Below are 71,824 nucleotides of genomic sequence, written 5' to 3' on the forward strand. Positions count from 1 at the left end.
CTCTCGAGGGAGGCGGAGGCGGGGTCGGCTACTTTCGGATGCCCTCCGGGCCGACCTGCGTACCACCTTGGAGCCCCTCCGCGAAGTGGGCCAGTGTCAATGAGGCCTACTGAAGGCCGGCCGCCCCCTCCCGGAAAAGAGCGAGATTTGGAGGAGGAGGGGGGCTAACGCACAATTGCGGTGGTTGGTGAGGTGATCTCTGAGGTCACCCGCCGACCACAAAGAAAGGGTTCGTTGCTGACTGGTGGTCCCGTTGAGGCCACCCCCGGTAGGGGAGGCATGGGTGTTACGGGAGCCGCAAGAGTTGGACCTCGACCTTGCCATAACTATGGAATATGGAGCACGCTCGAGCTTGTATGTCAACTCTCAATGAAAGCACCAATGATGGATTTAATTACCCGGGGTAGACCCAAATCACTAAATCCAATAAATGATAAATAGGAAAATGCAAAGAATGTATATGTCGCGGGGACAACTTTCGTATTGATAGTCTTTTATAGGAAAATTACAAGGAGAGTGTAGTAACAAGACAAGATGTAGATGTCCTTAGCAAGGCAAGGATATGCCCTTTTATACTAAATAATCCTCCCAACCGACCCCAAGAAAATAGGGCGGGCGGTTGGATCTTGGTTGACCGAGTCACGCGGGGAGACCCCCGTGGTAGTCCTCGCCCTGGGGTCCCCCGTGGTAGTCCTCGCCCGAGGTCCACACCGGAGACCCCGTTGGGGTCTCCAGGGCCCCTCGTGTCACGCCGCGACCCCCGGTTCGGTTTGCCCCGAATCCATTCTCCTAATATATCCATCATGGACCTTCGTCGGCGCTATGGTCGTCCCCCAACTGGGGTCCTCGTAGTAGACCTCAGCCGAGGTCTTCGCCGGGGACCCCGTTGGGGTCCTCCAGGCCCTTCGCACCACGTCGCGACTCCCGGGTCGGTTTGCCCCGAGTCTCTTCTCCTAATATATCCATCAGAGAGAAGACAGGTGATTGAAAGGAAAAAGGCGGCGTTGTTGAAGCAAGCGAAACAGCTTTGTGTGCTCGTAAAGTTGTACATCATATTAAAAATGTTGTACTTTATTTTTTTAGACAAAAAATGTCATTACACAGTTAAATATATGTTAATTAAATCTGAAAAAGTAAATCAATTTAGAAAAATAGTAAATCAATTTAGAAAATAACATATGATTGGGAAAATCTGATCGAATTATTTTGACTAATTTAGAAAATAATATACTTACTTTAACGGGAGCACATAATCTATTTATCTATTTATAAATACAAAAAGCAGTTTAAGACGTGAAATCAGATGTGTTATCAATTCAAGCAACCATGCAGGTAGGTGGAGAAATAAAAGTTGGTCGTCATTTAAAATTACTGGGGCTTGTTTACTATTCTATTTGGATTGAAAATACTGGAAAACTCCTTCCTTTATTCTATGGATTGATATGATGATGATATCAGATGGAATGATATGACGATGATATGATTTGACATGGATATGATATGATTATGCCGATGAGATTATACTTACTATTATTGGTATTGAGAGATAAAGACTCTGTAAAAATTGTTATACTTATTATAGGAAAAATATTAAATACTTTGACCAATTTAGAAAATAGAAAAATTACTTAAATAGGGGTGCGAAATCTATTTATCTATTTATAAATACAAAAAGCTAAGCAGTTGTTCAAGAACAAATCAAAGGTAGTGTAATCAATTCAAGCAATTAATCATGCGTGTAGGTAGAGGAATAAAAGTTGTCATCATTAGAAGTTAATGATGATGAGTGAAAGGGAGAGAAAACGGGCGATTGAAAGGGAAAAAGCGGCGTTCTTGAAGCAAGCAAAAGTGTTTTGTGTGCTCGTAAAGTTGTACATCATATTAAAAATGTTGTACTTTATTTTTTCAGACAAAAAATATCGTTACACCGTTAAATATATGTTAATTAAATATTAAATAGTAAATCAATTTAGAAAAATAGTAAATCAATTTAGAAAAATAGTAAATCAATTTAGAAAATAACAGATGATAGGAAAAATCTGATCGAATTATTTTGACTAATTTAGAAAATAATATACTTACTTTAACGGGAGCACATAATCTATTTATCTATTTATAAATACAAAAAGCAGTCTAAGACGTGAAATTAGATGTTTTATCAATTCAAGCAACCCTGCATGTAGGTGGAGAAATAAAAGTTGGTCGTCATTTTAAACTACTGGGGCTAGTTTACTACTCCATTGGGATTAAAAATAATTGAAAACTCCTTCCTTTATAGTATGGATTGATATGATGATGATATGAGATGGAATGATATGATTTGACATGGATATGATATGATATGATATGATTATGCCGATGAGATTATACTTACTATTGTTGGTATTTAGAGATAAAGACTCTTTAAAAACCGTTATACTTATAATAGGAAAAATCTTAAATACTTTGACCAATTTAGAAAATAGCAAAATTACTTAAACAGGGGCACAGAATCTAAGTAGTTGTTCAAGACCAGATCAAAGGTATTGTAATCAATTCAAAGAATTAATCATGCGTGTATGTTGAGGTATAAAAGTTGGTCATCATTTGAAGTTAATGATGATGAGTGAAAGGGAGAGAAAACGGGCGATTGAAAGGAAAAATGCGGAGTTGTTGAAGCAAGCGAAAGAGCTTTGTGTGCTCGTAAAGTTGTGCATCATATTAAAAATGTTGTACTTTATTTTTTCAGACAAAAAATTTCGTTACACCGTTAAATATACGTTAATTAAATATTAAATAGTAAATCAATTTAGAAAAATAGTAAATCAATTTATAAAATAACAGATGATAGGGAAAATCTGATCGAATTATTTTGACTAATTTCAAAAATAATATACTTACTTTAACGGGAGCACATAATCTATTTATCTATTTATAAATAAAAAAAAAAAAACAGTCTAACACGGGAGATCAGAGGTTTTATCAATTCAGGCAACCATGCATTCAGGTGGAGGAATAAAAGTTGGTCGTCATTTTAATTGAATGGGGCTAATTTACTACTATATTGGGCTTGAAAATACTTGACAACACATCCCTTTATACTATGATGATATGAGACGGTATGATATGATGATGATATGACACGGTATGATGTGATGATGATATGATTTGATATGGATATTATATGATATGATATGATTATGCCGATGAGATTATACTTACTATTGTTGGTATTGAGAGATAAAGACTCTTTAAAAACGGTTATACTTACAATAGGAAAAATCTTAAATACCTCAACCAATTTAGAAAATAGCAAAATTACTTAACTGGGACACCAAATTTATTTATAAATACAAAAAGCTAAGCAGTTGTTCCAAACCAGAGGTAGTGTTATCAATTCAAGCAATTAACCATGCGCGTAGGTGGAGGAATAAACGTCGGTCGTCATTTGAAGCTAATGATGATGATCGAAAGGGAGAGAAAACAGGTGATTGATGACGAGTGGAGGGAGGTCCTATTGTTAATAATAAAAATATATTAAATAAATGTACATATTATCGTGCATGTGTAGTGCGATACATGAAGTTAAATATTGTTGTTGTTGTTGTTGTTATTATTATTATTATTATTATTATTATTATTATTATTATTATTATTATTATTATTATTATTATTATTATTATTATTATTATTATTTATTTATTTATTTATTTATTTATTTATTTATTTCACTACTAGAAATTATGGAATTTCCGACCACCTGAAAGTGATCTTAAATCAAGTTGATAACAAAAAGTGGTCGGAAATAGCAACAAAGGTTTTTCCGGATACCAAAAGTGGTCGGAACAATGCTTTTTACTTGATTTAAGATCATTTTCAGGTGGTCGGAAATTTCATAATTTCCAGTAATATTTGTAGATTTAATATTAGAAATGGTCGTTTTCAAAAAAAATAATAATAATCTTAAAAAAGGTCCAGATTCCTGTATTCTGTATTCACATAGATAGTGATAAGCCCTAGAAACAAGGTTCATCACCCACTTAGTACTATAGCTATTTCCTTTGAATAATTGAAATATCTTAATGTACCAAGTAACTTGTGCTCAGATGACACCTCTGTAATTGTACTTGTGAGAAGGTTACAGGATCGAACTACCTGGTGGTGGGATATTGACTCTTGCTTTGAGCTACAACAAATAGAGAAAGTATAGATCATATATTATCTTGTAATAGAGTCATTTTGTGAGTGATTAAATTTTGGGTGCTTGTATTTTTTTTGTTTCATGTCAAGTTTGCTTTTTCAGGGTTTATTTGTAAAGGTAAAAGATGTCCACAGGTGGGATATGGATAACAGGCAGAGGCAGGGCAACGACACCGAAGAAGAGGGGTCGACTCACGGCGAGAAATCATTGATTTTCCGACCACCTAAGAAAATGGTCGAAAAAGTGACATTTTTTCAATTTTTCGTTCGAGGATTATGGTGGGAAAATAGGTCGGAATTTTCGACCACTTTTACTTAGTTGTTGGAAATACTCACTACAAAGTAAATGTGGTCGAAAAAAAAATTTGACAGTTTAAATTTTTTAAACTTAGTTGCGAATTTCCGCCAATCTTTCTAGTAGCCGATTTTTAGACCACTTTACAAAATTGGATGCTATTTCCGACCACCTTGTCCAGTGGTTGGAAATAGCTACAAAAGTTTTTCCGGATACCAAAAGTGGTCGAAACATGGGATTCCAACATGATTTAAGATCACTTTCAGGTGGTCGGAAATTCCTTGATTTCCAGTAGTGACTAGTCAAGAGTTGGTGGTGGTGGCAGGAGGAGGTTCACGACCATTAGTCATTAACGTTGATGGAGAGAGAATGTGCGCCATATTTGCTGCATTGTCACCGTTGGCAACACAATTACTATATTATCGTGCACGTGTCGTGCAACTCATGTAGTTAGAAGTGTCATTCTATATAGTAAAATTCACATATGTAAATCTGTGTAAGAATTCACATCACTTTACGCCCAATATAGTAAATTTTGTGAAAAGTCAAAATTCAATCCCTATAATTTGACATAGATTCAAAGTTCAACCCTAATAAATCTGTCCAATTAACAACATATATAAGTCCTAATCGAATCGTCTTCTATAGTCTTTTCCAGCACAACCTATTGCATTTATTCCTTCTTTTAAGTAATTAGAAATTTTTTGTTTTTGTTTCTCATTTTGTCTTCCCCAAATAATTCATAAATATTTTTTGAACTTTTACCAAAAAAAAAAAAAAAGTAGTTTGAATTAATTATGAAAGAAAAGCTTTAGAATCCACACTTTATTTGCTAGACTTTTGCTTAGATTTTATGGTTTTTGTGAGTTGATTATGCAGGTGGGGATATGGATAACAGGCAGAGGTAGGGCAACGACACCAGAGAAGAGAGGTCTACTTGTGAAGAGTCGGTGGCTTAGTAGCGGGTTCACAAACATTAATTGTTAACATTGATGGAAAAAGCATGTGCGCCACTTTTGCGACATCGTCACCTTTTGGTGGCATGATTACAATCGGAGTATCTACCAAAAAAAAAATTAGTTTTCTTGATTTAATTCTCACATTTTCAAGAGTGCTAATCCTGTGGTTATGAATTTTAGAGGGAGACCAGTGATGTTTGACAGGCTGCCTAGGTTTATTGTTCATAAGCACAGTGTACCATCTGATTTTTCGAGGGTAGTTGCGGTGGTGGCACTCCCATCAAGTGCTAACCCCCACTTCCCCTTGCAGCAGTAACACCCCTATTGCCTGCACTACACTGCATGCTCGGCTCCTTCCTTTATTAATTTCTTAATTTGTTACAAATGAGTATATAGTTAAATATTTATTATTCATAATATTCATATTATATACTCTATTTTTTTTTTTTGTGGTAGAAATTTTTTTACCAACCAATTATATGAATATTGACATATATAGTTAAATATTTATTATTCATATTATATTATTTTTGCATCTAACTAATTTATAAGAGTCAATGCAGGTTACACCACTAAATTATATTCGTATTCTCTATGCTCGTAAAGTTGTACATCATGTTAAAAATATTGTACTTTATTTTTTCCAGACAAAAAATATCCATACACCGTTAAATATATCCTTTACCATATAGTGTGATGGCCATCTTAATTACCATTCCAAATGGATGGTCATATGTTCAAACCCCAGTGGTGGAGGCTTTAGATTTTTTGCCCTAAAAATGTTTGATAAAGTGTATATATATATATATATATATATATATATATGTAAATTAAATATTAAATAATAAATGAACTAACCTAATTAGCATTTTCATTTTGCATTTCCACATTTGGTAATTTGGATCCCCAATTTAGAAATCTCATTATGGTATAACATAATTACTTAAACGGGGCACCAGAATCTATTTATATTCCAAGAAATTAAAAATCCTAATTAGTTAGCATATTTGGTAATTTCGATGATGAATTTAGAAATCTCATTATGGTATAACATAATTACTTAAACCTTGCACCAGGGTTATCTATTTGTAAATACATTGATAAAAGTTTGATATATATAATAAATTATAAAAGCAGTCTGGTCTGTAGAGGTGTTACCATGAATTCAAGCAACCATGCATACAAGTGGAGGAATAAAAGTTGGTCGTCATTTTAAGTTGATGATGATGAGTGAAAGGGAGAAAAAACGGGTGATTGAAAGGAGGATGGCGGCGTTGTTAAGCAAGTGAAAGAGTTTTGTGTGTTGTGTATGTGATGTGGAGATTGGGATTGTAATGTTTAGTGCGAGTGAGGGAGGTCCTATGAATAATAATATAACGTGATAACTATAAACACATAAACACCTAAATGTGGAGGTAAACGTTTAAAAGTTTTCAAAAATTTTCACAACTTATGACCATGGTTGCAGTAGGCGCTAGGTGCTAATCGGGCGCCCGGGCAGCGCCTAGCGCCTATGCGGTCTTGGCGGCGCCTAGGCGGGCGCAAAAAAAGTAGTGGCAGACTTGCAGTCTGACAATTTTAATGAGGTTGTTTTCAAAATTCAATCAAATAACACATCCAAATAAATGAAATAATGATAATTCATAAGTCATAACATCAAAACAATATTAAAAATTAAAAATACTCAAATACTTCAATCATCCAAAGATTTAAAGTATCAAACTAGTGTATATATGTCATATTATATATATGTATGTATATATGTATACACACATACACACACACACACACGTGTATATATATATATATATATATATATATATATATATATATATATATATATATATATATATATATATATAATGAAAAAAAATTAGCAAGGCCGAGTTGATCGGGTTAATTCGACCGAAATGCACGAGTTAACTCGGATAAGATAGACGCTAGGCGGTCAAGTCGGCCGAGTTAGGCGCTAGGCGGACGCCTAGGCGGGCGCCTAGGGGAAAAATCTCCGCGGTCTAAGGGCGCCTAGCGCCTAGGCACGGCTTAGGCGGGGGCCTAGACCGATTTTTGCAACAGTGCTTATGACAAAAACTCAAAATATTCAAAATCATAAAAAAAAAATGTATGTATTTGTATGTAATAATTTAACTTTTGTGGTAGAATTTTTTTTACCAACCAATGATATATTAATGAACATAGTTAAATATTTATTATTAATAATATCCATATTATATACTGTATTTATTTTTACATCTAATAACTAGGTTATAAGAGTCAATGCATGTTACACCACTATATTATCTTCGTATTCTTTGTGCTCGTAAAGTCGTACATCATGTTAAAAATGTTGTATTTTATTTTTTCAGACAAAAAATATCTTTACAGAGTTAAATATATGTTAACTAAATATTAAATAATAACTCAATTTAATAAAATAGTAAATCAATTTAGAAAATAACAGATGATATGGAAAATCTGATCGAATTATTTTAACTGATTTAGGAAATCATATAATTGCTTTAACGGGAGCACATAATCTATATATAAATACAAAAAGCAGTCTAAGACCGGAAATCAGAGGTGTTATCAATTCAAGCAACCATGCATGCAATTGGAGGATAAAAGTTGACCATCATTTTAAACTATTTGGGGCTAGTTTACTACTCTATTGGACTTGAAAATACTTGAAAACTCCTCCCTTTATATTATGGATTGATATGATGATGATATGAGACCATATGATATTATGATGATATGAGACCGTCTGATGTTATGATGATATATGATTTTACATGGATATAATATGATATGATTATGCCGATGAGATTACACTTACTATGATATTATGCCGTTATATTTATAATAGGAAAAATATTAAATGCTTCAACCAAATTAGAAAATAAAAAAAATTACTTAAACCGGGCACCATAATCTATGTATAAATATGAAAGGCAGTTTGGTCTGCAGATCAGAGGTGTTATCAAGCATTCAAGCAATTAAGCATGCGTCGCATCAGAGAAAATCATGTCTTGATGAGTACCCTCACCGCTCGGCGGAGGCCCCCTGGCCGGAATGAACCAAGATGCAGAATCCGGCGCAGGTGGTGGTGGAGGGACGCTGCCAATGCTTGCAGCGGCCGGCGAGTCATTGTGCAGCTGCAGAAGAAATTGCTTCCTCTTCTCCAGTTCCTGCGTCTTCTCACCAGCTAACGATTAGCTATTAATTTTAGCAATTATTTGCTCAAATTCAAGCAATGATAACATCAAAACACATAAATGATCCAAAACATATATTTAATTGCAGTATATAATATTAGATTTTCTAATTTAAATAATTATATATCCATCCAAATATTCTTAATATATTACAACCAGGGACGGAGGGAGAGGGGGGCGGGGGGTGGGGGGCTGCCCCCCTCACCCCACCCCCACCCCATATATAGTATTTGTATGTATATATGTATATATAGTATATGTTTTAGTATTAGTATAAAAAAACTATAAAATATTAACAAGAAGTGAGTTAGAGTAGGTGGTAGAGCACAACTTTGGTAATAATGAGGTTAAGGGTTCCAATTAGGGCTGTTAACGAACCGAACATAAACGAACGGAGCTTGTTCGTGTTCGTTTGTTAAGGAATTTGGAGTTCGTTTGTTAAGAGTTCGTTAGTGTTCATTAACGTTCGCGAACATGTTCATTAACGTTAACAAACACGTCCGCGAACATGTTCATTAACAAGCACGTTCACGAACATATTCACTTACGTTCATGAACATGTTCGTGAACACTTAATAAACAAACACCTGCACATGTTCATGAACACAATTCGTTCGTGAACAATAAATAATCTATGTTCATGAATAGTAATCAAACAAACAACAAAACTAATACAAATAACTTAGTAAGTCCATCCGTACGTAGCATCTAATATCAAAATAAAAATCCAAGTCCACATAATTTGTCTGCTCACATTACAAGCCAAAACAGGGCCAAAACATAAAAACATAAAGCATGATATATTTATATTCTGCATCCATCATCCCAGGGCCAAAACATAAAAACATAAAGCATGATATATTTATATTCTGCATCCATCATCCCAAAAACTTAATACCTTAACTCCAAGTTCATTCCAGTGATATAGTCTTCACATCTTCAGTAAACTACATTAAATGATATATAATATATTGTTATATGACATAAAAAGTATTGAAAATAAATAATATAATAAAAGAATTGACAGTACTTACTTTTGGTTTTCTTTTCATATCATATAAGTTACGCAACCAGTCACTTCCAGAAAGTAGCATTTGGAAAGTATCGGTCCCCAAAGATGCCCGATATGTATCAATAACCCTACCACCAGCACTTGACTCTGAAGCAACCGTTGTGATTGGAATTGATAAGATTTCACATGCCATTTTGGATAATACTCTAAACTTCAAGTTCATTGACTTCCACCAATCCAATGCATTAAATTCAACCGAATCCCCTTCACAAATATATACACCCTCCTGTAAATAAGTATCCAATTCAGACTTCACATGTTGGACAATATCAACATTTCTCACAAATTTCTCAAATTTTGATCTCCCAGTTTCAACAGCCGGTCCCTTCCCTTTCCAAACAGTAGTAACACCTTGCACAGAAGTATTCCTTGCTTGAGAATCATTTTCCATTAATTGGTTTGAAGCTGTTGTATGTTTATCCAAATAGATCCTGTATAACTCATACAAAGCATCACGAACAATACCAATTTGTGTAGTAGCTTCCTTTTCAGAATAAATGACTGGAAAAGCAAATTGGATAAATGTCATCTTATTTCTAGGATCTAAAACAGCAGCAATAGAAAGTAATAGATTGCTACTACCTCAATATTTGTCAAACTTATGCTGCATCCTTTGGGCCATGTTTTTCATCCAAGGTTCTACACTTTCAGACTTTTGACCGAGAATTTCTTTGATGTTATATAGTTCAGGAAGAAACAAATTTGCTGTTGGATATTCAGAACCTATATTCAAAAAACAAATACTTTAATTATATAACAATCATATATATTGAAATATATAAAGTTTAGAACTGTATAATAAATTACCTGAGATAATTTTAGTAACTTCATTGAAATGCACCAGTAAAGAGCAAATCTCTTCAACCCTTTGCCAATCATCCTCAGAAGGCAAGCATTTGTAATTTGGATCTCGAAGTTGATACCGAGGAAATACTTGCTTGAAATCCAAAGCACAAGATAACATAGCAAATGTTGCATTCCACCTAGTGCAACAATCTAAAATCAACTTCTTGTTAGGCACTTGGAGCTGTTTGCAAATCTCATTAAAACTATGCAACCGTTGAGGTGAAGCACTAATATACTTGACACTATCTCTGACATTTTCAATGATAGACTTAATCTCAGAAAGGCCATCTTGCACAAGAATGTTCAATATGTGTGCACAACAACGAACATGAAACAACTTACCTTCTAGTGGCAAAGTTGTATGAAAAGAAAGAGAGTCATGCAACAACCTCACAGCTGAATCATTATAAGAAGCATTATCCACTGTGATTGTCCACACTTTCTCTTCAATACCCCATCCTTGCAAACATTTGTATATTGCATCACAAACACATATACCGGTATGCGGGGGAAGCACTTCAACAAAGTTTAGAACTCTTTTCTGCAACTTACTGTCCATGTCCACAAAATGAGAAGTTATCACCATGTATTGAATGTTCTGATTTGATGTCCATATGTCAGTTGTGATACTAATTTTGTCAACTGAATTCAACAATCCTTGTACTCGTTTCTTTTCTAGCTCATAAGTTGACCAACAATCTTTTGTGGTTGCTGTTCGACCAATCCGCTCATAATATGGACTTGCAGATTGCATGACTATGTTGAAGAGTTCATACTCAACAAACGAAAATGGCAATTCATGAACCATAATCATGTGAGATATAACCTCCCTCATCCTTGCTTGATCATACTTCCAACTCTGAACACCACTGACACTCTCCGATTTTTGTGTCGATGGAACCACACAAATGTTCCTTTGCCCTGAAAGATTGATTCTGCGTTTTATGCAACTGTCTAAATGTCTTTTATATTGTGTGGTCGTTCCATCCTTTTGCTTTTTCAATTTAAAGTTGCAATGATTGCATTGCACTTTTGTTTCACCACTGTCATTTCTTGCCAAATAACTGATGATTTTTCCCTTTGCTTCTTCTTATAAGGTTCGCTTTCTCCTTCCACTTCTTCAACTTCTCGCCCAATGTCCTTCTCAACATCACCTTCAAATCCAATGATTTCCACATTTGGATGATTTGGTGTTGGGTTTAGTTCTTCCATTTCAATAGGTATTGTTGAAGAACCAACACTTGGACTTAAAGGTTCATCAATTGTGTTGTAATCTTCGTAAGACATAGCTATTATACAAACAAGTAATTAAAAAAAATGTATACAATATGTTATATTCTTTCTATAATGCAAACAAAAAATTAAAAATAAAAAAGTAGAGAATAAAGAATACTACCACATTGACATAGTACAATATGTTATATTGTTCTTCTTCATCTTGTCCAGTTATCCAACCAGCTAAACAAGAAAATTCAAAGAACAAATAAACACACAAATACAATGTCAAAGTGGCATACTAGCTCTAAAGTGAATATAAACTCAATAATATTAATCTATAAAAAAAAACAAAAATTAAAAATACCGTATGTATTTTTAAAGCTTCGAGGACGATTGAAACAGCAGTCAGCAGGCAAGCAAGGAGATCTGAGGATTAAACAGTAGGATTAAACAATAGAGTAGCAGACCGTATGTTTTCAATGATTAAAAGAAACAAGAAATTTCTCTTAGGCAAGCAAGAAAAGAAACAGTATGATTAAAACAATAAACACTAATCAAGAAATGAAAAAAAAAATTCTCTATGTTTTCAATGAATTTCTCTCTGCTTTCAATTAAACAATAAACAGTAATCAAGTATACTATTTCTGCCATTTGCTCATAGGGAGGGTGAGTACTGAGTATACAAGCCGATAATTACAGAATGAAGTTAAACAATAAACAATAAACACTAATGAAGTTAAACAATAACCACTAATGAAGTATATGTTTACAGAGGTACGGTATTTACCGTCAATAGAGGCCGGAGGTGTTGGGCTGGGAAGTGGTGGCTACGGTGGTCGGCGTTGGCTAGGGTGGTAGCTACGGCAGTCGGTGTTGGCTGGGGTGGTGGTTACGGCTGACGGCGATGGCTGGGCAGCAGGGCAGGTGGCTACGAGAGACAGCGTTGGTGGAGTTGCGATGGAGTTGCGGTGGACGTGTGAGCGATGAAGGCAGAGTCACGGACTCACGGTGGAGGTGTGACTGTGTGAGCGGTGAAGGTGGAGTCGCGGTGGAGGTGTGAACGATGATGGCGGAGAAGAACGATTGAGCGGTGAAGTGTGAAGACTGAAAGTGCGAAGGATGATCTGAAGTTTGAAACGTGGAAAACCCTAGTCCCTAAATGGCTAAATAAAAGTGACTTATTTATTGTTTATTAAACAATGTTTAAGTTACCTAGCTAATTAAGTAATTAGTAATTACCCATGTCTATGTATTTGTACGTATTAAATTAATACTATTATGTGTTTGTATTAAATTAATACTACTACTAATATATATATATATATATATATATATATATATATATATATATATATATATATATACTTACTTACTTATATGTTTGTGAACATGTTCGCGAACATTATTAACGAACACAAACGAGCTTGTTCACGAACATTATTAAACGAACATAAACGAGCTTGTTCACAAACATTATTAAATGAACACAAACGAGCTTGTTCACGATCTTTTAGCAAATGAGCTTACAATTGTTCAAGCTCTGTTCGTTTATTAACCGAGCTCTAAATTTTGTTTGTTAATGTTCGTTTACCTTAACAAACGAACGCTTACCGAACACGAACACAAGTAGTTTGCCGAAAGCTCTGTTCGCTAACACCCCTAGTTCCAATCTTAGTATTAACATAGTTTTACAATTCTTTTTTAATATTACACACACTCTATAATAAGATGTGTAATTTATAATGTGTTTTCTATTCAAATTATTTTATTAATTATGTTTAATATTTTGTTATGAATATTTTTATAAAGTTTCGATGTGTTTTGTTTTTCGTCCATATCCAACAATATTTACAATTATATTTCTTAGGTAGTTTATTTATTTATTTTAAAATTATCTCTTTTGTTTTAATGTTTTGCCTTTTCTAGAAAAATTTTCTGAATCCGTCTGTACTGTTTCGCCCCCCCTCAACCGAATTTCTGGCTCCGTCCCTGATTACAACAAATTCATTTCGTGCATCGCAATTGTGAAAATTCTAGTTATGGAGGAGGTCTAGGGGTTCGGGGCCTATCCACAGTCCCGCAAGTCTGTTCTCCTAAGCTTTATTTCAATTTCTTGCAAAGTGACTCATTATGGAGTAGTTTCATGCAAAGCCGATACACTGATGATATCGAGTCTCAGACTCGCTAATATGGAGACGTATGCAGGATGTTAGGAACTTTTTCGAAGATAACATGGCTGGTGATCAGGATACCCTTGTCTGGGCTCCCTCCCACTATGGCGTTTGACATGCTTCGGCCAAGAAAGAGCTGTAGCTTATCTGCTTCCAGCATCTGGGGGAGAGGTTTTCCCTCAAAAATCTCGGTTTTCATGTGGAAGTGGTGAGCTGTCGTAGGCTCCCAAATTAAAACCTTACAAACGTAGTAGCGGGAGTAAGGATCGATCCCACGAGGAGTAACTAGTTTAACCTTTGTGCTTAAGGAAACAATGGAGGGTTTGGAATATATCGAGAATAAATATTAAATAAAAGAGAAATTAAATCGAACGAATAAACAGTGAAAATAATATATCGAAAACACTTATAATAAGAAACCTTGGTTAGTAAAGATCCACCACCTGAATTCAACACTGATCATTGATTAATAAAGTAATTAATATGCAATTGAATATTTGTCGTGAAATTATTTCATTTCTGTTTTCCCTTAGTTATAGATAAATAAAGCACAAGCGGTTTAATTACCCCTAACTACTAAATAATCTAAGACAAGCGCTATAGATTTAATTTAATAGCAGCAATAGGAACTAGGAAAACCGACAAACTAAATAACACAAGCACAAGCGGTTGCATTTAACTTAGGAAAATATTCGACCCGAGACCAATTATCACTAAGCCGTCAATAATTAACCTCAGTTGCTACTGAATATTAGAATAATTTGTAGCACAACATTAACTAATATAGCAAATAATTATATCAAATAAATAACTAGTAGGCCTCCCTAGCAATTAAATGATACAACTATTTAAATAATTTAGAAGAATATTTAATACTCAAAATGCATAAAAACATATATATAATAAAATTAAATAAATAACCTTACAGCGTTATGAACTCCGGGGCTTCAATTCACTAAACCAACTTGAAATTAGCCACAAATGGACATTGATAACAACTTCAACGAAAACTATAGAGGAGGAAAGAATGAACTAAAGAATGAACTAACAAAGAAAACTTTGCCACTATTTATACATGTCACGAATTATCGTCCACCATTCATTTTCCTATTTTTACGCCAAGCCTTGTACAACCGAGTTTTCCGCTATTTGTCCGTACGTGATCTGCGTTGCTAATGACGAAGTCTTCCTGCTCGTACGTGTGCTGCACTGCTGCGTAGGGAGAAAACAAAACAAAAACACTCTTTTGTTTAATTAGTAAAGTATTTAGCATCTTGGGCTTGAACTCATTAAATAAATAAATAAATAAATGGACCCTTATTAAACAACAACAAAAACACAACCTTTCATTTGGACTCATGAATAACATATAAAATATAAAGCCCAAGACTAAACCTAACAATTAATATAAAAAATTTATTTTATTTAATTAATTAGTAAACCCTAAAAAGAAATAATTATTATAAAATAGTAAATAATTAATATAAAAATATTAAAAAGATGTACCTAAAATAAGAGTGTAAAATATGCCTATCAAATTCCCTCACACTAAAACATTTGCTTGTCCCCAAGCAAAAAATATTATTTGCGAAGTAAATAAATAAAATCCCCAAAACTCATAACATATCATAAACAACAATTTGAAGCACCCTCCAATTAATAAGATAGCACCCCTGTCTGAAAATTGAGAAAACTAAATAAGTAAGCCCTCACAGGAATATCACTCATCACTCAAGTGTTTGATGGGTATAAATTTCACTCAAGTTCATTCCTATAAAATTGTTCTACCATATGCTTGCATATCTTCTCAATCACCACTACAAGAGTCATGCATGACACAAATCATAAGGACTTTCCACAGGTTGTAATGGGGCTAGGGTTAAGGTAGGGAATATTTAGGAAAGTAGCTTAAACAAAAGCTTTCAACCTAGAGGAGCAAATAAATACAAATAATCCAAGATACTTGCTCAACACCAAGTATAGAATGCTTCCTCAGTATTACCAGAATTTCCCCTTACTTCATTTATTTAGAAGTAACTTCAACTCAAAATCAATTGCTGATTCTTTCTCATTTTCTCATAAAATTTCAGCAATATTTTTCTTTTTCAAACATATATTCTCCATTTTTCCATTTTTTCATTTTTTCAATTTTTCAATTTCCATATTTTTTTTGGAATCATGAATTGTCTTTGTTTTCTTTTTCATAGAAGACCAGTGACAAATCGGCAATGAAGATACAGCCCACCTCATTCTCCATCATATTAACACAAGAAAGTGACCTCCCCCACACTTCTTCCTCACAACCTCACGTAGATTACACGAATAATTCAAAATTTGCTCCACTAGTTATTCAGCTGGGTGAAGGCATTATTTTTAGATATAAAAGGTTTGTAATGTGGTTCAAAATAAAGAAAAGAATGGCCATAAAGCTCAAAATGGTTAACAAGGGGAAATAAATCATAGGACAAACCGGTTATTTGGCTAGTGAGGCTCAAGATCAAATAATGGCCTTAATCACACTTGAATCATGCATGGTCTAATTAGCTTTAAAAGAGAATCAAGGCAAGTTCTAGAGAAACAAAATTATGGAAGAAATCACACAATAGAAAGAAAATAAGACCGAAGTGTCAGTCAATGGCTCAAAACACTCACATGTTTATTGCTTACTTAATATAGCCACTACATATCAAACAAGAGATGCTAACAAACTAATCACAACTTGCCAAACTATTTATTCAATCATGTTATGCATTCCAAGAAAGAAAAAAAAAATATTAATAAAATATTTTTGCCAAAATAATACTTATTTTGCATAAAATATTAATAAAATATTTTTTGAAAATTATGAAATAAGAAAACAAATAATAATAAAAATTTGTTTGACATAAGCAAACAAACAATAAAACTAAATTAAGTAAACAAATAATAAAACTAAATCTCCTCCCCCACACTTATTATCAACATTGTCCCCAATGTTGAATAAAAACATGCAGAAAAAGGGTTATTGAATGAGAATAGGGAATAAAATAAAATAAAATAAAATAAAAATGGAACAAACACACCTTAGGTTGCCTCCCAAGCAGCGCCTTTGTTTATCGTCGTTGGCTCGACTTATGATATATCTTTAAATTTCCATCGTCTTTTTGAGTACCTTCGATGATTATGAGTATTCAAAGAAACAGCCCTTTCATGCAGATTAGGACTCAAAGATGATTTATTATTTGGTTCTTCTTTATTTTCAATAGAAGCAATTGCATTAAATTTAACAAGTTTCAAGGAATCAACAAAAATTGCAAAATTATCATCACTAGGAGATTTCATGGTATCATAAATATTAAAGTTCACAAATTTACCATTAGACTCCATTGTAAGCATGCCACTATGAATATCAATTTTCGTTTTTGCGGTTTTTAAAAATGGTCTTCCTAACAAAATATGAGAAATTTGATTATTATTTTCCATATCAAGGACATAAAAATCAGCAGGAAAAACTAAGTTATTAACTTTAACAAGCAAATCCTCAACCACACCCCTAGGATATGTAGTAGATCCATCAGCCAATTGAATTACTATACTAGATTTATTCAGGGGTCCAAGATTTAAAGAAGCATAAACAGAATATGGCATGACATTAATAGAAGCTCCTAAATCTAACATAGCATTTTCAAATTTCACCCCACTTATCATGCACGAAATAGTAAACATACCTGGGTCTTTGCACTTTTCAGGAAGATTGCCTTGACTAGCCATAGAGACATTCTCGTGCACTTTCACTTCATCAACTCCTTCATTTTGTTTCTTTTTCAATGTGCATACCTCTTTTAGAAAATTTGCATAGCGAGGTACCTTTTTCATAGAATCTAAAAATGGTTTATTAGCCTCACATTCACGAAATGTCTCATATAAATCATTATTTGAGTTTCCTCTTATTGGTTCCAAAAGAGCTTGCGGAAAAGGGGGTACTGGTTCATAATCAGAAAAAGAAGAAAGGTTACCTTGGGACGTCTCTTTATTATTAACAATGATCCCTGCACTTATTCCCTTGTTTAGATCGACGTTCTTTTCCAGCGACATACTACTCACAGTAATTGCACTTACATTCTCTTTAGGATTAACGATCGTTTGAGAGGGTAATTTGCCAGAACTCTGTGCTTCCAACCGACTTACCGTAGTTGCTAGTTGGCCAACTTGCCTTTCTAAGTTTTGAATACTAGCCTTTGTTTCTTGAATACTAGCCCTTGTCTCTTGTTGGAATAGTTGTGTTTCTTGTTGAAACTGCAAAGTGTTAGTAGCAAGAGATTTAACAATATCTTCTAGATTCATACCTGAGCTAGAGTTTTGGGCTGGTTGGTGGCTGGAAGGAAATTGTTGTCTATACTGTTGAAAGTTGGAACGATTCTGAACAAACTGGTTCCCTTGTGAGTTCCCATAGCTAAGGTTCGGGTGATCCCTCCATCCAGGATTATATTTATTAGAAAATGGATCATACTTACCTTGAGGTTGTCCAGGAAAACCTCCAGCCATGTTGACTTGTTCAATAGGTTCTTCTTGAAGAGTTGGGCAGGCATCAGTTTGGTGCCCAACTACCGAGCAAATTCCACATGCTTTTACAGTTTGCATATTGCCTACTGCTAATTGACGGACAAGAGTAGTTAAACCAGAAATTTGTTGCTCAAGAGCAGAAATATTTACCTCATTCACTTGCTTAGACGGTTGGACAAGTCTATTGCCAAACTGTTGAGAATTTGCAGCCATGTTTGCGATTAGAGTTCTCGCAGCGTCCGATGTCTTGTCAACTAAAGCACCACCGCTTGCGGCATCAATCATGCTTCTATCCATTGGAAAAAGTCCTTCATAAAAATACTGAATGAGTAATTGATCACTGATTTGATGGTACGGGCAACTTGCACAAAGCTTCTTGAAACGCTCCCAATATTCATACAATGACTCTCCATTGTTTTGCCTTATACCACAGATTTCTTTCCTAATGTTGGCCGCCCTTGAAGCTGGGAAATATTTTTCAAGGAATGATGTCTTTAAGTTATTCCATGTGGTGATGCTCCCAGAAGGTAGATAGTATAGCCAATCCTTCGCTGAATCTTTCAACGAAAAGGGAAAGGCTCTCAACTTGATTTGTTCTTCAGTAACCCCTGTGGGTTTCATACTTGAACACACCACATGGAATTCCTTTAAGTGTTTGTGCGGATCTTCACCTGCAAGTCCATGAAAAGAAGGCAAAAGATGAATTAACCCAGATTTTAGTTCAAATTGTATATTAGCATCCAAAGCGGGAAAAGTAATGCATAAAGGTTGCTGATCCAAATTTGGAGCTCCAAGCTCTTTTAAAGTCCGATTTTGAGCCATGGGTTCCTCTTCTAAATCAGAATTGGTAGAATCGGTAGAATCGGTGGCCAGATCACTAAACTCCAATTTTCTCAAAGCTTGTTTCTTCCACCTGCGTATAGTTCTTTCAATTTCCGGATAGTACGACAAGAGTTCTTGATTAGCAGATCGAGTTATAGGCATAAACCGCTAAAGATATTGCAGCAATTATGTAAAAGTAACGAAAGAAAAGAAAATTATATTTTTGATGATTTTTTTGGGACAAATTAAAAACAAATAAACAAATAACAAAATAAATAATTAAATAAATAAACAAACACAAAATAAGCTAGAAAATCTCCCCGGCAACGGCGCCAAAATTTGGTGAGCTGTCGTAGGCTCCCAAATTAAAACCTTACAAACGTAGTAGCGGGAGTAAGGATCGATCCCACGAGGAGTAACTAGTTTAACCTTTGTGCTTAAGGAAACAATGGAGGGTTTGGAATATATCGAGAATAAATATTAAATAAAAGAGAAATTAAATAAACGAGAAATTTAATCGAACGAATAAACAGTGAAAATAATATATCGAAAACACTTATAATAAGAAACCTTGGTTAGTAAAGATCCACCACCGGAATTCAACACTGATCATTGATTAATAAAGTAATTAATATGCAATTGAATATTTGTCGTGAAATTATTTCATTTCTGTTTTTCCTTAGTTATAGATAAATAAAGCACAAGCGGTTTAATTACCCCTAACTACTAAATAATCTAAGACAAGCGCTATAGATTTAATTTAATAGCAGCAATAGGAACTAGGAAAACCGACAAACTAAATAACACAAGCACAAGCGGTTGCATTTAACTTAGGAAAATATTCGACCCGAGACCAATTATCACTAAGCCGTCAATAATTAACCTCAGTTGCTACTGAATATTAGAATAATTTGTAGCACAACATTAACTAATATAGCAAATAATTATATCAAATAAATAACTAGTAGGCCTCCCTAGCAATTAAATGATACAACTATTTAAATAATTTAGAAGAATATTTAATACTCAAAATGCATAAAAACATATATATAATAAAATTAAATAAATAACCTTACAGCGTTATGAACTCCGGGGCTTCAATTCACTAAACCAACTTGAAATTAGCCACAAATGGACATTGATAACAACTTCAACGAAAACTATAGAGGAGGAAAGAATGAACTAAAGAATGAACTAACAAAGAAAACTTTGCCACTATTTATACATGTCACGAATTATCGTCCACCATTCATTTTCCTATTTTTGCGCCAAGCCTTGTACAACCGAGTCTTCCGCTATTTGTCCGTACGTGATCTGCGTTGCTAATGACGAAGTCTTCCTGCTCGTACGTGTGCTGCACTGCTGCGTAGGGAGAAAACAAAACAAAAACACTCTTTTGTTTAATTAGTAAAGTATTTAGCATCTTGGGCTTGAACTCATTAAATAAATAAATAAATAAATAAATGGACCCTTATTAAACAACAACAAAAACACAACCTTTCATTTGGACTCATGAATAACATATAAAATATAAAGCCCAAGACTAAACCTAACAATTAATATAAAAAATTTATTTTATTTAATTAATTAGTAAACTCTAAAAAGAAATAATTATTATAAAATAGTAAATAATTAATATAAAAATATTAAAAAGATGTACCTAAAATAAGAGTGTAAAATATGCCTATCAAGAAGTTAATGAGGAGGCATCTCCCTTTTCCAGACGTCATTGAGCGATTTGGCTTCTGCATGCCTTCTATTTGCCCGTTTTGTGCTTCTGCAGGAGCGAGCATGGAACATTGCCTGCTCAAGTGTAATGCCGTTCACTCTATTTGGACTTCTTTTGCAAGGGTGTCTGGTCAGTCTCTCGCCACTGTAGGCACTGTCCGGGCTGCATGCCATACATGGTGGATACTGGCTTCCCCGGACTCAGCAGCTGGAAATTTTGTTTGCTTATTACCATGCTTAATTCTGTGGTTCCTATGGACCTCGTATAATGATTGCATCTATAATGGCATCGTCTTCACCCCTCACGGAGTAGTCAATAAAGTCAGACGTGAATCCTGGCTCATCTCAGTCGCCAATCCGCCGCGACGCATCAATACGCCATACAGCTTCCTGCACTTTGCAGGTTTGGTGGCCAGATCAGATGCTCCTCACCGCCAAGAATGACTGTGAAATGGATTAAATGGACAACACCACCATCAGGAAGGTTAAAGCTAATCTCGGATGCCGCCTTCATGGTGGATGGCGCAGCAGGTGGTGCTTGCCTCAGAGACTCCTGAGGGCTTCTAATTGCAGGCCTTTGTTTTAAGTTGGAAGCCACTTCGGCTCTTGAGGCCGAAGCTCTAGCGTTGCATTTCGCGCTACAGTGGTGTGACTCCATGGTTATGAGACCTGCTTTCATTGAGGTTGACTCTCTTGAACCAGCCCGGCTTGCCACCTCTCCGCTGGTGAAGATCCCATGGAGAGTCAAGGCAACAGTGCACTACATTCGCTCCTGTCTCGCTTCATGGAGCTGCTCTTTAAGGCACGTGTATCGGGAAGCCAATCGGATGGCGGATGCGCTTGCGGCTGAAGGTTGTGACGCTTCCTCCCCGACGATCTTTAGCTCTTTTGATTCTTTATCTGCTAATGTCAAAGCGGCTTTCTTGTATGATTTCAGGGGCTTTGCATCCCATCGAACCTTTCATCTCTAATAAAATTCGGTCCGTTTGATTAAAAAAATATATATATTTAGATTGAATAGAATTCTCATAGCATAAACTTTAATAATAGTTAATATGATTGGCTAAAAGTTTGTTTTTAATAGTTCTATTGACTTATAGGGGTGTAACACATGCATTTATAAACTTTCCCTTATTCTAGTTAGTAAGGCAAGATTTTATATTCTATGTATGTCACATACACCTTTTATTGATTATTAATAATATACATTATTATGTATCAAATATAAATAGTATGGTTTATATGTACGTACTAGTTGCGGGCACGCGCTATCCCAACGATCAATTAATGTATTCTAATTTTTAAATAATAATATATATAAATTTTAATAATTATCGCATGACAAAATAAAAGCGTACATAAATACATTATTTAGGTAGCAACATGATACAATTATAACTCTAAACATGATCATGATAAATTAAACACTAATAATACATCATTTTTAATAACAAAATGTTGTATATAATATATAGACTATTTTAGTACTCTTTTTGAACATTACAACAAATTTGAACTCTTACTAACATTAGATTAATTAATTTAATGAACATATTATTGGTGGACATTATTTTTTACTATATTGGTTGATGTTTTGAAAATCTCATATTTTAAATGCACAAAGAATTGGTTTAAGGGATATATTTATGGAAATAACAAAAAAATTAATTTAAAAATTATTTTAAAATAAAGAAAAAGAAACATTTTTTTTGAATGCTACTGGCTCTATTACATTGTAGTATCTGTTCATATACTTTCTCAACCTATTGAAACACAAAGAACCAATAACGCCTCCACCGAGGCTCGAACTCACAACCTTCCAAATAGAAGTCCAACCCGGGTACCATTAGACCACATTAAAAAAAAAAAACATATATAATATGTAAACATGTTATTTCACACACCCACCGTTGACTATTTTCAAATCATAGCACTAAGCCACTAATTATTATAATTTCTGAAAATATTAGCAATCAAATTTGAGAAAAAAATAATCATTTGTAAATCATGGCATCGAAGTAATAAAGCATGCACATTAGCATGTAAACATATAGAAATCTTTTGGAAGCATGTAAATGCAAAAATGGTACATCAATGGAAGAGTCAAGTGATGCATATTTATCGAGAATATAATCGAGGTATGAATTGAGTAGTTAATGTTTCTATGCAGCATGCTTGGAATTGAAAGGTGCTTAATTAATTGTCCTCATTCAAATTGCCACTTCTACCCTACTCTCAATATTAACAAACTGGTGTTGCAGGAATACACATGTCCTTGTAATGTCAGAGCAATTCTCATTACCAAAATCACAATACTATCCTAAAACAAGTAACAAATTAAAAAAATAAAAAAATATATAACAATAGAGCTGGTTCAGAGGATGTTAACTCACAAATGAAAATAGTACCCCATAGGGTCACAAGAGAATGTTCCAAATCATCAAATTTGATCTATAGATGTGGCTTGATTGCTTAACTAAGTTCTTGACTTCTTCGAAAATCTACATCAAACTGCAAAACGTAAGTCTAATCAAACTAATGGCGTAGGACCATCTTTGTCTCGCTCTTCCATGAAGCATGTGATGACGGACTCTTCATGGTCGACCCTTCTTTCTTCCCCGCCTCTGTATTTGCGTCTACAACATGGCGATCACCACACATGGGGCAAACTATTCCTCTCAAATGTGAGTATATCGTCAAGCATATCCTATGTAACAATGTGTTGGATCAATAATGGAAATGTAAAAATAACTTTACAGTAGCAAGTTACCACTGCAAAAAAAAATATACTCATTATATGAATTTATCATTTCCAAACTGCAAGTTATTATCACTGCTACTAAGATCCACCAAGCCTTTGCATTATTATCCACAAACTTTGAATCTCCCATACCCATGATTTCTCAAAGATAATTGCAAACAAACAGTCATCTAAAAAAAAAGGCATACTAAAGAATTCTAAATCCAATGTATAAGTGAATCAGAATGCGCCACCTAACAAAAATGTAAAGTCAATTTTAATTGAACCTTTTTTATGTAAGTATTTTCCCTAAATACAATATATTATAATATATTGTATTATTGGATGGCTGTGGTGCAAGTAGGAGATTAAGTCAATTGGTGACTTAATCTATTAGGTAACTGAGGATATTCAATTTAGCTTAAACTGAATATCTGCCTATATTGATGGCATGTAGGCTTCTAAGCAAAATAGTCCTCCCACAGCTCTCGTGTTCAGAATACGCGCACCATCAAGTATTCGGGAGAGAAGTGGTAGACAAAACACTATGTATGTTCTGCAGGTTTACCATCCCAGAGGCAATACCAATAACTATGGCTAGAGACATTCGGGAATCCAGAAGCTTCCGCTATACGAGGTCAGGTTCCTCGTTACTTTAGTTTGTGTTAGTCATATTATTGTCTAACATTTGGTATCAGCGCCCTAAAAATCTCTGCCTGGCTGATTAATCGGCAACAAATATATATTTTGAAAATATATTTGTTTTTTTTTTGTTTTCTGGAACATGTTTGTCTAAGCATATTGCAATGTATATTTTTTGGGAACTAACCATCGCCCGGAAATATTTTTTACTCCCCGTTTTGGGTCTCTTTTCCCGTCGCATTTTGGCCGCAAATGATCGCCGGTGTTCCGGATTTTTCGGGGATCTCCATCGACGGCGAGCTTTGCGTGGACGAGTCAGGCGTTGATCATTGGCGTCGTCCTTGTGAGTGGCGATGTGGATGCAGGAGCACCATTCCAGCGACGCGAAGAACAAGGTGGTGACACCGTTGAGGAGCCACATAGCCACCCCCATCGACCTTGTCGCAGGTGGGAGACGAGGAGCGGCGGTCCTGCTCTCATCTCGCAAATTGAAGATCAGGCTGCGATGGCAATGGGCTGTTTTCCGGAGGGCCGTCACTGCTTCCTTCAGGTGGCGCGGAAGACAGATGGCGGCTGCATCGGGTGGCACTGTTCCCTTTTCAGTTGGCGTCGCATCAGGCCATGGCGGTGGTTGTTGGCATTGCACAGAGGACATACGGCAGAGGATGATGCTCAGTTGCAGGTTTTCGCGCGGCGCTGGTCGCTGCTCCTCAAGCTTTGGGCAGCGCTGGTCGCCGGTGACTAAGGCCGTCGGCGGTGGTGATGTCGCGATGAAGATGACGACGGTGGCCTGCTGTTGCTCCTCATCTGAAGAAGACAGACGGCCGGATGATTGCAGATGCTTCATCCCCGCTTCGCTAATTTTCCGGCGATGCATGGAAGAAGACGAAGGAGACGGTACATTCCCTATTAAAGTGCAACTGCAAGTTATCCTTTTATTTACCATATATTTATTTGTCTTATTTAATATTACTTATTAAATTATGTTAAATGGTAATTATTTTAAGTTCAATATTGCCATATTAATATTACCTAATTTAATATTGTATATTATTTTTATGTCAAATGGTAAATTAATGGTAATTGCTTGTTTTTGAAATAATAATGTCCTCTAGTTATTTTTTAAATTTTGACATTAAAAAGTCCAATTTGAGATTAATTATGGCATTATTTATGATTGAATTATTGTCGTTATGAATACAATTACAGTAATTCTTGTCACAATTAAATTATTATTCAATTTTTGAGCAAATATTAAGTTTTGATTTGCTATTTGAATTTTAATTTAATATTGAGAGTTGTATTAATGCCTTTTAGTTTTCTCTCAATTTTTGCATTAAATTCATAATTAAGATGGATATTAAATTGCCTGAATTATTGCAATTTATTTAGGATTTATGAGTTAATAATATATATTAATGTGCAAAATTCAAACATGCTTTGTATATTCATAAACTATTTCATTATAATTGTACATTTAGAAAAGTATATATTAAGATTGGATATAGCATATTATTGACTCATAGCCTTCATATTTAATATCATTCAATTTTGGGTCCTTAGGCTAATTTTGGATAATATATCCTATTAAGTCAGCTTGTTGGTTTCTCACTTAATTTTGAGCATACTTTTAAACCTATTTTGAACAAGCTATTTAGGACCTATCTGGATCATTAAAGTATGGATTTCACCTTCTTTTATTGATATTTTAATAATAATTGTAGCACTTTTTATTTTGATTATAACATGTTTATTAAGTTTCAATTATTACTAACTACCGTATTTTGTTAACGGTATTTATCGTTGGTGATAATATAATGTTTGGATCTATTTTCATATTAGAACATTTATCATTCATGTTATAATTATTAACTTGGGACATTAAGGTTTATGGGCCTGACTTAAGTAATTTTGTGATACAATTACCATTTGAAGTCATTAAGAATTATAATTATTGTTTTGGCCATAAAGAATTATAACTATTATTTAAGTTGATTATGTCTTAATCTATTAATATTTTTAGGGTCTTAACGATAATCTTAAGTATTTTTCATGGCAAGCAATGTACATAGTTGATATATTGCCTTTCGAATGGTAATTTGGTTATACCTTAATTTCAGTTTCCTTATGACTCATTATAGTCATGGTTAATTATTATGTGGTAAATTGAGATTAGTATTTGGCATCCCTTAATTACAGTTTTATATTTATTGTAAATATTGTTAATTTACATTATTAATTAATGTTATTAAGTTTAGGGACTAATCTCATTTATCATCTTTCATAATAATTATTCATTCATGTAATCTACTATATTTGGTACATTGGTAAGATTATCCATGTCACTTCATTTTTCCATTATTATTAATAATGGTAATTAAGTGTTACCATTAAACTGTTACGTACCGTTGGCGATTCATTGAGATTACTAACATCGACAAGTCAACTAAACTCTCTGCGAAGGTGGGAGATTTTGGAAGCTTTCTTCGCTATTGAGGTTAGTGTTATTGATAGATGCAGTTTGCATCATTACGGTACGCAAATCATTAATTACAGTTTACAGTTTATTATTATTGGTAACTACTGTTATAGCTGTTAACCATTTTGAACTAGTCACATTTATTCTTAAGAATATGGAAACATTAAGATATGTATTACCATGTTTGTCATTATTAAAATGTTCATAGTGATTATAATGGTCTTTATTACTATTAATATTTTAATTAATGATAACATTATTATTTTTATGGTTTTAAGACATGAATTATTTCCAAATTGATTTATGTGGCATTTATTTTTGGAAAGTTTTATTAAATTTTGAATTTATATCCAAAAATGTTTTAAAGGTTAACAATTTTAACTATTGTTTTTCCATATTTAGTCTCTAAATTAACATAATAATATTATTATGGCTATTTATTGCTTTTTGGTTTATTTGCAATTTTATGCCATTAATAATACTATTAATTGAGTTTTGGAGAGTGATTTTTTAATCAATTCAGAATTTTGGAAAAACATGTTTTCTAGGCATTATTATACATCTATCCCATAATTTATTTAGTATTTGAATTATGTTTTTAGATGTTATTGCCCACATGTAGTTAAGTATGAATAATTTAATACACATTTAGTGTTTTTCATACTCTTTAGATTGTTTTATGTCTTTAATCACATTAAGTGCATAACATTAAGTTTAATTAGGCAATTAGGATTTGTGAGATTTTTATTTACGAATAAAACATATACTATGGCTTGATATTTGTAACTCCAGCCTGATTCTCACAAATTTGATTTTATGCAATTAAAACATTTTCACGTGGGCTTATAGTTTTTAACCTTTCAAAGTATATATTTATTATATTTTTATTCAAATTTTGGATTTCTTTTGGTTAGAAGTCATACTAGTTTTGAATATTAATTGTATACTTGAGGTTATTGCTCATATTAAAATTGTTTTCAGTTATACAATTTATTTGGAATATATGAGTTTATTATTTAATTTTATGCATATCTGTTTTAAACATAATATTTTATTTTAGATGATTTTTTATGCCTTTAGAAAGCTAGTTCGAGAAAGGATTTAATTCCTTGTTAAGTTGAACTTTATGCATACAATTAATTGTGGTAGTGCTTGAATTTAAGCACGTTTAGTCCGTTGATTTAGTTCATCGATTTAAAGAATCATCAATTTAAAGCCTTATCCATAAGTGAATCTACAATTTTATTGATCTCCCAAACGATTATACTTCAAACATGAGAACACATGTCTTAGGGAAGTTTCTTGGGGAGGAATACTAGTTCTATGGCCCTGGCTTACAAGCCTTGTTGCTACTAGTCCTCTTGCGACGCTACTCTGTCTAAGGAGTTGGTATTTAATCGAGCTTCGTCTCGATCAACTTTCCTGAGAATATACCTAATAATTGTCTATCATGTGTTGGTTTAATTCGTTTGTTAGGCTTTAACTTTCCCTTTTGTCAAGTGATTACAATTTCTAGATTTATTAAAGAGTAGCCACAGTATCTTTAATTTACTAAAAATTGTCTAAAGTTCAAATCACATAAAGATGGCAATGATAAATGCCTAGTGATCCTATAATTTTAATTAGTTGGGGAGTAGCCACAGCATCCTTAATCAGTTAAAATTATATATTGAGTTGTTGGGTCACATAAAATTTGATAAATGTCTAGTGATCTTATAATTTTAATTAGTTGGGGAGTAACCACAGCATCATTAATCAGTTAAAATTATATATTGAGTTGTTAGGGTCACATAAAGTTTTAGACATATCAATTGTGATTAATTGTATATAATATGATGGAATTTAGCCCACAGGCAATTTCGTTATATTTGTATGATTAATTAGGATGAAATACTGAACTATGATCACAATTTAGCTACAGGCAATTATGTATCAGCATGTAGTTTAGTAGTTTTATCATTGATGATAGGAATAAAGAATTTTATCTACGTTATGAATAATTCTCATCTATATCATGACGCTTAATTTTATGATGTAAGCTTTAGGTCATATATCTTAATTTGCCCACAGGGATTAAGATAAAGAACATGATCTCTTAAATTTTTTGTCATAATGGTTATAATGAATTTAATTGAATTAAAACTTTAGCCCACTGCACAGGCAAGTTTTATATCACTAGATTCTTCAACTCATTTGATAATTGTTTCATCATAAAATTTCAGTTGGATCTAATTGAGTAGAACTTTAGCCCACAGGCAAGTTTTATGTCACTAGATTCTTCTGACTATTTAGTAATTGAGATAAAATACTACCATAAGTGTTTAATTGAATTTAATAGATTTAAAACTTTAGCCCACATGTAAGTTTTATGTCAATAAATTCATCAACCCATTAGATAATAACTTTATCCCAATTTCTTAGAATTTATAATATTAGTTCAATTATAATTCTAAGTTTCATGGTCTGCATTGGCAAAACATGTATTTAGTCACTTTCTAAAATTTAGATACACCTTTTATTAATTATTTTTCACGAAGCTTACTTGGTTATTTGGACTAACTATAGTAAGTTGCGTGGTATGATATATCTCTTTTGGATTCCAAAAATAAAATGTATCCATTTGGGCCAGATTCCGACTTGGTTTTGGAAGGCGTATTTTATTATTTTAGTATGTCCAACTATGGTGGAGAATCATGTCCTCATTAATTATTCATTTAGTTGGACTATAATTGGAACCAAATATTGATTATTTAGTATGCCCAACTAATGGTGGGGAATTATATCTTCATTATTTATTTGGTCAAATCAATTATGAGTGTTATATCATTAATTTGGCTAAAGAATATATTAATCAGTGGGAGTGATCATTTAGAAAGAGATCATTAAATAATCCCCTAAAGATGATGGATTTAATTGTTTTCATACATTCCAATTTGGATTGTGCGTCAAGCAATAAGTCCGAAAGTTTCCACAAGTATTAATATAGTTTTTTGTTCTTATAATTCATAAGTTCATTTCCTTGAACGTTTGGTTGTACAACATATTTATGAAAATGTTGAAACAATATTAATGAATTTATTAGAACGAAAGAATTTAACTTGTGGTGCACTGCCAATTAATAAATTCTTTAGTAATTAATAGAGTCTTTAGTTTCAAAATTGATCCTGGGCCAATTTTGGTTTGTAAGGCTTAAAACAATTTTGTAAGACATAATAAGTAAGACTCGTAATGTTCAATTAATTTCGAGGTGGACCTTGAGATTATTTAGGAAGTTGGTGTATGTTTAAGATTCCAAATTTATGGACTTAGACTTTTTTGGTTTGTTGTCTAAGTTATTGGAATGTTTCTATGACTTGACTATCTTTTGGCTATTTTAATGAGTGGGAGTGACAAACGTGTCAACTCCAAGCTCTTAGCCGTTAGAGGTAGTGTTTATGTTAACTTATAAAGAAGTCATAGAATATAGTTAGCATTATGCTAACATTAAGAGATCTCTACTTAAGAAATGCTTCTTAGATTTTGGAGATCATATAGTGAATTTGGATGGTTTCTTCGTTCAGTTGCGCACTAATATATTTTGAGAAACATCAATTAAGGGACTAAGAATAAACGTAGGGTTTGTTCATAAAGAACCTAAGTTAGAGAATTTAAATGCATGTGATCATAGAAGATATTACTCACTTGATTAGTAGAAGACGTATTACTATGGTTCATGTGTTTTGTTCTTTAATGAAGGTTGTGCCAGTACTTGCACCAAGTGGGAGAATGTAAGTATTTTCTTTAAATACAATATATTATAATATATTGTATTATTAGGTGACTGTGGTGCAAGTAAGAGATTAAGTCAATTGGTGACTTAATCTGTTAGGTAACTAAGGATATTCAGTTTAGCTTAAACTGAATATCTGCCTATATTGATGGCATGTAGGCTTCTAAGCAAAATAGTCCTCCCACAGCTCCCGTGTTCAGAATACACGCACCATCAAGTATTCAGGAGAGAAGTGGTAGACAAAACACTATGTTTGTTCTGCAGGTTTACCATCCCAGAGGCAATACCAACAACTATGGCTAGAGACATTCGGGAATCCTGAAGCTTCCGCTATACGAGGTCAGGTTCCTCGTTACTTTAGTTTGTGTTAGTCATATTATTGTCTAACATTTTATGCAAATTATAATATTTTTTAATATATTAATCCATACATACTTTCTTTTATGAAAAACAATTGTTATAAATAATATTAATCAAATTAACCATGCCTATCCCTAAATCCCTAAGCTACGCACAGACACACCGTTATCATGCCTCTTCTCAAGACAATTTGTTCTTGTTGATTATGATGAAGAACTTGAGAAGAGATATCGTTGCTTAAACGAAAAGGACGCTAAGATCACACGGTTGTGGGAACAACATTGAACAGCGTCATTGAAGTGGACTACATTAGAGTTAGCTCTCCAAGTGAAGGGATTTCATTGGACTTCTGTATGCACGGCTCTCCATCTTCAACAATCCACTAAATCAGTGTAGACTGGGTATGTACCTTGTGTGGGGCACTCAGGTGAGATTATTGTTCTCTACCTTTGTACATTGAATTATCTGTTAGTGGATTGGACGCCTATGTGATCGTCCCCCAGATGTAGATACACACTGTATCGAACTGGGTAAACATCTTGTGTGTTGTTCTTTTCGCTGTCTGCCTTAATTTACTCTTTCCGCGATCTAATCAGTGATTCAACTATCTGACCGATATCATCACTGGATCTGTCAGACTATTTCATCAGTCGGTTAATCCTATTAATATTCTTAAATTGATCAGAAAATGCAAAATTACAGTTCTTTATTGAAGGTTGTGCATGTACTTGTACAAGGGGGAGAATGTAAGTATTTTCCCTAAATACAATATATTATAATATATTGTATTATTGGGTGGCTGTGGTGCAAGTAGGAGATTAAGTCAATTGGTGACTTAATATGTTAGATAACTAAGGATATTCAGTTTAGCTTAAACTGAATATCTGCCTATATTGATGGCATGTAGGCTTCTAAGCAAAATAGTCCTCCCACAGCTCCTGTGTTCAGAATACACACACATCAAGTATTCGGGAGAGAAGTGGTAGACAAAACACTATGTCTGTTCTACAGGTTTACCATCCCAAAGGCAATACCAACAACTATGGCTAGAGACATTCGGGAATCCTGAAGCTTCCGCTATACGAGGTCAGGTTCCTCGTTACTTTAGTTTGTGTTAGTCATATTATTGTCTAACATTTTATGCAAATTATAATATTTTTTAATATATTAATCCATACATACTTTCTTTTATGAAAAACAATTGTTATAAATAATATTAATCAAATTAACCATGCCTATCCCTAAATCCCTAAGCTACGCACAGACACACCGTCTTCTTCACTGTTCTTCGTGTTGGGTTTCTTCATTGGCCTTCTTCCTATAAAGGCACCAATTTTTTTTTTAATTTTTTTTGAAGGGAATAAAGGCACCGATTTTATTTGTAGATATTCTGTGTTGCAAGCTAAGCCTGCAAGGTTTCTACTCATCGTTTTCCAATTTCCATGCAAATTAAACTTCTTAATGTTCCTTCTTATCCATGTCATCTGTTTATTATCTTAAATTAAAAGCATATGAAAAAACTCAACACTACGTCACTGCCAAATATCAATTCCAAAGAAAAATTCATAGCAGTATATATTTGGGAGAAATTAAGCAAAGAGAAAAACTATAACCATTGTATCCTATTGAGTTAATTTAAATTCTAAGCAGACACAAACAAGAAAAAAATGAGAGAGATGCATCTTTGAGTCCAAACAAGTAGTGAAGAAGAAAATTTCTTATACAAAACCTTCAAAAAAAAAAAGAATTAAAAAAAAAAAAAGAGCAGCCGCAGAAAGAGAGAATAGGGAAAAAGAAAAGAAATTTTGATCAGTCTAGTTGAAGTAGTTGATTCCAGAGCCAGGCAACCAGCAACCGATGAGTAGTGTAATCAATTATTAGATGATGAAAAATGATCTTGAGGACTTTTATGTCTTTCTTATCTCTGGGCAGTTATAACCGCCAAGCTCTACGTCTAGAGTATATATGTTGCTTATGTCTGTTAATCTTTTACTAGAAATAATAACCTTCTTCTCTCTACTCTCGTTCTCTCCTTCCCTCTTCTTTTCATGTGATAGACAAATCGACATGGTATCAGAGCAGCGGCGCAAATACGCCGCCGTACTCACCGGCGTCGGCGACACCAGTCATGTGGCTACGCCAGTCAACCAACCTCCAGCTCATCTAGTACCTGAGTTGAATCTGTAGGGGATTACAACACTTCAGGTTCACAGAAACTTCAACTCTGGAGATCTAGAAGATCCTCTATACTTAAATGCCAACGACAGTCCGTCGGCCGTCCTCGTGACTCCGCCGCTTGCCGGCAGCTCAAATTCTTGCACCTGGAGTGTCTCTATGCGAATTGCTCTGGAAGTGAAGAACAAGTGAACGTTAGTGGATGGGAGCACAGCGCCACCGAGAAGAGATCATCAACATTATCCAGAGTGATGATCTGCTCTTGGATCTTCAAATCGCTACATCCTTCGATAGTGCAAAGTGTGATGCACTTTGATCACGCCAACGACATATGGGAGGATCTGAGGAAACGCAATTCGCATAGGGATGCACAACGAATTTCAAGTCTACAGAGTGAGATCCACAATCTAAAACAAGGAAATCTATCTGTTAACGATTATTACACTAAGAGCAAAACCTTGTGGAAGCAGATGAACAACCTACGGCCAATTCCCCTATGCAAATGCAATCCAAGATGCTCTTGTGATCATGTTGAAGTCATCAGAAGTGAAAGGGAAACTGATCAGGTAATCCTATTCCTTCATGGTTTGAAAGATGATTATGATAGTCTAAAATCAAGTTTGTTGGTCCTAGATCCTTTGCCGGAGGTATTCAAGGTTTTTGTTATGGCTGAAAAACTAGAAAGGCAGATTAGTTTGAGAAATTTGAATCTAGGAAACCTAGATATTAATCAGTCTAATGCTGTTCAAAGTACTTTGAGTGAAGAAACGGTGGCTGCAACTTCATATAATGGTAGAAGAAACAATGGTGTTGCTAAGGCAAAGTGTACCTACTGTGGCATGACTGGCCGCACAGTAGATAGATGTTACAAGAAACACGGCTTTCCTCCTGGCTGGATTCAAGGTTATAAGTCGAAGAATAAACAACAAACTACAACAACTATTCTTAATCTCACCATTAACCCAATCTCTCACAAACTTCTCATGCGTCACCATCTTCTTCACTCTCTCCGCCTCCGGAAGCCCCCAAAACCCCAAGAATCGCTTACTGGCTTCTTCCACACAAGGCCAAACATCAATAAGACAATCTCCCTCGTACATTGCAATCCCAATCTCTACATCGCACCACACACAAAGCTCTTTCGCTTGCTTCAACAACGCCACCTTCTTCCGTTCAATCACCCGTTTTCTCTCCCTTTCACTCATCATCATTAACCTCAAATGACGACCAACTTTTATTCCTCCACCTACACGCATGCTTAATTGCTTCAATGCTTGATAACACCTCTGATCTGCAGGCCAAACTGCCTTTCGTATTTATATATAGACTAGTTTTTTTACACGCTTTGCGCGAATGAGATAATGCCCAATGATTATTTTTAAATAAGTATTTCACAGTATATCAACGCAATATTATATCGGAGATGTTCATGCATATGTAAATAAATATTGAATTTGTTTATTTAAATCGGTAATTCAAAATATATAAATGCAAGATAATATTTATTGAATTTTCTAATCGATATATGGTAGTGGTAGTTTTCCCCTACATGTTTCATGCATTGTGAGATGTGTGTCGTAGGTTATTATGTGAAAGTATTGAACAAAATATTAATATTTATTATATTTGTATAAAATACTTGGTAAATAAATATATATAATGTATTTTGTATTATAAATTTGATATTTAATTACAAGATAATGTAAAAAGAAGACAATGGACAATGCAGTGAATATAATAAATTGATAAATTTGAAGGTAATGAATCTTTGAATTGTAAAAAATAAAGATAATATAACTAATGAAATTATATCTATTTTTAAATTTTTTATAATGAATAATTTTTTTAAAAAATAAAGGCATTATAGACATTTTTTTTTTGAATTTGCATTATAGACATCTAATTCTAAATTAATTAAATACATATGTATTATTTTTTTGTTGTAGCTACTACTTTATTTAGTTTAATAAGAGTAATAAAGTGGCGTATATACTTTTCATCCACAATAATGCAATCATTGATTTTTTTTTTTAAAAAAATACATACAAAAAATATTAATGCAAAAGTATAATTGAAATATTAAGTTTTTTTCTGATCTAAATAATCAAAAGAATATTAAGTTTTTTTCTGATCAAATGATTTTTAAAGTTCTTGATTTATAATCTTTGATGCTTAACTTTGAATGTTATGTATTTAGGCAGACTAATTATTTGAACAAAGTTTATGTTAAATTTTATATTATATATATTTTAAATATATTTTAACATATTCGTAGTATATGTTTAACAATTATGCCAACTGTAATTGGGATGTGGTTCGAAACTAAGACTTTTCTTATAGAAATTAATGTGTAAGTTAAAATAATAAATACTTAACGGAATATTCCGTTACTAAAGTTTATGCTAACGGAATTTAGGTTATTTAAGGGAAGAAAATAATATAATAGAGGGTAAATAAGGAAAATCAATAAAAAATACTAAAATAAAAATAATATGAACCATTCATTTTAAGAAACAATAGTATAATGTGAACCATTCATTTTAAGAAACAATAGGACCGACATTTTTTTGTTCCAGTTAAGGGCCTAACATTATTGGCTCTTATTAGAATTGTAGATGTAGATAGATTGTAGATGTAGATTATGTTGCCCGGTTTAAGTAATTTTTTTATTTTCTAATTTGGTGAAGCATTTATGATTTTTCCTAATATAAATATAATGGCATAATATATTAAATAAAAATAATTGTCCGAAAAAATTTCCCTCCAAACGTGAAAACATTTATTGTATTCATATTAATTTATAAATAGATTCATGTAATTCCCAAAAATTTTTTCTCCAAATGTGAAAACAATTATTGTATTCATATTAATTTATAAATAAATTCATGTAATTCATGTATTTAACATGAATTATATAGATTATAGTAATTATTATAGTTACTATTATTGTTATATATATATATATATATATATATATATATATATATATATATATATATATATATATAGATTATAGTAATTATTATAGTAATAATAATTCACATACAGAACGAATTTTTCACATACAGAAACGCGGAATCATGCAGCCTATTAGCCTTAACAAATTGTTATTACTATAATTACTATTCACTATAATTTATTATTATTATTATTATTATTATTATTATTATTATTATTATTATTATTATAATAGTAATAATAATAATTATTATAATAATATAATACTATACTGTAATAACGAATTAGCGAATTTATAAATAAATTCATGTAATTTAACATGTTAAGTAAAAGAAGAATATAATATTGGTTATTATTATTATTATTATTATTATTATTATTATTATTCTTATTATTATTATTATTATTATTATTATTATTATTATTATTCTTCTTCTTCTTCTTCTTCTTCTTCTTCTTCTTCTTCTTCTTCTTCCAAGGCTGAACCCCAACCCTAAGGGCCCCCACACCCCGACCCGACAGAGCATTTAGGTTATTATTATTATTATTATTATTATTATTATTATTATTATTATTATTATTATTATTATTATTAATATAGTAATAATAATAATTCGTTACTATAGTATAGTATTTTAATTAAATTAAATTATTTAAATTAAATCACCCTATATATATTTAGTATTACAAATCATCATCCTTAATTAAATTAAATCATCCTTAATTAAATTATTTATATTAAATTCAGCCTATATATTTAGTATTACGAATAATCATTCTTAATTAAATTAGATCATCCTTAATTAAATTAAATCATCCTTAAATAAAAATCATTTAAATTAAATAATCCTATATATTTAGTATTACAAATAATCATCCTTAATTAAATTAAATCATCCTAAATTAAATTCAATCATCCTTAATTAAATTATTTAAATTAAATCAACCGTAATTAAATCAATCTTTAATACAAAACGTATGATCAGCCTTAATAACAACACAAAAACGCGGAATCATCCTATTAGCCAATTATTATTACTATTGATGGATAGCATACTAGGCCTGCGCTAAAGGGACTGGCCCAAGGAAGCGACGGGATAAAGAAAGCCCAAGAAAGATATACGATGCGGAGCAACTCAAGAGTTTGTTAAGGATTGGGCCTATTATTCCCAATATAACCAGAATTGGACTCATTATTTCTTCTATAGTAGAATTAGGTCTTATTATTCCCAATGTAACACAGATTCCCGATATGAGGTCGTCTAGGATTCTTATTTCTTATAGGGCTCTTCGGCCCAAGTTATGTATAAATAGACCCCTCCAATAGAGGAGAAAGGACAACTTTCAAGATTCACAGAGCAATACTCATCAATACAACATTACTACATTTTCGCCATATATTTTCCTATATTCTCGTTGATTCCAACGGTAGTGTTGGCCTGCCGTTGACTGTCCAAGAGTCATAAAACCAACATTTGCGCCATCTGTGGGGTTCGATACGAAAAGTTAACGTTCGTTCCTCAAACCTAAAACACACGATCAAAACCCTAATCATGGGGAGCACTCAACGTGGCACCCGCACTGGCCGACCCATTCGAGATCTGCAAGAAACTCTCAACCAGCCTACCTCTCGCATGCTACCCAATCGGTCAGTGCTCCTAATGGATGGTGTCAATCTGGAGAATCATTGAGAAGAGGGGGAGATCCATCCGAACACACGCCCACCGGTTACTAGCGTCCCACAGACCCAGCCGGTCGAACTTCCTCTTACAATAGTAGAGGCCGTTGAGCATCTCATAGGAGTCTTGCAGCACGACTGCATACTGAGAGGCGAGTCGCCCTGGACCTCCCTCGTCAATATCATTCGAACAGAGCATACAACAGGGACCAACCACCCGAGAAAATGCAGGAATTGGACTCACGCAGAGAACATCGTTGCACGGTCTCAATCCTTAACTGCCTAAGACTTTCAGGCCAACGACCCCCCACCGGACGACTGGGACAAGACAATCCAAAAGTTGAACGGCCGCGATGGAAAACAACGCTCAACCCCCAATGGCGAGCGAAAGCCGCTCAAATAGCATCCGCGCTCAGGAATCATAAGGGGAGGAGCGTAATAGAAAATGCTCTCTAGATTGCCTGGTATAAAGTTCTGGTGAGACCCCCGACTTTCAGATGGAGACTAACGGTAGAAAGGACTGACCGACCACTCGATCTCCGCTGTCCACCAACCCATTCTCCATATAAATCCAAGAATATCGCACACAAAGAGATTTTGAATACGTGGTGATGCTCGCGTTCAACGGGACAGGCAACCCTGAGGGGGAGATCCATTTTGGGGAGCTGTTGTTGTGTATTTCTGTCTTTGTGTGATATCCCAGAAACAGCCATTATGCTGCCGGATGTCTTACAAAATAGGCTAACTTTCTTGGAGGTTTTGGCCAGCCGATAGCTTTGGCGAGATGTTGGCTTGGAGCGTTACGGCCGTGTTGGCACTGTGGCATCGTTGCATTGTGGTGCAGAGTCGCGGCATTGCAACTTTGAGGTGATGCGACATGGTGGCGCAACAGTACATTCTAGTCTGAGAAACATATGGAATGCTGCCGCTATCCTATTATTTGGGTTTCTGAAAGTTGATTTTAGTGGTGATGTTTTAGTGAGTGTCGTCCTCTAGGAATAGCTATAAAGGAATTGAGTAGAGAGGGGTTAAACACAATATCATTATGTGTTTGAAAGCTAACCAAATTCAAATGTTTGTTTGCATAGAGACAATAAGAAAATAAATAAATTTCTAAGTAATAGTCATGGATAAAAGAGAGGACTTAGATTAAAGAGAGGACTTAGATTAAATAGCAATGTACAAATGCTTCTTAGTGTTCTAAATTCTAAGGCAAACAAAGATCAATAATAAAAGTGAAGGCGTTTAGCAAGTGCCAATGCCATTCTCATGGTCATTGGGCTATCACCTAAGTTCTAATTCCATTCTCATGGCAAATAGACTAGATAAGGCAATTAATCAAATACCTTGTGTGCTTTATCCCTTCCAACTCCCCTTTCTCAAGAGTGAGTTAGAATTGTGATAGGTTTGGCTATGGTGAATCTCTATTCTCGTAGGTGAAGCACCAAATCCAAAATCCCCTTACAAAGTTGGGGCCTAACCAAGCAAGAGTCAAAACATTTTACCAAATTCACAATCAAATTCAATCTAAAGATATTGCGAGCCACAGGTTTTCCAATTCAATTCATGTTGACATTCATACAAAGCAATTCAATCTAAATCCGTAACTAGTTTAACTACTCATAATGAAATAGATAAACTCAAAGCAATTAAAGTAATGAACAATAAATTCAAACTACTAATTATGTGAAATGTAAAAGTAAGAAATTGAGAACTTAACTTGATAGAACTTGTAGAATGTAAATCTGAAACTAAAAGTGAAAGTTACAATTACATATACGTTAATCTCCCTCTAAATCTTCTCCAAAATATGATGGAATACAATGGATTTTTTGTTCTAAAGGGTTTGGATGGAGAGAAGGTGTAGAGGGAGATTGGAAATTGAAAGAAGATGAAAATAATGCCTAAAGATACTTTATACTTTTGGAATCGCGTCCTTTTAACTGCTTCTAGAATGCCTAGTCACGATGGAGGTCACGGCGTGACCTTCATCGTGACTAGGCCTAAGCCTCGCAGGTATCTGCTGGTCACGGTCAACGTCATATCGTGACCGCCACCGTGACCAGCATCTCTGCACAGTATCTCTGGTTTCTAGACCATTTTTCACATTGTAAACGTCCGAACTAGCCTTTGTGGTTTTCATGAAAGTTGTAGCTCTCTGAGTTTCCTTTCTAATGCCACTTGAATCACGCCATTTAGACAAAACTAGCTCGAGATATGCTCAAATTACCGAGACTTCGCCTGACAGATAAAAGTACAAAGCAGAATGGTGTCACGCTGGCAATCACGGCGTGACCACCAACATGACCCATGTTTTTCACTTCGAAATGCATATTTCTTCATCTCCTTTGTTCCTTTGGGTCCCCGGGTCATGTCATGATACTTCCACTCGCTTTATTTCATTTTCTTGACCTCTAATGACTCCCGGAACTTGCCTTTCTATCAAGATGACTTCAAAACACAACCAATTGAGCTCCAATTTACATGAAGTTACAACCAATGCCTCCAAATAACCTAAACGACACAAAGGAATCAAATACGCACATACTTAGCTTCCAATTAACATGAAAACATATGAGTTTGATATCAATTATGCACATAAAAGTACTAAGAATTAGCACTTATCAGTTTGGGTCAATTCTTTTATTTTATTTCTTTCATTCTTTAGACCTGACCTGTTATTGGGGTTTTTGGGTCCGTTCTTTATTTAGATTTCTTTAGATTAGTATGGGCCCAATCTAAATGGCTAAGTATGGTTTATGGTCACTTTTGGGCCATCTTTTGTAAGTCCTTCTAATTCCTTTGATTAATAAAATATATTTTGTTAGAAAAAAAGTTGTACATCATATTAAAAATGTTGTACTTTATTTTTTCAGACAAAAAAACTCGTGTTAAATATATGTTAATTAAATATTAAATAGTAAATCAATTTAGAAAAATAGTAAATGAATTTAAAAGATAACACATGATGATAGGGAAAATCTTAATTATTTCGACCAATTTAGAAAATAACAAAATTACTTAAACGGAAGCACTGGAATCTATTTATAAATACATAAAGCAGTCTAAGATGGGAGATCAGAGGTTTTCTCAATTCAAGCAACCATGCATGCAGGTGAAGGAATAAAAGTTGGTCATCATTTTAACTTAGTAGGGCTACTGTGCTAGTTTACAACTCTATTGAGCTTGAAAATACTTGAAAAATCCACATATTATTAATTAATGTAATTAAGTTTAGGGGCTAATCTCATTTATTATCTTTCATAATAATTATTCATTCATGGTAATCTACTATATTTGGTACATTGGTAAGATTATCCATGTCACTTCTTTTTTCCATTATTATTAATAATGGTAATTAAGTGTTACCATTAAACTATTGCGTACCGTTGGCGATTCATTGAGATTACTAACATCGACGAGTCAACTAAACTCTCCACGAAGGTGGGAGATTTTGGAAGCTTTCTTTGCTATCGAGGTTAGTGTTATCGATAGATGCAGTTTGCATCATTGGTAACTACTGTTATAGCTGTTAACCATTTTGAACTAGTCACATTTATCCTTAAGAATATGGAAACATTAAGATATGTATTACCATGTTTGTCATTATTAAAATGTTCATAGTGATTATAATGCTCTTTATTTCTATTAATATTTTAATTAATGATAACATTATTTTTATGGTATTAAGACATGAATTATTTCCAAATTGATTTATGTGGCATTTATTTTTGGAAAGTTTTATTAAATTTTGAATTTATGTCCAAAAATGTTTTAAAGGTTAACAGTTTTAACTATTGTTTTTTCATATTTAGTCTCCAAATTAACATAATAATATTATTATCGCTATTTATTGCTTTTTTGGTTTATTTGCAATTTTATGCCATTAATAATACTATTAATTGAGTTTTTGAGAGTAATTTTTTAATCAATTCAGATTTTTGGAAAAACATGTTTTCTAGGCATTATTATACATCTATCCCAGAATTTATTTAGTATTTGAATTATGTTTTTAGATGTTATTGCCCACATTTAGTCAAGTATGAATAATTGAATACACATTTGGTGTTTTTCATACTCTTTAGATTGTTTTATGCCTTTAATCACATTAAGTGCATAACATTAAGTTTAATTACGCAATTAGGATTTGTGAGATTTTTATTTACGAATAAAACATATACTATGGCTTGATATTTGTGACTTCAGCCTGGTTCTCACAAATTTAATTTTATGCAATTAAAACATTTTCACGTGGGCTTATAGTCTTTAACCTTTCAAAGTATATATTTATTATATTATTATTCAAATTTTGGATTTCTTTTGGTTAGAAGTCATACTAGTTTTTAGTATTAATTGTATACTTGAAGTTATTGCTCATATTAAAATTATTTTCAGTTATACAATTTATTTGGAATATATGAGTTTATTATTTAATTTTATGCATATCTGTTTTAAGCATAATATTTTATTTTAGATTATGCGATTTATTATGCCTTTAGAAAGCTAGTTTGAGAAAGGATTTAATTCCTTATTAAGTTGAACTTTATGCATAAAATTAATTGCGGTTGTGCTTGAATTTAAGCACGTTTAGTTAATCGATTTAAAGCATCATCGATTTAAAGCCTTATCCATAAGTGAATCTACAATTTTATAGATCTCCCAAACGATTTTACTTCAAACATGAGAACACATGGGTTAGGGAAGTTTCTTGGGGAGGAATACTAGTTCTATGGCCCTGGCTTAAAAGCCTTGTTGCTACTAGTCCTCTTGCGATGCTACTCTGTCAAGGAGTTGGTATTTAACCGAGCTTCGTCTTGACCAACTTTCCTGGGAGTATACCTAATAATTGTCTATCATGTGTTAGTTTAATTCGTTTGTTAGGCTTTAACTTTCCCTTTTGTCAAGTGATTACAATTTCTAGATTAATTAAAGAGTAGCCACATCATCTTTAATTTACTTAAAATTGTCTAAAGTTCAAATCACATAAAGATGCAATGATAAATGCCTAGTGATCCTATAATTTTAATTAGTTGGGGAGTAACCACAACATCCTTAATCAGTTAAAATTATATATTGAGTTGTTGGGTCACATAAAATTTGATAAATGTCTAGTGATCTTATAATTTTAATTAGTTGTGGAGTAGCCACAACATCCTTAATCAGTTAAAATTATATATTGAGTTGTTAGGGTCACATAAAGTTTTAGACATATCAATTGTGATTAATTGTATATAATATGATTGAATTTATCCCACATGCAATTTGATTATATTTGTATGACTAATTAGGATGAAATACTGAACTATGATCATAATTTAGCCTACAGGCATTTATGTATCGGAATGTAGTTTAGTAGTTTTACCATTGATGATAGGAATAAAGAATTTTATCTACTTTATGACTAATTCTCATCTCTATCATGATGCTTAATTTTGTGATGTAAGCTTTAGGTCATATATCTTAATTTGCCCACAGGGATTAAGATAAGGAACGTGATCTCTTAAATTTTTTGTCATAATGGTTGTAATGAATCTAATTGAATTAAAACTTTAGCCCACTGCACAGGCAAGTTTTATGTCACGAGATTCTTCAACTCATTTGATAATTGTTTCATCATAAAATTTCAGTTGCATCTAATTGAGTGGAACTTTAGCCCACAGGCAAGTTTTATGTCACTAGATTCTTCTGACTATTTAGTAATTGAGATAAAATACTATCATAAGTGTTTAATTGAATTTAATAGATTTAAAACTTTAGCCCACATGCAAGTTTTATGTCAATAAATTCATCAACCCATTAGATAATAACTTTATCCCAATTTCTTATAATTTATAAATTTTAGTTCAATTATAATTCTAAGTTTCATGGTTTGCATTGGCAAAACATGTATTTAGTCACTTTCTAAAATTTAGATACACCTTTTATTGATTATTTTTCACGAAGCTTACTTGGTTATTTGGACTAACTATAGTAAGTTGCGTGGTATGATATATCTCTTTTGGATTCCAATAATAAAATGTATCCTTTTGAGCCAGATTCCAACTTGGTTTTGGAAGGCGTATTTTATTATTTTAGTATGTCCAACTATGGTGGAGAATCATGTCCTCATTAATTATTTATTTAGGTTGACTATAATTGGAACCAAATATTGATTATTTAGTATGTCCAACTAATGGTGGGGAATTATATCTTCATTATTTAGTTGGTCAAATCAATTATGAGTGTTATATAATTAATTTGGCTAAAGAATATCTTAATCAGTGGGAGCGATCATTTAGAAAGAGATCATTAAATACTCCCCTAAAGCTGATGGATTTAATTGTTTTCATACATTCCAAATTGGATTGTGCGTCTAGCAATAAGTCCGAAAGTTTCCACAAGTATTAATTTAGTTTTTTGTTCTTATAATTCATAAGTTCATTTCATTGAACGTTTGGTTGTACAACATATTTATGAAAATGTTGCAACAATATTAATGAATTTATTAGAACGAAAGAATTTAACTTGTGGTGCACTCCAATTAATAAATTCTTTAGTAATTAATAGAGTCTTTAGTTTCTTCAAAATTGATCCTGGGTCAATTTTGGTTTGTAAGGCTTAAAACAATTTTGCAAGACATAATAAGTAAGACTCGTAATGTTCAATTAATTTCGAGGTGGACCTTGAGATTATTTGGGAAGTTGGTTTATGTTTAAGATTCCAAATTTATGGACTTAGACTTTTTTGGTTTGTTGTCTAAGTTATTGGAATGTGTCAACTCCAAGCTCTTAGCCATTAGAGGTTGTGTTTATGTTAACTTATAAAGAAGTCATAGAATATAGTTAGCATTATGCTAACATTAAGAGATCTCTACTTAAGACATGCTTCTAAGATTTTGGAGATCATATAGTGAATTTGGATGGTTTCTTCGTTCAGTTGTGCACATAATATATTTTGAGAAACAACAATTAAGGGGCTAAGAATAAACGTAGGGTTTGTTCATAAAGAACCTAAGTTAGAGAATTTAAATGCATGTGATCATAGAAGATATTACTCACTTGATTAGTAGAAGACGTATTACTATGGTTCATGTGTTTTGTTCTTGTTAGTGTTTTAATTTGCTCAAAAAACCCCAACATATAATTGGCAATATTATTATGGCAAACTAAGATAGGGTTAGCTTGGTGTCGGCTTGTTTTACAGAGAACTGATTGATCATATACAGCAACAGAGGGACTGACACTGAAGATATGTTTTAAGAAGATGTTTCCGTTTTACAGAACGCGGTTTAAGAAGTCAGTTTTTGGAAAGAAGATCAGCGTATCTGTCTTGGAAAGGTATGGACCGGATCTTTAAGATTACATTCTTCTTATATCGTCCTACCATCTACAATCAGAGATATCTATGGAGATCGTTCTTATTATGGAACTATAAGTACTCTTATTCGATCAAGAATTAGGGTTACGCTTTTGAGAAGAACGAAACACTCCGACGTATACTAAGAGACCACATCTTTGATTATCATGCCTCTTCTCAAGACAATTTGTTCTTGTTGATTATGATGAAGAACTTGAGAAGAGATATCGTTGCTTAAACGAAAAGGACGCTAAGATCACACGGTTGTGGGAACAACATTGAACAGCGTCATTGAAGTGGACTACATTAGAGTTAGCTCTCCAAGTGAAGGGATTTCATTGGACTTCTGTATGCACGGCTCTCCATCTTCAACAATCCACTAAATCAGTGTAGACTGGGTATGTACCTTGTGTGGGGCACTCAGGTGAGATTATTGTTCTCTACCTTTGTACATTGAATTATCTGTTAGTGGATTGGACGCCTATGTGATCGTCCCCCAGATGTAGATACACACTGTATCGAACTGGATAAACATCTTGTGTGTTGTTCTTTTCGCTGTCTGCCTTAATTTACTCTTTCCGCGATCTAATCAGTGATTCAACTATCTGACCGATATCATCACTGGATCTGTCAGACTATTTCATCAGTCGGTTAATCCTATTAATATTCTTAAATTGATCAGAAAATGCAAAATTACAGTTCTTTAATGAAGGTTGTGCATGTACTTGTACAAGGGGGAGAATGTAAGTATTTTCCCTAAATACAATATATTATAATATATTGTATTATTGGGTGGCTGTGGTGCAAGTAGGAGATTAAGTCAATTGGTGACTTAATATGTTAGATAACTAAGGATATTCAGTTTAGCTTAAACTGAATATCTGCCTATATTGATGGCATGTAGGCTTCTAAGCAAAATAGTCCTCCCACAGCTCCTGTGTTCAGAATACACACACATCAAGTATTCGGGAGAGAAGTGGTAGACAAAACACTATGTCTGTTCTACAGGTTTACCATCCCAAAGGCAATACCAACAACTATGGCTAGAGACATTCGGGAATCCTGAAGCTTCCGCTATACGAGGTCAGGTTCCTCGTTACTTTAGTTTGTGTTAGTCATATTATTGTCTAACATTTTATGCAAATTATAATAATTTTTAATATATTAATCCATACTTACTTTCTTTTATGAAAAATAATTGTTATAAATAATATTAATCAAATTAACCATGCCTATCCCTAAATCCCTAAGCTACGCACAGACACACCGTCTTCTTCACTGTTCTTCGTGTTGGGTTTCTTCATCGGCCTTCTTCCTATAAGGTCACCGATTTTTTTTTTTTTTTTTTGAAATGAATAAAGGCACCGATTTAATTTGTAGATATTCTGTGCTGCAAGCCTGCAAGGTTTCTACTCATCGTATTCCAGTTTCCATGCAAATTAAACATCTTAATGTTCCTTCTTATCCATGTCATTTGTTTATTATCTTAAATTAAAAGCATATGAAAAAACTCAACACTACGTCACTGCCAATTATCAATTCCGAAGAAAAATTCATAGCAGTATATATTTGGGAGAAAATAAGCGAAGAGAAAAACTATAATCATTGTATCCTATTGAGTTAATTTAAATTCTAAGCAGACACAGACAAGAAAAAAAGGAGAGAGATGCATCTTTGAGTCCAAACAAGTAGTGAAGAAGAAAATTTATTATCCAAAACCTTCACAAAAAAGAAAAAAGAAAAAAAAAGAGCAGCCGCAGAAAGAGAGAATAGGAAAAAAGAAAAGAGCAACCAGCAACCGATGAATAGTGTAATCAATTATTAGATGATGAAAAATGATCTTGAGGACTTTTATGTCTTTCTTATCTTTGGGCAGTTATAACTGCCAAGCTCTACGTCTAGAGTATATATGTTGCTTATGTCTGTTAATCTTTTACTTGAAATAATAACGTTCTTCTCTCTACTCTCGTTCCCTCCTTCCCTCTTCTTTTCATGTGATAGACAAATCGACATGGTATCAGAGCAGCGGCGCAACTACGCCGCCGTACTCACCGACGTCGACGACACCAGTCATGTGGCTACGCCGGTCAACCAACCTCCAGCTCATCTAGTACCTGAGTTGAATGTGCAGGGGATTACAATACCTTAGGCTCACAGAAACTTCAACTCTGGCGATCTAGAAGATCCTCTATACTTAAATGCCAACGACAATCCGTCGGCCGTGCTCGTGACTCCGCCTCTTGCCGACAGGTCAAATTATGGCACCTGGAGTCTCTCTATGCGAATTGCTCTGGAAGTGAAGAACAAGTGAACGTTAGTGGATGGTAGCACAGCGCCACCGAGCAGAGATCAGCAACATTATCCAGAGTGATGATCTGCTCTTGGATCTTCAAATCGCTACATCCTTCGATAGTGCAAAGTGTGATGCACTTTGATCACGCCAAAGAAATATGGGAGGATATGAGGAAACGCTATTCGCAGAGAGATGCACAACGAATTTCAAGTCAACATAGTGAGATCCACAATCTAAAACAAGGAAATCTATCTGTTAACGATTATTACACTAAGAGCAAAACCTTGTGGAAGCAGATGAACAACCTAAGGCCAATTCCCCTGTGCAAATGCAATCCGAGATGCTCTTGTGATCTTGTTGAAGTCATCAGAACTGAAAGGGAAACTGATCAGGTAATCATATTCCTTCTAGGTTTGAATGATGATTATGATAGTCTAAAATCAAGTGTGTTGGTCCTAGATCCTTTGCCGGAGGTATACAAGGTTTTTGTTATGGCTGAAAAACTAGAAAGGCAGATTAGTTTGAGAAATTTGAATCTAGGAAACCTAGATATTAATCAGTCTAATGTTGTTCAAAGTACTTTGAGTGAACAAACAGTGGCTGTAACTTCATATAATGGTAGAAGAAACAATGGTGTTGCTAAGGCAAAGTGTACCTACTGTGGCATGACTGGCCACACAGTAGATAGATGTTACAAGAAACACGGCTTTCCTCCTGGCTGGATTCAAGGTTATAAGTCGAAGAATAAACAACAAACTACAACAACTATTCTTAATAAAGCAGACCTAGGGATCACTCATGAACAACTGCAAAAATTCATCTCAATGTTCCAGAACCATTCTGCTCAGTCATCCGGATCCAATTCCAAATTGACTGCTGCAACAACTCTGACTCCCAAATTCAAAGAGCTACAAGCATCTGATGAAGGCAAGCTCTCTATTAATTCTCTATACTTAACTGCTTCAACGTTAACTCTTCACTCGGGGGCCACTAATCACATAGTGTGTTCACTTGATTGCTTTATCAATTATCATGTGGTTAATGGTGTTGAAGTGAACCTTCCCACTAGTCAGTGCATAGCAGTTCAGCACATAGGAGATGCAAGGCTTAATGACAATTTATATCTAAAGGAAGCATTACATATCCCCACTTTTAAATTTAATATCATTTCTGTCAGCAAGCTCATACAAGATGCTCCCTATAGACTAATCTTTATGGCCAAATAGTGTGTGATCCAAGGGACTCTTGGGCAGACAACTGGTATAGCTAAGGAAAAGGGAGACCTCTACATAATGGAGGAACCAAATATGCAGAATAAGCAGCTTGTTGCACAGTGCACTAACTTGGAAACTTGGCATCAAAGGTTAGGCCACTTTCAAACCAACAAAATTCATCTCCTACGTGATGTGGATACTTCAAAGGGCAGTACTCTAGCTTGTGATGTCTGCCACCTAGCTAAACACAAACTATCTCCCTTTCCTTTAAGTAATACTAGCTCAAGTAATTGCTTTGATTTGATACATGTTGACATTTGTCAAATCTTTCCTTGACAGTGAGTTCAAGATTAAGGACTTGGGAAGCTTAGGGTACTTTCTGGCATTGAAGCTCATATGAATACCAATGGATTAAATATATGTCAAAGGAAATATGCCCTCGATATCTTAGAAGAGGTCGGTTTTCTCAACTGCAAACAAGTTGCCACCCCAATGGTTCCTGTACAGAGATTAACCAAAGAAAATGGCTCTCCTCTCAGTGATGTAGCTCCCTACAGACGGCTAGTTGGTCGCTTATTATATTTGACGGCTACAAGGCCGGATCTTACATATGCCACTTAACAATTGAGTTAATTTGTGGACTCTCCAACATCAGAACACATGAGTGTTGCTCACCGTGTTCTTCATTACATTAAGGGAGCTCACAGGCAAGGTCTGTTGTATCCAGCAAATTGTAGAATTCAGCTACATGTCTTTGCAGACACTGACTGGGCTTCTTGTCCAGAAACGCGCAAATCCATTACGGGATTCTGCATTTTCCTAGGATCTGCTCTCATCTCCTGGCGATGCAAGAAGCAAATGACTGTTTCACGTTCCTCCTCAGAAGCAGAGTATCGTTCCCTTGCATCGACTGTCTATGAGACACAGTGGATAACATCTCTGCTCAGTGACTTACAATGTAAACCAGTCAAGCCTGCCGCCGTGTTTTGTGATAGCAAATCGGCTATTGCCATTGCTGAGAATTGAATCACGTTTTTCACGAACGGACAAAACATATTGACATAGATTATCACATTGTCCGTGAAAGACTCAATCAAGGCATAATCAAACTGTTACCCGTTCCTTCATCTTCGCAAATTGCAGATGGACTTACCAAGGCTCTGCCCTCTACTGCGTTTCAGCTCTTCAAATCTAAACTGTGCATCGAGGACCTCCATGCTCCAGTTTATGGGGGGGGGGGGGGTATTAGATGATGAAAAATGATCTTGAGGACTTTTATGTCTTTCTTATCTCTGGGCAGTTATAACTGCCAAGCTCTACGTCCAGAGTACATATGTTGCTTATGTCTGTTAATCTTTTACTAGAAATAATAACCTTCTTCTCTCTACTCTCGTTCCCTCCTTCCCTCTTCTTTTCATGCGATATACAAATCGACATAAATCATAAACGGTAAGAACTTTGCCTCGAATAGTCGCTTTCTTATTCCTTGGCAGCGGAGAAGCTTTGCAAGAGAGTCAGAGATCTGGTTTCAGCTACTCCGATTGTCAACGAGACAAACATTGTGCTTGTAGGGGTTTTCACTACTCAATATATTCAATGGCAAACTTGTAATTTGTTTACAAATTGAGGGTAATTGGAACAAAAAAAAAAAGAAATCTAAATGTTAGATAAAAAATATTCAATGGCAAACTTGTAATTTGTTTAAAAATTGAGGGCAATTGGAACAAAAAAAAGAAATCTAAATGTTAGATAAAAAATTGCAACTACATGATTTAGGATCAATGGCATGCAGGCTAGTAGGGGTGTCATTTCTGAGGGAAGCACAAAGAGTCTTGAACACATGAAAAATCAATACCGCCCCCACTGAGAATTGAATTCATGACCTTCCATTTAAAAGAGTCACTCCATGCCACTAAACCACAAAGTCATTGGCAACAATAACGCTTCTCTTTGTACTAGCCTCTACAAATTCTAACCTTCCTCCCAAAATATACATTTCATAGTCGTATTCAATAATAGGACCTAAACTGGTCGGAATTAATTAAAATATGGGAACTAAAGGAGTTTACACATACAAGTTTGTCTTGTTTTTGTTTTAACACTCCTTATTTGTCTTAACATTTTGAATATAATACTCTAATGGAAGGACCAAATTTAATAAATTCTACATAGTCCCTAACCAAATATATATAGATTAGAAAAGTTGATAGTCAATAATTTGTTAAATTATACTGAATTTGTTTACTTAATATATAACATTCTAGGTGATTTTATTTCTTTAGGTCAGACCACACGATGTTCTGAGCATGCCCTAACTGTTGGAGTCACGCTTAAGCTGTACCATATTCAACTAATCTCCATCTCCATTTTTTGTTACATTATTATTGTTCCTTTACTTCATGTATTAACCTAATTAATACCATTAAACAATATAATCAACCAATCAAAATCATAATAATTTTTTTCCCAATTATAAATACCTCATTCATTAATAAAATAAAATAAAATAAAATAAAAAACAACACACAAAAGTAACACTGTAACAGCATATTTCAACTCAAACAAGTTCTAAGAAACATTACAATTAAAGGCAAACATGACAAGAATTAAAGGCAAATTGCAATGATAAATCAGTACAGTGATCCAGTTTAAAAAGATGATGAGAAGTTGTAAGACCAAACTTGATTGAAATCAGCATCAGAGAAGATCATGTCATGATGGCTACCCTCACCCCCACCGCCGCCGTTTGCCGGCGGAGGCGCCATGGCAGGAACGAACCAAGATGCAGTTGCTGGCGGAGGAGGGACACTACGCTGCTGCAGATGATGTTGCTTCCTCTTCTCCAGCTCTTGCATCTTCTCATCAGCCAACGCATACAAACCCATAAGCTGCCTTGCATCCTTTATCTCCTCCAATCTGCTTTCTCCCTTGATTACCTTTTTCATCACCACATTCATCTCCTTCCTCTCCACTTCATGCTCCTTCTTCCGCATCTTCTCAATCTCACCATTAACCCAATCTCTCACAAACTTCTCATGCGTCACCATCTTCTTCACTCTCTCCGCCTCCGGAAGCCCCCAAAACCCCAAGAATCGCTTCCTGGCTTCTTCCACACAAGGCCAAACATCAATAAGACAATCTCCCTCGTACATTGCAATCCCAATCTCTACATCGCACAACACACAAAGCTCTTTCGCTTGCTTCAACAACGCCGCCTTCTTCCGTTCAATCACCCGTTTTCTTTCCCTTTCACTCTTCATCATTAACCTCAAATGACGACCAACTTTTATTCCTCCACCTACACGCATGCTTAATTGCTTCAATGCTTGATAACACCTCTGATCTGCAGACCAAACTGCCTTTCGTATTTATATATAGATTACGGTGCTGGATTTAAGTAATTTTTTTATTTTCTAATTTGGTCGAAGCATTTATGATTTTTCCTAATATAAATATAACGGCATAATATATTAAAGCAAAATAATTATCCCAAAAAATTTCCCTCCAAATGTGAAAACATGTATTGTATTCATATTAATTATAAATAGATTCATGTAATTCCCAAAGATTTTCCCTCTAAATGTGAAAACAATTATTGTATTCATATTAATTTATAAATAGATTCATGTAATTCATGTAATTTAACATGTTGAGTATAAGAAAAATATAATATTAGTTACTATTATTGTTATATATATATATATATATATATATATATATATATATATATATATAGATTATAGTGATTATTATAGTAATAATAATTCAAATACAGAACGAATTTTTCACATATAGAAACGCAGAACCATGCAGCCTATTAGCCTTAACGAATTATTATTACTATAATCACTATTCACTAGAATTTATTATTATTGTTATTATTATTATTATTATTATTATTATTATTATTATTATTATTATAATTGTGATAATAATAATTATTATTATAATAATATAATACTATACTATAATAACGAATTAGCGAATTTATAAATAAATTCATGTAATTTAACATGTTGAGTAAAAGAAGAATATAATATTGTTACTATTATTATTATTATTATTATTATTATTATTATTATTATTATTATTATTATTATTATACTAATCATAATAATTCGTTAATATAGTATAGTATTTTAATTAAATTAAATCATCCTTAATTAAATTAATTAAATTAAATCAGTCTATATATTCAGTATTACAAATAATCATTCTTAATTAAATTAGATCATCCTTAATTAAATGAAATCATCCTTAATTAAATCATAATTAAATGAAATCATCCTTAATTAAATCATTTAAATTAAATAATCTTATATATTTAGTATTACAAATAATCATCCTAAATTAAATTCAATCATCCTTAATTAAATTATTTAAATTAAATCAACCTTAATTAAATCAATCTTTAATACAAAATGTAAGATCAGCCTTAATAACAACACAGAAACGCGGAATCATCCTATTAGCCAATTATTATTACTATTGATGGATAGCATACTAGGCCTATGCCACAGGGACCGGCCCAAGGAAGCGACGGGATAAAGAAAGCCCAAGAAAGATATACGATGCGGAGCAATAGTTATACTGTGCATCTGTATGCACCATGCATGGTGCATACGGATGCCAAAACGACGTCGTTTTATTAAAAAACGCGCGTCTCCCTTTTAAAAAAATTCAGATTCGATTCCCAGCAACAACATTATATTGTTCATTCATTCTGGAATTTTAGTTCATAGATTATGGAATTATAGTTCATTGATTATGGAATTATAGTTCATCGATTATGGAATTGTAGTTCATCGATTCTGAAATTTTAGTTTATAGATTATGGAATTTTAGTTCATTCATTGTGTAATTTTTAGTTCATAGATTAGATTATGGAATTATAGTTCATCGATTATGGAATTTTAGTTCATATGTTGTTGCTGGGAATCGAACCTGATTTTTTTTTTAAGGGGAGACGCGCGTTTTATTAAAACGACGTCGTTTTTGCATTCGTATGCACCATGCATGGTGCATACGGATGCACATCATAATTTGCACGATGCGGAGCAACTCAAGAGTTTGTTAAGGATTGGGCCTATTATTCCCAATATAATCCGAATTGGATTCATTATTTCTAGTATAGTAGAATTAGGTCTTATTATTTTCAATGTAACACAGACTCCCGATATGAGGTAGTCTAGGATTCTTATTTCTTGTAGGGCTCTTCGGCCCAAGTTATGTATAAATAGACCCCTCACATAGAGGATAAATGACAACTTTCAAGATTCACAGAGCAATACTTATCAATACAACATTCCTACATTTTCGCCATATATTTTTCCTATATTCTCGTTGATTCCAATGATAGTGTTGGCTTGCCGTTGACTGTCCAAAAGTCATAAAACCAACATTTGCGTCGTCTGTGGGGTTCGATACGAAAAGTTAACGTTCGTTCCTCAAACCTAAAACACACGATCAAAACCCTAATCATGGGGAGCACTCAACGTGGCACCCGCACTGGCCGACCCATTCGAGATCTGCAAGAAACTCTCAAACCAGCCTACCTCTCGCATGCTGCCCAGTTGGTCAGTGCTCCTAATGGATGGTGGCAATCTGGAGAATCATCGAGACGAGGGGGAGATCCATCCGAACACACGCCCACCAGTCACTAGCTGTAACACCCCCGATTTTTAAAGCCAAATTAGAATATCTTCTCTACTAAAAGATTTAATACAAATGCGGAAGCAAATTTAAAATCTAAACCATTGGGGTGCTACGCCACGCTTGGGCAACCAACTAAGCCCAAACGCACAGGCTATAAAGATTCTGATCAACAATACAACATTCTACTTTCCAAAACACAAGTAACTAAAATTCAACAATTCAAGTTTTACGACTAATCAAGCTATACAAAATTCAATCCAAGACTACAAGCTCTACGCCGAGCTCTCAAACTAGCCACAACTCCAAATCCTGAAAATAAAAGGTTTAAGAAAAGCACAACGAACAGAATTAGCATAAAATGCTAAGTAAGTTCTACTCCGCCCTGTAAAAATATTTACATTTATACTTTTCAAAATAGATATACTTTGTAAATAGGTTTTGAAATCATTTCAATCATATAGTTCGACTCAACATCAAAGGTAAGTAGTAAATCATTTTCCAAGATAGTTCTCCCAAAATGAATTAGGCACCAATGCCATAGCACACTCTCAACTCAAAATAGCATTAGGTTTCATATTAGTAATAAGGTCCCCAAAATAGTAACATTTACTCTGTCCAAAACAATACAACTACCCTATAAATCATTCATTCATTTCCCAAAATAATAAGTATGGAGGATTTAGAAATATCACTTCTTAATATAATACTTCTCAATTTAAGTTTCATTTCAAATCGTAATTTTCCAAAGCATAGTATACATATACAAGCATGTATGGAGGAATACACAATAGCATAATAATATATCTCTTCAAGTCATCATATCAAGGAATAGATTTCTCTCAAGTCATTCTCAAAAACATATATGTCAATAATAATAGATAGGAAGGAATTCAAATCATATTTCTCAAATCACTTTTTCAAGTACCACATGTCCATATACTCTCATATATATATATATATAAGGTGAAAGGGACGAAGGGTCTTAGATCAACTAAGCCCTAGTGACACGGTAATCCACTCTACCGGCCACTCCACAAGTTTGTCCCTTTCATGGGGTAATGGACTAAAACCTTAAGTGTGCACACCCCCTAATTGGCTTCCCCCACCCAAAAGAGTAGTAACTAGTTGGCAGGGTTGTCGAAGCCCTACAAATTTAATACTGGCTCACTCCACTAATTTGTAGTAGTGGCAAGACCAGGTCGAATCCCAAGAGAACTAATGAGTTCGTTTCTTAAATTAAAATGACTCAAAGCAAGGAAATTAAAGTGATTCGCGAGAAATAAATAAAATCAATAATAATTGTAAACAAGTTCAAGGATATTGAGTTCTGATTCAAGGTAAAAGGAATGTTAAAGATGTGACTTAGATCATTGGCTCCTACGAATACAATTTAGATTCAAATACTTAGTCAAAGACTAATTAGGATAGCCATAACTAGTCTTTGATCTCCCTAAATTAATTGATTCGAATTAAGCATTCAAACCAACAATTGTTATTGAATAAACTGGGGACGATAACGTTCCATATTCACCCACTAACATCATTACACTTAATGGAAAACAACCAAGCCTAAATCACAGATTGAGATAGCTACAATCTGTAAGTTAGTCTTCATGTCCTTTATAAGCTACTGGGTCTAATTGTTTATGACAATTACGGATCATAAATTCATAGATAGTAGTAGGAAAATCAATAACAAGCTAAGTTGTCAATTTAATTCATTATCAACATTCCCTGGGAATTTTAACTTCAAAAGAACAGAAAATACAAGAATCTAGCAATTTAATTAAAATAAAACCTCCCTAAGATCACAACTAGAACTTCAATCCCTTGAATCAGAATTGAGATAATTAGCCAGACATAAAGCAAACTATTCTAAAATACTAAAAATATGAAAGGAACAATCTGCCCAAAATACATCAGAATAGCTCTCCTTTTATAGGGTTTCAAGTCAACAATCTTCCCTAAAATTACTACTCTTACCGCATATTTCTCTATCAGCCTTCATCTTCAAATTCAAAAAATTGTTTAATTCTCCACAAATCCTCCGCGAATGAATCGTTGTCGCTGACCCAAGCCCTGCGCTGCGCTATCTTCGTCTCGCGTCCGAAACCTGTGGTAAAGCTTTCAGCCCTTCCGCTTCGCTGGTGCGATGTTCGTAAACAAAACAAAAATAAAAATAATAAAAAGTAGTAAATATACGCACATCAGTGCAAGAGAACAAATTTGACTTTAACAAATACTCTAGTTAATTACCTATTGGACTCACCCAACTTACTTATTTATATTATTAACTAGTATAAACTTAATTATACTTTAAAATTTATTAACTAAGTTATCTAATCCTAATATAACAAAATATACTAAATTGATAAAATATAAAATATAAAATATAAATAGTAAAACTAACCTATAAAATGTTATTTAAATCAAGGCATAAAATATGCTCATCAAAATTCCCCTACACTAAAACTATGCTTGCCCTCAAGCATATCTTTATCATTCTAACATAAACTTCTCCAACTCCTTTCAAAGCCACCTAGAAATATCTCAAAAATTATTATATATTTAGGGGTTAGAAGTGAAACACACTCAAGAGAACAAACATGGTTTATTGATAATACTTAATAATAATAATAAAATAAAATAACTCACTAGTTTTATCAAAAGTCAATGAACAAGACTTAACACCCTCACAAGGATTCAAAATTCACTCATTGCACTCATAGTGTTTAAGGTGTAGTGTATCAAACTCTCCAATCAAAACATAGCAAGTAATCCCATAAGCTTGCAAGTAAATCAAATCTCCACCACTAACAAACATGAGTTAAACCATGAATCAAAGGGTCTTTATTGAAGGTTGTAACTTGGCTAGGGACAAGGGATATGGTAAAATGAATTTTTAGGCTTATCAAGTTGAAGGAATCACATAAGCCTTTAACACAAAATTTCACTCTAAGCAAATTTCAAAGCTCTGAACAAACCTTCATTCCTCCATCGCCTTCCCATTTCATTTTCATGTTTTTTTACTTCTTTCATCATTCAAACCATTTTGCTGCCTCTAGTATACAGCTTTATTCAAACTCTTCTTTTCTCTTCTTCTTTTTTTGCTTTTTTTTTCTCCTTAACACTTTTTTCAATCCTCCTCATTCTTTCCCTTCTGCAAACTTCCCAACTTTATTTCTCAAAGAAGGAACACTACTTCACATAAAAAGAATCATCACTTGGATAAATTAATTCAACTCCCAATAACAAGAGCTATAATTTCAGTTTCCAATTGCATCCTGAACCCACAGTAAACAATTTATTGCCCATAAGAACAAGCAAAACTTTGTGTAGATAGACCAATATGATTCCTTCAATTCAAGGGTTCAAAATTAATTGGGGGAAATAATCAAAGAAAGGGAAAAATGGCTTGTAATGTGGTAATTAAAAGAAAAGAAAGGCTAAAAGCTCAAAGTGGCTCACTAAGAGTTAAAATGTAAGGTAGGCTTTTTGGCTGAAAGTGACTCAACCTAAGTGCCCTCTTTATCCTCATGTTCTAACCCACTTGAATGTGGTCTTAAAATGCATTTAAGAGCAAGTTCTAGCATACACAAGCCATGCTTGATATCACAGAACAAATAAAATTGAGCAAAGTGTTGCTCTTTAGGCACAAAAGCTCACCAAAAGGGTCAAATTGCATCAAGTCTTTGCTCATTTTCATTCAATAAATCTAACAAGAATTTTTAAAATATAATTTTTTTTGTATAAAAGAAAAATAAAATCATGCTTGCTTCTCTCATGTGTTAAAACTCTAAACCAAAAATATACCATAACTTAAGACATATCCCTAAATAGCAAGAAAGTAATCAAAACAAGTCATCAAGTCCTATTTACCCATTATCAGTGTGCAACACTCTCCCCCACACTTAATTCATGCATTGACCTCAATGTATGCACACATAAAAACTTCACATATTCACAAAGAATTTGAGCATATTCTAAAATGATGACTTATTTGAAAATTAAAAATAAGTAAACAAATAAAGAAAAAAAATGGATTATTGAATTGGGTTGCCTCCCAAGAGCGCATTCGTTTAACGTCGTTATGCCCGACGTAACCTCAAATTTGTTTTTATCAATTAAAGTACTCCGGGAGGGCTAAATCAACATCTTCCAAACTCAAAACTGCCATTCCCTCATGAAATGGTTTCAACCTGTGACCATTAACCTTAAAAAGTTTTCCTGTATCAATGCTTTTAATCTCTACTGCACCATAAGGAAATATGTTAGAAACAACAAAAGGTCCAATCCAATGAGTACGTAACTTACCAGGCATAAGCTTCAAACGAGAATTATATAACAAAACCTTTTGGCCTACCTCAAAATTTTTTCTCAAAATCATGTTGTCATGGAACATCTTGGTTTTCTCCTTGTATATTCTAGAATTTTCATAAGCATCTAACCTCAACTCTTCCAATTCCTGTAACTGCAATTTCCTTTCTTCACCAGCTTTCTTCATTCCCACATTACAACGTTGTACTGCCCAATAGGCTTTATGTGCAATTTCTACTGGCAAATGACAAGCTTTTCCAAAAACCAACCGATAAGGGGACATCCCAATCGGAGTTTTGTAAGCTGTCCGATAAGCCCGTAGCGCATCATCTAAGCGTAAGCTCCAATCTTTTCTACATGTGTTCATAGCCTTTTCCAAAATGGATTTTACCTCTCTGTTGGACACTTCAGCTTGCCCATTGGTTTGGGGATGGTACGTTGTAGCTGTTCTTTGATGCACTCCATACTTCTTGAACAATGCTTCAATTACTTTATTGAAAAAATGACTCCCTTGATCACTTATAACAGCACGCGGAACTCCAAATCTGTTAAAGATGTTAGATTTCATAAAACCTGCAACTACGGAAGAATCATCAGTTTTGGTGGCTTTTGCTTCCACCCATTTTGACACATAATCAACCGCTAACAGAATATATTGAAAGCCACAAGATGATGGAAAAGGTCCCATGAAATCAATGCCCCACACATCAAATATCTCCACAATCAAAATAGGAATTTGAGGCATTTCATTCCTACGAGATAATGAACCAGTTTTCTGACATTTTTCACAAGTTTTACAGCACAAGTATGCATCTTTAAACAAATTTGCCCAATACAAACCACTATCCAACACTTTTCTCGCAGTTCGTTTAGGACTAAAATGACCACCACATGCATAATTATGACAAAAAGCTAAAACTGACTGCTGTTCATTTTCAGGCACACATCGTCTTATTACTTGGTCAGCAAAAAACTTCCACAGATATGGTTCATCCCAAACATAATATTTAGCTTCACTTCTTATTTTTTCTTTCCTAGACTTACTAATGTAACCAGGTAAAACTCCCGTCACTAAGTAATTAACAAGATCAGCATACCAAGGAACCATACCTGACAACTGGAATAATTGCTCATTAGGAAAATTTTCAGAAATAGGAAGTATATCCTCATCTCATACCAATCTACTTAGATGATCCGCTACCGGATTTTCAGCTCCCTTTCGATCCTTTATTGTTAAATCAAACTCCTGAAGTAATAAACCCATCTTATCAGTCTGGGCTTAGATTCTTTTTTTCCCAAAAGATACTTCAATGCCGCATGGTCAGAAAAAACTATGACTTTAGAACCAAGCAAATAAGATCTAAATTTATCTAAAGCAAAAATAACAGCTAAAAGTTCTTTTTCAGTTGTGGAGTAACTGCATTGTGCAGCATTCAATGTTCTTGAAGCATAGTATATGACATGACTTTGCTTCCCAACTCTTTGGCCCAAAACAGCTCCAACTGCATAGTTGCTGGCATCGCACATAATCTCAAAGGGGAGTTCCCAGTTTGGAGGTTGAATAACAGGAGCACTTGTCAGCAGTGCCTTAAGCTTGTCAAAAACTTCTTGACATTCCTTTCCGAACTCAAAAGTAACATCCTTTTGCAATAGTTTAGACAATGGGATAGCAATCCTTGAGAAATCCTTAATAAACCTGCGATAAAATCCTGCATGTCCAAGAAAAGAACGAACTTCCCTAACATTAGTAGGGTAGGGTAAGTTCACAATCAAATCTACTTTAGCTTTATCAACTTCTATCCCCTTAGCTGAAATTACATGCCCTAACACAATTCCTTGACTAACCATAAAATGACATTTTTCATAATTCAGAACTAAATTCGCATCAATACATCTTTTTAAAACTTTAGACAAATTATTTAAACACACTTCAAAGGAATCACCATAAACAGTAAAGTCATCCATAAACACTTCTATGCAACTCTCAATAAATTCAGAAAAAATACTCATCATGCATCTTTGGAATGTTCCTAGTGCATTACATAAGCCAAACGGCATCCTCCTGAATGCAAATGTTCCAAATGGGCAAGTAAAAGTAATTTTTTCTTGGTCTTCTTGAGCAATGGCTATCTGATAGTAACCTAAAAATCCATCCAAAAAGCAAAAACAAGATTTTCCAGCTAACCTTTCTAACATTTGATCAACAAAAGGTAATGGAAAATGATCCTTTCTTGTAGCTAAGTTCAGTTTTCTAAAATCTATGCACATTCTCCAAACATTTTGTACTCTCATGGGTACCAATTCATTCTTTTGATTTCTTACCACAGTTATACCAGTTTTCTTTGGAACTACATGCACTGGACTTACCCATTCACTATCAGAAATCGGGTAAATTATACCTGCATCCAAAAGTTTAAGAATTTCTTTAAATACCACATCCTTCAATGTTGGGTTGAGTCTTCTCTGTGGCTCCCTTACTGGTCTGGCATCTTCTTCTAAATGGATTCTATGCATACAAACAGCTGGACTTATACCTTTTATATCAGCTAAAGTCCAACCCATTGCAGTTTTGTGTTCTTTCAACAGTGAAACCAGCTTATCTTCTTGTTCCTGTGACAACTTATTTGAGATAATGACGGGTAATGTCTCTCCATCACCTAAGTATACATACTTGAGGTGATCAGGCAGAGTTTTCAACTCTAAAGTTGGAGCCCGCAACACAGATGGCAACATTTTCTCATGAGTTAAAGAAAAATCAGCATTTGCAGAATTTAAACCAGATATTACCGCTGATAAAACTTCACAAGAAGAATCAATAAACTCATCTAAATCAAATTCAGCTTCTAAATCAAACAAATTTTCAGCAAAACTATCTTCAAAAACATCTTGCATTATTGAATCAATTACATCCACATGATAAAGAGAATGATAATCATCAGGATACTTCATTGCATCAGAAATATTAAATTCAGCAATTTCTCCATTAAACTCAACAGAAAGAATACCCTTATCAACATCTATCTTTGTTTTAGCAGTTTTCATAAATGGTCTACCTAACAGAATTGGAGTTGATTGATCTATTGCATCATCATTCATTTTCAAAACATAAAAATCAACAGGAAAAACCAGTCCATTAACTTGCACTAAAACATCCTATACGACTCCAACTGGATGCACACAAGAACGATCAGCTAATTGAACAACTATTTTAGTTTCTTGCAAAGAATTTATATTTAAAGCTTGATAAATGGAAAATGGCATGACATTTATTGATGCACCTAAATCTAACATGGCACGCTTAATCTCTTTATTACCAATTATACAGGGTAGGGTGAACATACCTGGATCCTTGCACTTTTTAGGTAGATCATTACTTATCATGGCTGAAACATGCTTACCCAATATGATGGTCTCCTTATTCCTCAACTTCCTCTTATTGGTACAAAGTTCCTTTAGAAACTTTGCATACTTAGGAATTTGCTTTATGGCTTCTAGTAAGGGGATGTTGATTTCTACCTTTCTAAAGGTTTCCAAAATCTGATTTTCATGTTCTTCTTCTTTTGATTTTGCTAACCTTGTAGGAAAAGGGGGTAGAGATGAATCATATTGACCAAAAGAAGATTCAGAACTTACCTTGGATTTTTCATTAGCCGTAGACTCACTTTCCTCCTTTGATTTTTCCTCTTTTTGCTCTTCCACTGGTAATGGGGATTCAGGCTGAAGTTGCTTACCACTTCTCAATGTGATTGCATTTACATTTTCTTTAGGATTTACCTTCGTTTGTGATGGCAGTTTCCCCGAAGCTTGGGCTTCCAACTTGCTAACAGATGTGGCTAATTGAGAAATTTGATTGCCCAATTGTTGAATACTTGCTCTTGTTTCTCGTTGAAACTGTTGAGTGTTATTAGCAAGTGCTTTAACAATTTCATCTAAAGACATACCTGAATTTGAAGCTTGGGGTTGAGATTGCTGAGGTGTTTGGAATTGTCTAAAATTCTGATTTTGAAACCTTGGTTGCGCTCCTTGATTCCCATAGCTCAAGTTTGGATGATCTCTCCATCCGGGATTATACTGGTTTGAAAAGGGATCATATTTTCGGTTGGGTTGACCAGGAAATCCACCAATTGCATTCAACTCTTGATTTGGATTTTGCAATGTTGGGCACATGTCTGTGGGATGCCCGACAAATGAACATATTCCACATGCTCCCGTAGATTGCATTTGTCCTATAGCCATTTGACGCACAAGAGTAGTCAAATCTGAAATTTTATTTTCAAGTTGAGAAGTACTTACCTCGTTAACTCTACGAATAGATCCATCCGCACGTGTCCCATATTGTTGAGAATTTTCTGCCATGGTTGATATTAATTGTCTAGCATCCGTGGGTGTCTTGTCAACCAAAGAACCACCACTAGCTGCATCTACCATACTTCTATCTGTAGGTAACAGCCCTTCATAAAAGTATTGTATCAAGTGTTGGTCTGAGATTTGATGGTGTGGACAGCTAGAACACAACTCCTTGAATCTTTCCCAATACTCATACAATGTTTCACCTGTACATTGCCTTATCCCATATATTTCCTTCCACGTGTTAACTGATTAGGGGAAAGATTATAGAGCCAATCTTTTGCTTTATCTTTTAATGAAAATGGAAATGCTCTAAGACTTATATGCTCATCAGTCACCCCACGTGGTTTCATACCTGCACAAACTACTTAAAACTCTTTCAAGTGTTTATGTGGGTCTTCACCAGCTAAACCTCGAAAAATAGGGAGTAAATGGATCAAACCAGATTTTAAAGCAAAATCAACCTCAAGATTTGGTATTGTTATGCATAGAGGTTGTTGGTTTAGATCCGGTGCAGCTAACTCCCTAAGTGTTCTATTATTTGGTTCAACCATTTTACTTGCAACCTCCTCGTTTACTGGATCACAGGTTGAATTTACCTCTTCAGAACTCGAGGAGCTATTTCTTTGCTTTGTTTCTTTCCTTAGTTGCCTTGCGACTTTCTCAATCTCAGGGATATATTGTAATTCTCCTGAATGAGAGGAACGAGTCATGCAACACTAAGGAGAACAGAAACAATCACAAAGAAAGAAAGAAAGAAAAAAAATAACAAATTCAAGAAACGATATTAGTTCCCCGGCAACGGCGCCAAAATTTGGCAGGGTTGTCGAAGCCCTACAAATTTAATACTGGCTCACTCCACTAATTTGTAGTAGTGGCAAGACCAGGTCGAATCCAAAGAGAACTAATGAGTTCGTTTCTTAAATTAAAATGACTCAAAGCAGGGAAATTAAAGTGATTCGCGAGAAATAAATAAAATCAATAATAATTGTAAACAAGTTCAAGGATATTGAGTTCTGATTCAAGGTAAAAGGAATGTTAAAGATGTGACTTAGATCATTGGCTCCTACGAATACAATTTAGATTCAAATACTTAGTCAAAGACTAATTAGGATAGCCATAACTAGTCTTTGATCTCCCTAAATTAATTGATTCAAATTAAGCATTCAAACCAACAATTGTTATTGAATAAACTGGGGACGATAACGTTCCATATTCACCCACTAACATCATTACACTTAATGGAAAACAACCAAACCTAAATCGCAGATTGAGATAGCTACAATCTGTAACTTAGTCTTCATGTCCTTTATAAGCTACTGGGTCTAATTGTTTATGACAATTACAGATCATAAATTCATAGATAGTAGTAGGAAAATCAATAACAAGCTAAGTTGTCAATTTATTCATTATCAACATTCCCTGGGAATTTTAACTTCAAAAGAACAGAAAATACAAGAATCTAGCAATTTAATTAAAATAAAACCTCCCTAAGATCACAACTAGAACTTCAATCCCTTGAATCAGAATTGAGATAATTAGCCAGACATAAAGCAAACTATTCTAAAATACTAAAAATATGAAAGGAATAATCTGCCCAAAATACATCAGAATAGCTCTCCTTTTATAGGGTTTCAAGTCAACAATCTTCCCTAAAATTACTACTCTTACCGCATCTTTCTCTATCAGCCTTCATCTTCAAATTCAAAAAATTGTTTAATTCTCCACAAATCCTCCGCGAATGAATCGTTGTCGCTGACCCAAGCCCTGCGCTGCGCTATCTTCGTCTCGCGTCCGAAACCTGTGGTAAAGCTTTCAGCCCTTCCGCTTCGCTGGTGCGATGTTCGTAAACAAAACAAAAATAAAAATAATAAAAAGTAGTAAATATACGCACATCAGTGCAAGAGAACAAATTTGACTTTAACAAATACTCTAGTTAATTACCTACTGGACTCACCCAACTTACTTATTTATATTATTAACTAGTATAAACTTAATTATACTTTAAAATTTATTAACTAAATTATCTAATCCTAATATAACAAAATATACTAAATTGATAAAATATAAAATATAAATAGTAAAACTAACCTATAAAATGTTATTTAAATCAAGGCATAAAATATGCTCATCACTAGTTCATGTAGACCAGGATGTTTTCTACCAGGCTACTCCAAATATAATAGGTATCCAGGAATACAGGATGTTTTCTACCAGATACAATCTCATCAAAATAGGACCAGAGCCCACATAGGACCAAAGTCCACCATTCAACAACCATCAATCATATCCACATATCCTCCAAAAATAAATACATTTTATATATCCTCCAAAAATAATAATAGTTTTCTAAAAGAAGTTTTCATAAATGTTCTCATTTGCCCGTAGGATATTCAAATAATAGTTTCCAAATAATATAAGGCATTATAACCTATCAATCCACACTTTCCATAATACTAATCATTTCTCAAAAGATAGATATAGTTTATATCCTCCAATTTGAATATACATATATATTTCCCAAAACTAGTATTTTGTCCTTCAATTAAAATATAAGATTCAGAAATAGTATTTCTCTTTCAAGTTAAATACACATATAAACACATTTATATAATGTCAAAGTAGGCTACTCCTCTCAACAATATAAGGTAACATACTAACACTTGAGACCATTCCAAAATTTACAATTCTATCATAGGTTATACACTTCTCAAAACATAATTTCAACTTATATAATTTCCATAATATAATACTTAGATTGATAAACACAAGTCAACTCACCCTTTTTGCTATTCATCATGCTTTTAAATTCAAACACATTTTCAAAACCTTTTAAGGATCCAAATCAGACAAATAACATATTTAATTTGGCAAAGTAATTTAAACAGACATAGAAACTTACCTCAAACTAAAGCTCCCAAACTCAAACACCCGATCTCAAGCTCAATTCATAAGCTAATTACCTCAATGGAAAACTTGTAGACCCATCAAATCTTCTTTCAAATTACTAATACTATTATTATTATTATTATTATTATTATTATTATTATTATTATTATTATTATTATTATTATTATTATTATTATTATTATTATTATTAATCAGTACCATCATCCTCATCAACACCAACCCATCATTTCCTCATCATCATTATCATCATGCTTCATCATGACATCATTCCATAATCATCATACGATTATCATCTTAATCATATTTTTATTATTAGTACCATTTACGAATCATCATCTATCTCTTTCACCAATAATTCCCATTCTCAGCATCTCATATTCATCATTATTCTATCATTCATAAATCATACTCCATTTTCTCATTATCATTATTATTTTAATCAACAAATCACCTTAGCAACATCATCATCTTCACGCCATCCACAATCTACTGATCATATTAACTCACTAATTTAACAATTTAACATCATTAAGCTTTAATAACACAACATAATCATCTAATTAATATTCAATCATCTATAATCACACCATTAACATTATTCAACACTATTATCCATTTGATAGATACTACTCTCTGCCATCATCAATCTTTAATTTCGACAAGAACAACTATCCATTTATTCGTCCATCAACAGCAACACGCAATCATCATCATTAATAAATAAATTTCAGCATTAACCTTTATTTAACCTCTAACCCATCATTAACATGCTCATAAGATACTCAACACTTAATAACCACAGACCCAACCGGGCGAACTTCCTCTTACAGTAGTGGGAGAAACATATGCTACGCTGTCGCTAGCCTATTATTTGGGTTTGTGAAAGTTGATTTTAGTGGTGATGTTTTAGTGAGTGTCATCCTCTAGGAATAACTATAAGGGAATTGAGTAGAGAGGGGTTAAACACAATATCATTAAGTGTTTGAAAGCTAACCAAATTCAAATGTTTGCTTGTATAGAGACAATCATAAAACAAATAAATTTCTAAGTAATAGTCAAGGATAAAAGAGAGGACTTAGATTAAATAACAATGTACAAATACTTCTTAGTGTTTTAAATTCTAAGGCAAACAAAGATCAATAATAAAAGTGAAGGCGTTTAGCAAGTGCCAATGCCATTCTCATGGTCATTGGGCTATCACCTATGTTCTAATTCCATTCTCATGGCAAATAGACTAGATGAGGCAATTAATCAAATACCTTGTGTGCTCTATCCCTTCCAACTCCCCTTTCTCAAGAGTGAGTTAGAATTGTGATAGGTTTGACTATGGTGAATCTCTATTCTCGTAGGTGAAGCAGGAGACTGCACATCCACAAACCACTGAAAATCCTGCAAAATTTGCAACAATTGAAGCAGAGAACATAATTAGATTAACCAAAGACAGAAGCAACGAACATTTCTTACTAGTTTTCTCTTAAAGAAATCATGATTGCACTGACTTTGAACATGAAAGAGCGATACCCTTGTGTGATGATCTCAGAAGCAGTAATGAAAAATAGCAGAGAAGAAGAATGAGATAGAGTTTCAGAGAGAAAGAGGGTGAAGAAAGGAACTGTATTGATTAAAATTCAGCATGAATCTCAGCTGTTTTCCGCACTAGCTATATATATCCCTTATCTATCACAGCTGTGCCCTTGAATTACATAACAATCGTAACAAACTCAAGAAGGAAAATACAAAAAGGAAATAAAAAGGGATAACCGTTCCAGATGTATTAGGACGACGTCGTCTGATTGCTTCAACCTCCAACTAACTGCCTTTTCCCAAAACGACGCTGCATGACCCTTTTTTAACCGTTATCAACTGTCATCTCTTCTACGACGTCGTCTGGCTTTGTTTTCAACCTCCTCCGTTTTCCAGCCTTCTTTCCACCATCCAGGGCTGTTACAATGCCTTCCCCTACCGGAGATCCTTGTCCCCAAGGATCAAAAGACGGGAACTGGCTAGTAACATGGTGATAGTCTTCCCATGAAGCTTTCTCTTTGGGAAGATTTGACCATTGCACTAGTATTTGAGTCACTGCCTGATTGTTGCGTTTAACCAATCGTTTCCCCAAGGCTGCAACTGGCTCAGCTTGCACTTCCCCATCTTGACCAGTGATTGGGGGTTCTAGTTGAGGCTCCGACCCTCCTCCAATCTTTTTCTTAAGTTGTGAGATATGAAAAATCGGGTGTAGTAAGGCCCCCGGAGGTAATTTCAACCTGTAAGCAACCTGCCCTACCTTTTCAATCACCTGGTAAGGTCCAAAATAACGGGATGAGAGTTTTAAGTTGCTCCTTACTGCTAAGGTCACTTGCCTATAAGGCTGCACCTTGAGGTATACCCAATCACCAACCTCTAAGGTCCGTTCACTTCTCCCCTTGTCAGCTTGTTGTTTCATCCGATGTTGAGCTTGCCTCAAATTTTCCTTCAAGACTGCCAGGATGGTATCCCTTTCAGCTAACCAGTTGTGATCAGTACTCCCCGAGGCAAGTCTTGCTGCCAGTGTAGGAGGGTTGTACCCATACAAGGCTTGGAAGGGTGTGCATTTGAGGAAGGTGTGGTAGTTCGTGTTATACCAGAACTCTGCAAGGTGAAGCCACTTAGTCCAACTTTTGGGCTTTTGGAATACCATGCACCTTAAATAGCTCTCTAAACACTTGTTGACCCTCTCCGTTTGGCCATCTGTTTGGGGATGGTAAGCAGTAGATAGATTCAACTTAACTCCCATCTTCTTGAACAATGTTTGCCAAAATAGACTTGTAAACACCTTATCTCTGTCAGATACTATATCCTTAGGTAGCCCATGCAATCTGTAAATGTTCTCCATAAATACTTCAGCAATGTTCTCAGCAGAGTAGGGGTGAGAAACAACAATGAAATGACTGTATTTGGTCAATCTGTCCACAACTACTAAGATTACATCTTTGTTGCTGGATTTGGGTAACCCTTCTATGAAGTCCATAGAGATGCTGACCCAAGCTTCCTCTGGAATGGCAAGGGGCTGCAAAAGACCAGGGGTGGCTATATTCTCATGCTTACATCTTTGACAAACATCACATACTTTCACCATTTCAGTAACATCTTTTTTCATACCCTTCCAGAAGAAAATCTGTTTCATCCTCTGATATGTTCCTTGTTGGCCAGAATGTCCCCCTAAGGAAAACTCATGCAATTGAGACATCAACCTCTTCCTAAGTTCACCTGTAGAACCAATGTAAATCCTGTGTTTGTATCTCAGAATGCCCCCACTTACAGTGATGTCTGGTAGTGCAGCAGGGTCAATCAAGGAGGCTGTCAAGGTTTCAGCAGCCCATGAATCATTTACATAGCTGGCTGCTACCTCCTCCATCCATAGTGGCTGTACAGTGGAAATGGAATTCAACTCAGGTTCTCCTTCCACCATTTGTCTAGACAAAGCATCTGCAACACAATTTTCAGATCCCTTTTTGTATTTGATGGTATAATCCAGTCCAAGTAGCTTTGCCAAGCGTCTTTGCTGCACAGCAGTTGTGATCTTTTGTTCCAATAGGAACTTGAGACTGTGATGGTCAGTCATGATGGTGAAGTGTCTCCCCATCAAGTATGGCCTCCACCTTTCAATAGAATTCACAATGGACCAATATTCCTTCTCATAAATAGATAACCCCAGATGTTTCTCTCCAAATGCCTTACTAAAGAAAGCAATTGGCTTGCCATCTTGTAGTAGAACAGCCCCCATCCCTCTTGAACTAGCATCAGCTTCAACAATGAATTCTTTTTGAAAGTTGGGAAGGGCTAAAATAGGAGCACTGCACATGGCCTGTTTCAGCTGAGCAAAAGCTTGATCAGCCTCATCATTCCATTTAAAAGCATTCTTTTTAAGCAAATTGGTTAGGGGTCTGCTAATCACCCCATAGGACCTTATGAATCTTCTGTAATATCCAGTTAACCCCAGAAACCCTCTTAAAGCCTTGACAGAGGAAGGTCTAGGCCAAGCAGCCACAGCTTCCAATTTTGCAGGGTAAGTTTTCAGTCCATCTTTGGAGATTATGTGGCCTAGATACTCCACCTGGTCCCTAGCAAAGGAACACTTACTCAATTTGGCAAGCAGTTTGTTATCCCTCATTATTTGAAGCACCTCTTTTAGATGAACCCAGTGATCCTCCCAAGTTGCACTATAGATCAGTATATCATCAAAAAAAACTAACACTGATTTCCTTAACAGTGGCTTGAAAACCTGGTTCATCAAAGCCTGAAATGTAGCTCACGTCTTCCGATGAGGAGGAAGACCACAAGAGGCAATCAGTCTTTGATAGGATCGACAGGGTAGAACCACGACGGTCAGCCTTTCATAGGCTTGGGTCAAATCCCAAACCTGCTAAGAGGAAGTCAATACATGACAGACTCGGAGCTGCTCGAGTTTTAAAAGAACACACCGACACTTCTATTGAAATAGAGTCTTCAACAAGGCTTAGAAGTGTAGTTTCCTCTCGTATGAGACAAGAAGTTGATGTCCATGTTTCATGCAGCGAAGTCTTGAAGGTCCGGCCAAAAGACCATTATATACACCCGTGTGCAAGAAGGAACAGAAGAAGACCTTGATTCAGGTTATGGAGCGACACCAACCCAAGATGAGGTGGCGTCTTCATTCCACATTAATTGACATAATGAGATCCTAGTTGCGGGGGCACGTACATCTTGGTTGATGAAAATGATTCGCAAGCTGGCCCTATTAAGTAAACGAGACTACTTGATGATATCCACCAAAAATGCAGTACGTGGTTAAACTGCTAATGCATCTCGCTTTGTCTATGGGTGGGCCCAAATCATAGACGCTCCTGGCCCGCATGAGTTTAAACTGTGAACGGCTCTACTTAAAAAAGAAAAAATAAAACATTTGAACTATGTTTAACTTGATCTTCTTTATGGGATTACATAGGCAGCTTAGAAATTTTATTATCTAAGTTCAGTCATAACAAAAACAAAGTTCCGTTCACGTTGCGTATAATGGTGATGTTGTGATTAAGTCAAGGTCATGTCAATTATTGGCATGGAAAAGAGGGGGAAGAAGTGCAGAAATTATTACAAGACAACTATCAGGCATGCATTCCCGTAGCAATTGACAAGTGCTTAGGATTTTGATTGTATCTCGGTCTACAGTGGTTCCATTAATGTGATTTAAGTGTCTTTGGAAAGATAATTTACAAGGCTAAAACTCTCTTGAAGACATCAAAGTTTGAATTTGAATTTTAATGGGTCGAACATTGAAGCGAAGTGCGGTTACGAATTTGTCCATAATTGCTCATGTTCAAATTTTATTTGAATATTTCAAGGATACGATTTAGTTGTAGTTGACATTGTTTGTTTTCATGTTCAGTGGTAATGAAAGGAGATTTTATTGTATTAAAATTACAAGACTAATTTGCTTTAATAGTTCAAGAAAGAGCTACAGGTGTTGGTTGTTGGTCATGAATTTCAAGCACTGGCAATGGATGTCGTACTAGAGGTGGCGGATTAATTGTTAGGATTGTTCTAGTTGCTGGACATCACAAGACTCTCTAGCCCATCAAACCGATAGATCTTTAAAATGCACCATTTTGATTCGTGTCAAGGTTTAGAAAGTTGCTGCAGCAAAAAATATAATAGTGATGATAATTGTCATCGTTGTTGTTATTGTCTCTTTTATTGTTACTATTATTGGGAATAAGGTTCAAACTGGCCATTGAACGTAATCTGAAAATGCAATTAGGCCACTGAACGAAAAAAAAAAGTGCAATTAGGCAACTGAACACTCTAAATGTATGCAATTTCACCTAATAGCAAGTTACCATCAATTTTAGTAGGTTACCTTCTTAAGTGGCAGCTGAGTTGGCATTTTAAAAAA

General features: G+C 34.3%; 1 protein-coding gene and 1 long non-coding RNA gene across 2 annotated transcripts; both read right to left on the minus strand.

The window, feature by feature from the left end:
• Positions 1–10,077: 10,077 nt before the first annotated feature.
• On the minus strand, positions 10,078–11,601 carry LOC109166791 (zinc finger BED domain-containing protein RICESLEEPER 2-like). The gene is made up of 2 exons (XM_019315679.1): positions 10,528–11,601; positions 10,078–10,443 (listed from the first exon to the last, which is right to left on the minus strand). The coding sequence occupies exons 1-2, from the start codon at positions 11,399–11,401 to the stop codon at positions 10,304–10,306; spliced, it is 1,014 nt and encodes a 337-aa protein (XP_019171224.1). The 5' UTR covers positions 11,402–11,601; the 3' UTR covers positions 10,078–10,303.
• Positions 11,602–41,381: 29,780 nt separating this feature from the next.
• LOC109166799 lies at positions 41,382–54,540 on the minus strand. The gene is made up of 3 exons (XR_002051734.1): positions 54,416–54,540; positions 51,827–51,829; positions 41,382–41,394 (listed from the first exon to the last, which is right to left on the minus strand). It is a non-coding gene; the product is annotated as an uncharacterized LOC109166799 (long non-coding RNA).
• Between the last annotated feature and the right edge of the window lie 17,284 nt (positions 54,541–71,824).

The sequence above is a fragment of the Ipomoea nil genome, unplaced genomic scaffold (genome assembly GCF_001879475.1).
Source record: "Ipomoea nil cultivar Tokyo-kokei standard unplaced genomic scaffold, Asagao_1.1 scaffold3105, whole genome shotgun sequence".
NCBI lineage: Eukaryota > Viridiplantae > Streptophyta > Magnoliopsida > Solanales > Convolvulaceae > Ipomoea > Ipomoea nil.

Coding starts and splice junctions, on each gene's coding strand:
- LOC109166791 (XM_019315679.1), bottom strand. CDS start 11,401: ATGAGGGAGGTTATATCTCACATGATTATGGTTCATGAATTGCCATTT. Junction 10,444..10,527: donor AGTTACTAAAATTATCTCAG/GTAATTTATTAT, acceptor TTTTGAATATAG/GTTCTGAATATCCAACAGCA.